General features: G+C 43.6%; 1 protein-coding gene across 1 annotated transcript; it reads left to right on the top strand.

Annotated features, from left to right (window-relative positions):
- Window positions 1-10,150: 10,150 nt before the first annotated feature.
- DRAM1 (DNA damage regulated autophagy modulator 1) lies at window positions 10,151-51,441 on the top strand. Its single transcript, XM_006058800.4, has 7 exons — window positions 10,151-10,763; window positions 33,337-33,404; window positions 35,898-36,040; window positions 41,061-41,238; window positions 45,142-45,200; window positions 48,820-48,912; window positions 49,510-51,441. The coding sequence occupies exons 1-7, from the start codon at window positions 10,633-10,635 to the stop codon at window positions 49,552-49,554; spliced, it is 717 nt and encodes a 238-aa protein (XP_006058862.1). The 5' UTR covers window positions 10,151-10,632; the 3' UTR covers window positions 49,555-51,441.
- The last annotated feature ends 5,293 nt before the right edge of the window (window positions 51,442-56,734 follow it).

Raw genomic sequence — 56,734 nt, 5'->3', positions numbered from 1 at the left:
AGTGCTGGAGATACAAATATAGGGAGGTTTCATTTCTGCCCACAGAATTTTGAGTCTAGTGGGTAGACTGAGATGTTACATTGTAAAATATATAATAGAAGTAGCCCAGATGCTTCCAGATGCAGAAGAGCAGCACAGAGGGAAGACTTCCTGAAGAAGATCATTGTGAGGTGAATGGATTCAGCAAGTATTTATTAAGCACCTATGTCAAAGCACTGCTCCCAACCTGGGAGCAGAGCAGTGAACAAAGCAGAAAGAGTACTCCTTCTAGCTATTCTAGGAGAATATATGGAAGAATGTTTTCCAGAAGAACAATTTAAATAAAACAAACAATATATCTTCAAAGGTTACTTATGTATTGATAAAAGTGAGTAAGCTCAGGCACCAGAAAAATCTGGCTCACTGTGTAACATTTCCTGCCTTTGTGTGCAGAAGTGACTTCTCTCCATACCTGGGAACAGGGCTCAGAATCTATTCACAATTCAGGGATCCCTGCCATAATAAACACAGACACACAAACACACACACACGCACACAGTGTGGCTCACCCAAATGGTGATCAACACTCCAGTGGTAACATCCTCATAATGAAAATGTCCCTTTGCTAGAGCAGGAATATAAGAAAGAGATTCTACTTAACCCCTACCTCTAAGAGCATATTTTAAGTTCTTCTGTATCATAAAAAGGACATTGGAAGTTATATACGGTGCTTCTTAAAGAGATGGTAGACATTAGTATGAATATGAGTTGAACCATAAAGAAGGCTGAGCACTGAAGAATTGATGCTTTTGAATTGTAATGCTGGAGAAGACTTTTGAGAGTTCCTTGAATAGCAAGAAGATCAAACCAGCCAATCTTAAAGGAAATCAACCCTGAATATTCACTGGAAGAACTGTTGCTGAAGCTGAAGCTCCAATAATTTGGCTACATGATGTCAAGAACTGACTCATTGGCAACAACCTTGATGCTGGGAAAGATTAAGGGCAGGACGAAAAGGGGGTGGCAGAGGATGAGATGGTTGGGTGACATCACCCACTCGATGGACATGACTTTGAGCAAACTCTGGGAGACAGTGAAGGACAGGGGAGCCTGGTGTGCTGCAGTCCATGGGGTCACAATGAATTGGATACCACTTAGCGACTGAACAACAACCACCTTTTGTTCAGATAAATTTCCTTGACTGTTTCAGAGACTCTTGGAAGGAGAAGTATGGTGACATTCTCTTGGGTGGGATGATCCCTGAGGCCCTCCCAGTCATTGAAAAATACACTATTTTGATTTGATTTTGAATGTATCGAATTATAATCATCTTTTACTCACTTTAGCTCTCCTATGTTTGTTGTCCATAGCAATGTTTGTTAACCTCTGCCTGACTTTCTCTGAGAATCTACAGATACCATGTGAATAGTTCAGACGAGTTAAAGAAGGTGGGAGAGTCAACTTAAGCATATGTATATGTTGAGAAGTGGGCTTCCCAGGTGGCACGAGTGGTAAAGATCCTGCTTGTCAATGCAAGAGATGTGGGCTTGATCCCTGGGTTGGGAACATCCGCTGCAGAAGGAAATGGCAACCCACTCCAGCATTCTTGCCAGGAAAATCCCATGGACAGAGGAGCCTGGTGGGCTACAGTCCATGGAGTCACAGAATCAAACACGACTGAGCATGCACACACACATATATTGAGAGATGTGAGCTGCTGTAGCAGATAAACCCAGAAATCTCAAAGGCTTTAGTTTCTCATTTATGTAGACCCAAACCAGTGTTTCTGAATGGTTGGGCAGTGGGGTTTGGATGGAGTTCTCTGCCTCACAGAGCTGTTCAGGGATCCAGGTTGGCAGTCTCTATTCATACAAGTGACTTCCACGGTCATCATGGGCACTGGTATCCAGCCAGCCAACGGGCAAAGAAAGTGAGAGAGGGATACCCACTCTTTCACTGGGAAGTGACTCACCACCTCCATCGGTAAGAACTAGGAAATAAAGTTCCTGCCTAAGGAACCTCTTCCCAACAAACACCAGACAAGGGAAAAGAAGTAGGAATCTTTCATTCCGTTTTTTTAAAAACTTTTAATTTTATATTGGAGTATAACTGATTAACAATGTTGTGATAGTTTCAGGAGACTCAGCCATACACATGCATGTATCCATTCTTCCCCAAACTCTCCTCCCATCCAGACTGCCACATGACATTGCACAGAATCCCCTGAGCTATGCAGTAGGACCTTGTTGGTTATCCATTTTAAATGTAGCGATGTGTACATGTCCATCCCAAACTCCCTAACTATCCCTCCCCACCACCCTTCCCCCCGCCCCCAGCAACAATAAATTCATTCTCTAAGTCTGTGAGTTTGTTTCTGTTTTGTCAATAAGTTCATTTGTATCAATTCTTTTTAGAGGAATCCTTCATTCTAGGTGAACATCTAGGCATACTGTATGTTCTCTACTTCTACAATACAATTGAGAAAAGTAACATGATTGTCAAAAGGTGACTAATGAAGTATATTTTAAATACGAAATCTTATTGAATTTTGGTAAATACTTGACTGAAACTTTGAAAAAAAATTATTTTCAGTTGTTCTGGGTCTTTGTTCTGGCACACACATTGTTGTGTGCAGGCCTTCTCTAGTTGCAGCAAGGGCGGACTACTCTAATCGCCAGGGCTACTCACTGTTGTGGCTTCTCTTGTTGCAGAGCACAGGCTCAAGGTGTATGGACTCAGTAGTTGTGGATCACAGGCTCTAGAATGTGGGTTCGGTAGTTGTGGCGCATGGACTTAGTTGCTCTGAGGCATGTGGAGTCTTCCAAGACCAGAGATAGAACCCATGTTCCCTGCCTTGGCAGATGGATTCTTATCCACTGTACCACCAGGGAAGTCTGCAACTTCAAAAAATATTTTGGACTAATTGCAGATCTATAGAAAAGTTGCAAAGATAGCACAGAGAATTCCCACATACCCTTGACCCAGTTTCCCCTAATATTAACACGCACCATGGTAAATTTATCAAAACTAAGAAATTAACACTGACACATTACCATTAACTAAGCTATAGGCTTGATTCTGATTTCACTAGTTTTTTCACTAAGGTCCTTTTTCTGTTCCAGGATCCTATGTGGGATACCGTATTATGTTTAGGTGTCATGTTTCCTTTGTTCCTCTAGTCTGTGACAGTTTCTCAGTCTTTCCTTGTTTTTCGTGACTTTGACATGTTTCAAAGTAGCAATCAGGTATTTTATAGAGTGGCCTTCAATTAGGGTTTGTCTTGGAAGGCAATGGCAACCCACTCCAGTGTTCTTGCCTGGAGAATCCCAGGGACAGGGGAGCCTGGTGGGCTGCCGTCTATGGGGTCGCCCAGGGTTGGACACGACTGACGTGACTTAGCAGCAGCAGCAGCAGATGAAGTTGGGAGTGGGTAATGGGCTTTGGGGAAAATACCACAGAGGTGAAATACTTTCTCATCACATCAGGATATCTTATTATATCAATATATAGAATATATTATTATTATATCAATCTGTGGGGCTTCCCCGATGGCTCAGCAGATAAAGAATCCACCTGCAATGCAGGAGAAGCAGGAGGCCTGGGTTCAGATCCCTGGGTCAGGAAGATCCATTGGAGGAGGAAATGGTAACACACTCCAGTATTCTTGCCAAAACAAATCCCATGGATAAAGGAGCCTGGCAGGAGTCCAAAGGGTTGCAAAGAGTCACACAAAACTAAGTGACTGAGCATGAACACACACACTTATTAATCTGTAGAATATAGAACATCAGTTTACTACTGGTGATGTTAACTTTGATCATCTAATTAATGTAATGTTAAGATTTCTCTCTGTAAAGATACCTTATTTCTCCTTCCATACCTTCATCTTCAGAAGTCAGTAAGTTCAGTCCATATTCATGGAGAGGGGACACTGCAGCTTTTAGAAGAGAGAAATAATTGAGGCTTTTCAGTTCAGTTCAGTTTAGTCACTCAGTCCTGTCCAACTCTTTGCAACCCCATGGACTGCAGCACGCGAGACCTCCCTGTCCATCACCAACTCCCAGCGTTTACTCAAACTCATGTCCATTGAGTCGGTGATGCCATCCAACCATCTCATCCTCTGTCATCACCTTCTCCTCCTGCCTTCAATCTTTCCCAGCATCAGGGTCTTTTCAAATGAGTCAGTTCTTTGCATCAGGTGGCCAAAGTATTGGAGTTTTAGCTTCAGCATCAGTCCTTCCAATGAACACCCAGGACTGATCTCCTTTAGGATGGACTGGTTGGATCTCCTTGCTGTCCAAGGGACTCTCAAGAGTCTTCTCCAACACCACAGTTCAAAAGCATCAATTCTTTGGCACTCAGCTTTCTTTACAGTCCAACTCTCACATTCATACATGACCACTGGAAAAACCATAGCTTTGACTAGATGGATCTTTGTTGGAAAAGTAATGTCTCTGCTTTTTAATATGCTGTCTAGGTTGGTCATAGCTTTTCTTCCAAGGAGCAAGCATCTTTGAATTTCAAGACTGCAGTCACCATCTGCAGTGATTTTGGAGCCCCCCAAAATAAAGTCTGCCACTGTTTCCACTGTCTCCCCATCTATTTGCCTTGAAGTGATGGGACCAGATGCCATGATCTTAGTTTTCTGAATGTTGAGTTTTAAGCCAACTTTTTTACTCTCTTCTTTCACTTTCATCAAGAGGCTCTTTAGTTCTTCTTTGCTTTCTGCCATAAGAGTGGTGTCATCTGCATATCTGAGGTTTTTGATATTTCTCCTAGCAGTCTTACTTCCAAGTTGCCCGTGAATAAAAACATAGAGATTACGTTAAGAATGGTGAGGGAAATGGAATTAGCATTGCTAATTTTCGTACTCTCTTTTCTGATAATTAAAGAGCTGCGTAATGACAAATGACCAAGATATTGAACTGTGAATTCTAAAAAGCTGCTTTTGCAAAAAAAAAAAAAAAAAAAGAAAGAAAGAAAGACAAGGACCTAATGCAATGCCTCAACTGCTGCTTATAAAAACGCTGGACTAGGAAATTCAGACGGAGAAGGCAATGGCAGCCCACTCCAGTACTCTTGCCTGGAAAATCCCATGGACAGAGGAGCCTGGTAGGCTGCAGTCCATGGAGTAGCTAGGAGTCGGACACGACTGAGCGACTTCGCTTTCACTTTTCACTTTCGTGCACTGGAGAAGGAAATGGCAACCCACTCCAGTATTCTTGCCTGGAGGATCCCAGGGACATGGTAGCCTGGTGGACTGCTATCTATGGGGTCACACAGAGTCAGACACGACTGAAGCAACTTAGCAGCAGCAGGAAATTCAGACAACTGAAAAATCTGAGGAAATATAAAACCACCTTAAAAGCATCAGATTTAACCAAAGAATAAGGAGTTACTGGGACAAGACCTCCAAAAAGAATAGAAATCCAGAGGTGTGGGCCCAGCTCTGGAACTGTATTTGGTCAGGGGCATCTACCCTGAGTAAGTGCCACTGAAATTGTAGGCTTTCAACTACCTTCTAAGTAAGGAATTTAAGCGTTAGAGACCAGGGTTGTGGGACCAAAGTAAGGGTGAGCAAGAAATAACCGGCCCCCAGGACTTCCCAGGTGGTCCAATGGCTAAGACTGTATGTTCCCAACGCAGGGGGCCTGGTTTTGATCCCTGGTCGGGGAACTGGATCCCTCATGCCACAACTATGACCTGCTGCAGCCAAATAAATAAATGTTAAAAAAAATACAGAAATGGAGGTGGTATATGATGAGACTGCAATAGGTTATTAAAGCAATGAAATTGGTACTACAGTTTCAAGTAATTTAGAATGTTAACATGGATTTTTAAAATATTTGTATTGTCTTTTGACAGAGCAATCCAATGCATGGAAATTTGCCTAAAGTGAAAAGAAAAGCAGAAACCTGAAATGTTTGTAGAATGTCATTTAAATGCTATCTGGATGAGCATAATTTATTTCACTGCCCCCAGTGTTTAACAATTTGGGGCATGAAATAAACTATAGCTCATTAATTCAGTGGATAAATACCAAGTAAAACTGGTAACTCGAAGAGTGTAACAACATGGAACAGATGTTTCATACATAAAAATAATCAAACCACACACTTGTAACTACAATTTGATTTTAACTATTCCTATGTAACAGAACAAAATAGAAGCTAGGAAATTGAGAAAGTTGACTTATTGCCAGGGAATTATGAATGCTTCTCAATTGTTTATGTTATTATACATTGTGTAAGTTTTTCAAAATGAATAAGTATATCCATACAAACGTTTAAAAATAAGATAACTGTATATATTTTAAGGGTTTCCTTCTGTAATTCTGGAGTTTGGGGAATTAAAATGGTGAGGCAGTTCCTCACAATTGTTAGGGTTACAGTTTTTTGAGTCAGATAAACCTGAATTCAAATTCTGCACTTCTATTCAATAACTTAATGGCCTTGAATTTCAGTTTCCTCATCCATAAAAAGAGGATGATACTTGAGCTTTGGTGTGAGGTTTGTTTAGATCAGAACGACACTGCCTGTCAGTAAATGATGGTCATCAAGGAAGAATAACTTCATCCTCAAAAGGACAACCCACTGAGATCCTTACTTTGAGACAGAATGACTTCCTTTGACAGAAAGTCAGAATCAAATCCAGGGGAGAAGCAAAACATTTATTATACATCTTAAAGGTAGATAATAAGAAGTTTATTAATATATACATCTCATAAATGCATGGGAGAAACTCAAGTATGAGTAACAAAGGGAGAGCTAGAACTTGGGTGTATACAGCATCTTAACAAAGAAACAATAAGTTTGTACAGAAATGACTGGACAAGGGAAAACGTTTGTGGGCTTCCAAGGGCGGGAAACTGTGGGAATGTAATATATTGGGGGAAGTGAGTCAGGTGAGGCTTGTTTGCAGATTCCTCTGGTGTCATCTCTGGGCTAAGAATCTAGAACTCTCTTCAACAAAGGAAATTTATATTCTGCCTTTAGACAGAAAGGGGCTTCCCAGGTGGCACAGTGATAAAGAATCTGCCTGCCAATGCAGGAGATGCAACAGATGCGGGTTTGATCCCTAGGTCAGAAAGATCTCATAGAGTAGGAAATGGCAGCCCACTCCAGTATTCTTGCTTGAAAAATCCCATGGACAGAGAAGCCTGGCAGGCTAGTCCATAGGGTCACAAAGAGTCGGACACAACTGAGAGCAGAAGAGAAGAGTTGTAGACAGAAAGGAAGAGGGTAGAGAGAACTTTTTCTGCTTTTGCTCCTTCTTAATTGGATTCAGCTCAAACCAATATGTTAGAGAGACATATTTGGGGGTGACATATTCTGGTTTCCTTCACCAGTAAGGATGTTTTTCAGTATTTTTGCATTTCTTACTGTATAAACTTTACCATTCTAAGGAGTGGGTGTCAAAGATTTATGGCATCAAAAGCTTTTGGAAGGGAAAGCAGCCCTGGGTTCCTTAGGACTGGTACACACCATATGTATGCGTGTACAGTTAGTTACACTTATGAATCCATTTAAATATATACATGTGTACATACTTATGTTAAACAACAAAATTCTTACTACCTTTATAGTCAGACAACTCTTGTATGTTTGGGTTAAAAGTGGTTAGCCGGGGGAAAGGGATGGTTAGGGAGTCTGGGATGGACATGTACACACAGTTTTATTTAAAATGGATAACCAACAAGGACCTACTGTATAGCACAGGGAACTCTGCTCAATGTTCTGTGGCAGCCTGCTCAATGTTCTGATGGAAGGGGAGTTTGTGGGAGAATGGATACATGCATATATATGGTTGAGTCCCTTTGCTGTCCACCTGAAACTATCAGAACACTGTTAATCAGCTATACTTCAAAGTAAAAAGTTTAATAAAAACAAACAAGCAAACAAAAAGTGATTAGCCAATTGGATTGTTTAAGGGACTTAAGGAACAGAGAGATAAAAAGATCAAGTGAATTCCATTTGATGTCATAATTCCCCTGCCTCAGGGAGGGTTTTTAAAATCAGATCAGTTGTAGAGTGGGCTTTCCTGGTGGCTCAGACAGTAAAGAATCCATTTGCAATGTGGGAGACCTGGGTTCGATCCCTGGGTTGGGAAGATCCCTTGGAGGAAGACATGACAACCCACTCCAGTTTTCTTGCCTGGAGAAGCCCCACGGACAGAGAAGCATGGTGGGCTACAGTCCATGGGGTTGAAAAGAGTCGGACATAACTGAGCAACTAAGCACAGCAAGGTACAGCATGTTTGCAGAGTAGAAGAGAAACAGGAGGTGACAGGGAAGGAAAGGAAGGCCAGGGAAGAGAGTGGGTTTTCAGAACAGAGAAACCTAAGTAGAGAGAGACCTACAACGGATCACTAAGGATGCCAGCTTTTGTAATATTTTCTTAAAAAGAAGCTAATTAAAAGCTTCTGCTTTATTGGATTTGTGGTCACTCCTCCCACAGCCTCAATGATCTCCTGAAATACAAGTCTGTCCATGTTCCTACCCCCCCCCCCACTACTGCTGCTGCTGCTGCTAAGTCGCTTCAGTCATGTCCGACTCTGTGCGACCCCATAGATGGCAGCCCACCAGGCTCCCCCATCCCTGGGATTCTTCAGGCAAGAATACTGGAGTGGGTTGCCATTTCCTTCTCCAATGCATGAAAGTGAAAAGTGAAAGTGAAGTCGCTCAGTTGTGTCCAACTCTTTGCTACCCCATGGACTGCAGCCTTCGAGGCTCCTCCATCCATGGGATTCTCCAGGCAAGAGTACTGGAGTGGGGTGCCATCACCTTCTCCAACTCCCCTCACTACCAAAACCAAAACCAAATAAGATTCTTAGTAGGGCTCAGGTGCTGCAGCCTCTTTGCTCACCTCTCCACTGTCCACCTTACAGTAGTGTGTTTTCTTGTCTGTCTTTATTTTAATGGTTCATGTATTTATTTGGTAGTTCTGCTTCCCAGGTGGCACAGTGGTAAAGAATCACCTGCCAATGCAAGAGAGGTAGGTTCGATCCCTGAGGAAGATCACAGGAAGAGGAAATGACGACCTCCTCCAGTATTTTTGCCTGGAAAATTCCATGGACAGAAGAGCCTGGCAGGCTACAGTCCAAAGGGCTGAAAAGAGAGATGACTGAACGACTAAGCACACACTGCGTGTGAAATCTCAATTCCCCCACCAGGGATTGAACCCAGTGACTTCTGCAGTGGAAGAGTGTAGTCCTAACGACTGGATTACCATGGAGTTCCTCTTGCATGCTTTTCCAGTTCCAGAAAACCAGGTAGTTTGCAATCTATGCATTTTCTCCTGCTGTCTCCTTGAATTACAAATGCTAGTCTCCTCTCTTTGCGTGAAGAGCAATGGTTTAAAAAACTGTAGTATCTGTCAGGAAAAGGTCCTTGGTTCTTCATCTGAGCAGCAGCACCTGCCTCTCAACTCTAAGCATATCTTATTTATTTTTTTAAAAGATTATAATTTTTGTTTAATATTCCATACAATGTATTTTATTTTGATATGTCAGTCGCCTAAACCCCATGAAACTATTTAAATCTTTGTATCCTGTCCCCTAGCAAGGTGTGACACCCAAGAAATGTTTACGTGGCTTAAAGGAACCCACGTTTGGTTACCAGCGACCCCGTGACGTCACATACCTTGGGCTCAGAATTCCTAAACTGTATTTCAAAATCACCGTGCTTGCAAGCGCCTCGGAGCACAAATCCCTTTCGCAGGGTTTGAAATATACGAAGTCACTATTACCAATCTTACGACATAGCTCCAAACCTGGGCTAACCCTGATCCGTGAGAGAAACAGAAACTTAATTTCTAGGAAAGAGAAGTCCGCCTAGGGGTGGGAGGGACGAGGGAAGTAGAACTGTGGGCAGCACAGGCTCGGCCAGAGCTCAGTCCGGCCCCCCACCCTCACTCCCGCAACCCCCAGCCTCCACATGCTCCGGGTTTCCAGGTGGACACCGCCCAGGTGGGTGCCACATCCATGTCCCATGGCCTGGAGAACGTCACCCAACAGTTTTGCCCGGAGCCGTGCAGCCGGGCGGGACGCGGTAGATGTCACCACGCGGTGGTCACGCTCTCCCTGGGGACGCGCGGGCGGCGGGACCACGCAGAGGAAGCCGTCGGGGTTCGAGGCCCGGTACCCCGGAAACCCCGAGGGGAGGAGGAGGGGCGGGGAGGAGTTGAACCGTTTCTCCGGAGTTGCGCAAGAGGCAGGACGGCGCGGGTAGACTGGGACCGTCTGGGCGGGCATCCCCGCCGCGTCCCGCGCCGGGAGGCCGAACCAAAACCGAAAGGAGCCGGGTCCCCGGCAGCCCCGGCGTCGCGTCCGCGGGGAAGTCGCCGCGCGCCGGGCAAGTCGGCGAGGGCCGCCGCTTTGTGACTTCACTGGTTTCGCAACAAGCCCGGGCCGCCCGCGCCCCACCCACCCCCGGCCGCTGCCTTGCCGCCAGCCTCCTCGCTCCGCTCTCCGCGCCTCCCCTCCCTCCGGAGCCGGGCCTGCCCCGCCGTCGCGGAGCCTCGGGTCAGCCCGGCAGCCCGCGGCAGTTCACCGCACGTGCGCCGCCCCGGCCTCCCGGCAGCGCGGAGCAGCCCAGCGACCAGCCGCGCGGCCCGGCTCCGCAGAGCGCAGCGCCCTCCCGGCTGTGGCGGCGCGATGCTGTGCTTTCTCCGGGGAATGGCCTTCGTCCCCTTCCTGCTGGTGACCTGGTCGTCCGCTGCCTTCATCATTTCCTACGTGGTCGCCGTGCTCTCCGGGCACGTCAACCCCTTTCTCCCCTACATCAGGTGAGGAGCCGGCAGAGCGAGGCTGGACGCGGGGCACCGCGCGGGGAGCGCTGCTGATGCCAAAGGAAGGTGTCCAGACCCCACTGAGCGTCCTGCTGAAAGATCGGGTACCCACGTATAGAAGAGGGTGCCCCCGGTGGTCCCGGGATGGACTGGGAGACAGGGCGTGGGAGCTGAGCAGTTCCGATTTTACCCCGACACTGAACAGAGTGGCATCCTGAGAGGCTCAGCATAGACAGGAGAACTTGCAGACTGGGTATTGGGCAGACGCCTCTTGGGCGGTATTGAGACCAGAGTGGGTCCTGATGGATGGCACTTGCTGACTGTGTAGTAAATCTAGTCGCCCAGTCGCGTCCGACTCTTTGCGACCCTACGGACTGTAGCCCGCCTGGCTCCTCTGTCCATGGGATTCTCCAGGCAAGAATACTGGAGTGGGTTGCCATTCCCTTCTCCAGAGAATATTCCTGACCCAGGAATGGAACCTGCACCTCCCACATTGCAGGCAGAATCTTTACCATCTGAGCTACCAGGGAAGCCCTATGCTAAAGCAGCTCCTGGATTTCACTTCCGCTTCCCAACATCCTAGAGAAGCAGCTGTCTGGCTCCTCTTTCTTGCGAGAAAACTTAAGTTTAAGCAGATGTTGAAATATCATCAGTGTGACACTGATGTCACAGCTGGGAAATTGGAAGCAGAACTCACACCCAGATTAATCCCTCTGCCAGAAGCACCACCGTGCTACCCTTGGGTCTTTGAGAGCGGCTCTAAGTTCTTTTGTATGGAGCTGCCCAAGATCCCTCTGGGTACTTGGTCTTCAGATTGTCAGTGATTGGTGACATCTCAGGTCTTGTTGCCACACAGTTTCATTTTTCATGAGTTTTTGCCTCTACCTATTTTTGGGGTTGGGGGCACACTGTTGGGATCTTAATTCCCTCACCAGGGATTGACTCATGCCCCATACATTAGAAGTCACAGTCTGAACCACTGGACCACAGGGGAAGTTTGGCCTCTACCTTTATTGAGAGTCACTTTATCAGTGCCCAGAACACATGTCTGGATTTCCTGTGGCTCCCAGCTCTGTGCCTTGCCCGTGTTAATGGCATTCCTTAAACATCAGAAAGATCCATCCTTATCCTAGTGGTGTATCTATCCTGTCTTACCCCTCTGGATCTGTATTGATTGGTGAGAGGATTAGAAAGTTGGTGAGACCTAAGGTTACTGCTTAATTATTGTAGGGATTGTAGAGATTACAGAAATTGCAGGGCCTCTTCCTCTTGCAGCTGTTCTGCCTGGAGGGCAATGCTCTATATAGTCTTTTTAGTAGACGACGAAGGGGAAATGAAGGTGGAGCAAGTGGAGACTAGAGTTTAAAGGTGCAAGGAAGCAAGCACAGAAGAATGCACAGAAGCCAGTCTGGAGTAACGGTGGTTTTGCCGACGCAAGATGACTTTCCCATCAGGCCTGCTGCCCCTGCAGAAACCTCGGCTTGGTTTCTCCTCAATAGTCTCTGTTCTCATTGTCTCGCTTCTCTTGATTCTGAAGTGGGATAGATCCTCTTAGACTGGTGTAAAAAGAAAGAGTTCTCCCCCTGTAATGCTTTTTATTGAGAAAGTAGTAGCTTTGTTTGTCACCAGTTTGAAGGTCGGGGCAGACAGTGAAACTGAAAGTGGCTCAGTCTGTCTGACTCTTTGTGATCCCATGGACTATACAGTCCATGGAATTCTCCAGGTCAGAATACTGGAGTGGGTAGCCTTTCTCTTCTCCAGGGCGTCTTCCCAATCCAGGGATCGAACCCAGGTCTCCTGCACTGCAGGCAGATTCTTTACCAGCTGAGCCGCAAGGGAAGCCCAAGAATACTGGAGTGGGTAGCCTATCCCTTCTCCAGTGGCTCTTCCTGACCCAGGAATCGAACCAGGGTCTCATGCATTGCAGGTGGATTCTTTACCAACTGAGCTCTCAGGGAAGCTGGGGCAGATAGTATTTGGTATGAATTGGGTAGGTGATCAGAGGCAGCATTTGAATCTTTGTAGCAGTTTCTGAGGGCTCCCCAGGTGGATCAGTGGTGAAAAATTCACCTGCCAATGCAGGAGACATGGGTTCAATCCCTGGGTTGGGCAGATCCCCTGGAGAAGGAAATGGCAGCCCACTCCAGTATTCTTGCCTGGGAAATCCCATGGACAGAGGAGCCTGGCGGGCTACAGTCCATGGCATTGCAAAGAGTCAGACATGACTGAGCAACTGAGCATGTGAGCACAGGAGTCTGATCTGGTGGTGATCACTACCACGTCCAGGTGAGATATTAGATGTGCAGAAAAGGGGAAACAGTTGACAGGACCAACCTGTTGTGAGATGCTCAAATCACAGACGTTCCAAGGAAGAAATTTTAAATTTAGCAAGGAAAGAAAACTTTCAGGAGAAAGCAGAATTATAGAAGAAAAAGGTACAAGATTGTTCTCTTGTTGCCTGCAGCCTTCAGCCTGCAAGCACATGATTGCTTGCCTAAGTGTGCCTCGGGCCTTTAGGTTGTTTGCTCTTTATGCCTACAGGAGTGGCTGGAGCACTGGATTACCTCTGCCCCTCTTAGAAAACTTAAGTCTCTGAGGCCAGGGCAAGGGCAAGATCAGAAGGGCAAGGACAGGACGGGATTAACTCCAAATTTATCTGGTTGGCCTAGACCTTACCTAGGTGGTAAAGAAGTCACCTACCAATACAGGAGACACAGGAGACAGGGTTCGATCCCTGGATTGGGAAGATCCCCTGAAGAAGGAAATGGCAGCCCACTCCAGTATTCTTGCCTGGAAAATCCCATGGACAGAGGAGCCTGGCAGGCTGCAGTCTATGGGGTCGCAAAGAGTCAATCACGACTGAGCCTGCACAACAACTTAATTGTCTAACTCATCTCTGCCCTCAAAGAAGCCTCCAATTCCTCCTTACCCTCATTCCCTCCACTTTCCTCCAGCCTCCTTGGCCTCCTGCCTGGATCTTGAGCATGTTAGGCACACATCTTCCTTCTGGCCTTTGCACTGGCTGTTGTCTACCAGAATGCTCTACCTCCAGATTATCACAGTCTTTCTTCCCTATTTCCTTCTTTGTTTGAATATTATCTCTGTGAGTCCTGCTCTGATGGCCCACAGGGCTCCTGATCCCCTGTCCTCAACCCAGTCTTGTTTACCACAGGACCTATTACCTTCTAACAAATGATATGATTTGCTTATTTATTATGTTGATCCTATAAGATCCATGAAGGCTCCAATATTTGTTGAGTTTACTATTTCTTGGGTGTTCATCTGTGAGTCTTGTTTCTCTTCCCTCCAGGGTGGGGCAGAGCCCTTTAGGGAAGGCTTGATGGGCCCTTGGTGGTGGGTCAGTGTTTTGGACATATTTAGGGTGAGCACCCAATACTTTGGCCACTTGAGGCAAAAAGCCAACTCACTGGAAAAGACTCTGATGCTGGGGAAGATTGAGGGCAGGAGAAAAAGGGGATGACAGAGGACGAGATGGTTGATGGCATCACAGACTCAATGAAGGTGAGTTTGAGCAAACTCCAGGAGATAGTGAAGGACAGGAAAGCCTGGCATGCTGCAGTCCATGGGGTCGTAAAGAGTTGGACACGATTTAGGGACTGAACGATGACCCTTTGACGTGAAGTCATTGTTTAGTCAATTTGATCTTCTGATGTTTTTAAACAACACTGAACACTTTAAATAAAAGCCATTCCATTTTACAATTTTGCTTATCTTCCAGTTTTATTGAGATACAGTTAACATACAGTGGTGAGTAAGCTTAAGGTGTAGAGTATCATGATTTAACTTATGTACATCATGAAATGATCATCACAATAATTTTAGTGACTACCTATCATCTCATATAGATACAAAATAAAAGAAAAAATATTTTTTCCATGTGATGAAAACCCTTAAGATTTACTCTCTTAACATACAGCAGTGTTCATTATATTACTCATGTTGTACTTTACTTCCGTATCTTACAGCTGTAAGTGTGTGCCTTTTGGCTTGTTGTTCAATCGCTCAGTCGTGTCGGACTGTTGGCAACCCCATGGGCTGCAGCACGCCAGGCTTCCCTTTTGGCTACCTTTGTGTTTTTCCTCCCCCAACCCCCACCTCTGGAAACTTCAGATCTAATGTTTGTTTTGAAGTGTAATTGACCTACCACAGTTTCTTAGCTCCTGGTGTGCAACATAGCAATCTCTGTACATTATGAAATGATCACCACTAGCCATTGCATTTTAATTTTGCTTATTTACTTTTGGCTGTGCTGGGTCTTTGTTGCTGCCCTGGCTTTTCTCTGAGTTGAGCAGGGGCTACTTTTCATTGCAGTGTGCGGGCTTCTCCTTGCAGTGGCTTCTTTTGTTGAGGAGCACAGGTTCTAGGGTGTGCTGATTTTAGTAGTTTGCAGCACATGGGCTCAATAGTTGGAGATCCCAGGCTCTACAGCACAGGCTCTGGAGAAGGCAGTGGCACCCCACTCCACTACTCTTGCCTGGAAAATCCCATGGACGGAGTAGCCTGGTAGGCTGCTGTCCATGGGGTCGCTAAGAGTCGGACATCACTGAAGCGACTTCACTTTCGCTTTTCACTTTCATGCATTGGAGAAGGAAATGGCAACCCACTCCAGTGTTCTTGCCTGGAGAATCCCAGGGACGGGGGAGACTGGCGGGCTGCCGTCTATGGGGTCGCACAGAGTCAGACATGACTGAATCAACTTAGCAGCAGCACAGCAGAGCACAGGCTCAGTAATTGTGGTGCACGGGCTTCGTTGCTCCACAGCAGGTGGTATCTTCCCAGATCAGGGATCAAACCCGAGTCTCCTTCGTTGGCATGCAGATTCTTTACCATTGAGCCACCAGGGATGCCCTAGCCAATGCATTTTAAATAAGATCCAGAACTGTGGAAGGACCTCTTTCCAGTAAATAATCAAATTAAGCTTTCTTATGAAAGCTGAATTTTCTGATAACATTGTTATTCTTCAGTATATTGGACAAATGGAAATATACTCAACCTCATGAATGGAACAAAAATTAAAATCTACTGGATTGGCAGAAACCCAAATGTTTGATAACACATTCTACTGTCGAGACTTTGGGACAACAGGCTCCCATACATCGCTGGTGGGAATGTAAAATGATTCAGTCTCTGTGAAGGGACTTAGGCACTAGTTATCAAAATGACACAAATACAATATCTATATAGTATTAATAACGGCTTTTAATAACAAAGGGTTGGAAACAATACAAATGTCCCTCAGTAGAGGACTGGCTAAATAAGTATGATTTACCTAAGAATACCTCAAACAAAAGTTCTCTACACATAAATACGCTCTTTAAAATTTCCATTACATTGTTACATGGAAAAAAGCAAGACTCAGAACCAAATAGCTACCATGGTAAAGATGGTGAGGGAGAAATAATATACATTTGTATTAGCTTGCATGAAGAAACTAATAAAAGTGGTTTATCTATGTATGATTGAAGGAGGTGGCCATGATCACATGGTCAATGAGACCTTAGCAGATGGAAATAAAAGGGTGGGAATAAGACTTGCCTTGCCATACTTAAAAAAAAAATTAATGTTTTAATTTTAAGATAACTGTCATTTTACATCCAGTTATAAAAAATATTAAAGATCCCATGTGTCTTTTTTTTTTTAATTGGAGGATAGTTGCTTACTATGTTGTGTTAGTTTCTGCATACGATAATGTGAGTCAGCCATAAGTATACATATATACCTTCCCTCATGAGCCTCCCTCCCATTCACGCCCCCTACCCACTGTAGGTCATCTTCATGTATCTTTTTTTCCCAGTTTCTCCCAAAGGTAACATCTTCTAAACTTGGCATACCTTTTTAGATGAATTTATTTTTCAGCCAAATGAATGTTTCCTGTCAGAAAATTAAATTAGAAGCATGGGGATTAAAACAGTCACCAAATTCAACAAATAGTTTCTGTACTGCGTGCGTGCTAAGTCGCTTCGGTTGTGTCCGACTCTGCGACCCTATGGACTGTAGCCTGCCAGGCTCCTCTGTCCATGGAATTCTCCTGGCACATGGAGAATTGGAGTGGGTTGCCGTTTCCTCCTCCAGGGAATCTTCTCAACACAGGCATACCTCTCCTGCATTGGCAGGCAGATTCTTTACCACTAGCGCCACCTGAGAAGCCCATTAATGCAGGGATGTGAAAACCAAAGACAAATAAAAGTCAACCTCAAAGAATTTGTTTAGATTTTGCAAGGCCACACCCATATTCTTAAGTACAATCATGCTTAACTTGTTATAGTTCTTATATTTCTTCTCCTACCAAATCCCTCAGGCTATTTTCAGTCACCTTTATCCCAGCTGATAAGCCTTTCTCTTTTTATACCTTCTGCTTTGGCCTGTGTCTCCTACTTCCAGAATATTCTGTGGCCCTTTAGTTTTAATTTTTTGCCAATTCTGTATCCTGATTGCTTTTCATTAGCCTAGTCTCACGTTTTGTGCAAGTACCGTTTGCTGGGTGGCTTGTGTGTATGTGTTAGTCACTCAGTCGTGTCCAACTCTTTGCAACCCCATGGACTGTAGCCCACCAGGCTCCTCTGTCCATGGGGTTCTCCAGGCAAGGCTACTGGAGTGGGTTGCCATTCCCTTCTCCAGGGGATCTTCCCAACCCAGGGATTGAACCTGGGTCTCATGCACTGCAGGCAGATTCTTCACCACTATGCCACCTGGGTGGCTTGTGGTGAAAGGTTGTTGCTGACCCACGAAAAGATGCCAGGATTCTTGGCCTCCGGAGGAGAAGAATTCAATCCAGGGCCAGAGATGAGGCTTGATTGCTCAGAGCTTTTGTGTAATCAAGTTTTATTAGAGTATAAAGGAGATAGAGAAAGCTTCTGACATAGGCATCAGAAAGGGGCAGAAAGAGTACCTCCCTGCTAGTCTTCAGCTGGATGTTATATAGTCACTAGCAGTCTGTTAATGAATGAAAGGAATGTCTTAAAACTCAGAATGGCACCAGGCCCCTCACCCATAAGATGCATTTTGGGATAATCTTGACACCAGAAGATTCATCCCAGGCCATGAAACCATTGACTTGAATCTTGTAGAAGGGCAGATTAGCATACAAATAGTTTCATTTACACAGATTAGGGGAACAAATTCTGAGTTTAACATAATGGTTTGTTGAGTAGGTTCTGAGCCATTTGGCGGCAACCACAACCACTTGAAGACAGAGTCTAGGGTAAATGCATAGTACATTAACATAGCTTAAGACAAACATTTCCATAAGAAAAATGCATTGGTTAACTCAAGGTTTGAGAATAATTAACTTCAGGTGAAACCAGGTGTCATTATGGCAGCACATTATTTTAAGAGAAACCTCCTTTTAAATTTGTATAGAGAAGGGGAAAAAATATCACTAGTTTGTTTCCTCCTACCGCTTAAGCGAGAGAAAAATGTCTGACACTTGCAGCCTATTTCCTCTGTTTGGAGATCCCTGACCTTCCTGCCTGTTACCTTCTCAGAGGTCTTTGGCTATTCCCATTGTTCCTCCTCATAACCATGCACCCTGCCTAGTGAGTGGTGGCAGAAAACTGGGATCACCGAGGATTAAGCCAAAAGGGAGGCCAAATCACATAGTGAACAACATAAAAGAGGTTGGGTCTTTAACTCCAAAACTGGCTAAAAATTATCCTTATTTAGTTAATAATCACAAAATTTAGGTTTTATATATATAATCATAACTATGTGCTAATGCTTATAAGGAACAAAATCCATTTCTAATGGATAAACCAGAATGAAAAGATAAAGCTCCTAGAGGAGCAAAAGATAAAGTTCCTGTAATGAATAGATGGAGAAACAATGGAAACCATGACAGACTTTATTTTTGGGGGCTCCAAAATCACTGCAGATGGTGACTGCAGCCATAGAATTAAAAGACGCTTGCTCCTTGGAAGAAAAGCTATGACAAACCTAGACAGCATATTAAAAAGCAGAGACGTTACTTTGCCAATAAAGTCAACTGAAACACGTAGTCGGTGATTAGTATATACTGTGTGATTGCTAAGATCATTCGCAGCGGAAGGGTCCGTATTATTAGTCTTCTCAGCCTCTCTTCAACTGTTAGCTCATTCTGCCAGTGTTCATTGTTCATTAACTTTGATTGTGGTTCCGGTTGTCCTCCAAGATCATTTCTGTTGACTTCATGAAAGTTTCCATATTTTACACCCTCCCTTTGTAGTGCTATTTGTGAGTATTTACAAGTATTTAACTTGAGAGTCCCTTGGACTGCAAAGAGATCCAACCAGTCCATTCTGAAGGAGATCAGCCCTGGGATTTCTTTGGAAGGAATGATGCTAAAGCTGAAACTCCAGTACTTTGGCCATCTCATGCGAAGAGTTGACTGATTGGAAAAGACTCTGATGCTGGGAGGGATTGGGGGCAGGAGAAGAAGGGGACGACAGAGGATGAGATGGCTGGATGGCATCACTGACTCGATGGGTGTGAGTCTGAGTGAACTCCAGGAGTTGGTGATGGACCGGGAGGCCTGGCGTGCTGTGATTCATGGGGTCGCAAAGAGTTGGACACGACTGAGCGACTGAACTGAACTGAACTGAACAACACTTGATAATCATACTCAGAGGGAACATAGTGTGCTAAGTAAGGGAACAACTTTGGAGTAGATACCTTTGATTTGAATACAACTCTGCCATGTACACCAGCTGTGGGAGTTTGGACAATTCATTTGACTTTTTGCTTCTCTGTGGGTTAATAATAGCACCTGCCTGATGCATGAACATGTGAACTCACTTAGAACTCATCAGTGCCCTGGTCAAGAACATAAGTTCTCTGTTAGTGTTTGCTATTAGTAATATCAAGGGACCAGTCCACATTGGTCTGGATAGATGCCAGTGTTAAGTGGCAAAAGACATTTGGTTGAGGTGAGGGCTAATTTTATAACCGCTCAGTTTGTGAATATAATAGTAGCTTTCTTAACCAACCTCAACTTAATCAACTTGCTCTCCTAACTGATAAACTCATTCTCTGAAAAATGCAGTGACGGAAGCTGGGGGTCCCTGGAAACCTCTCCCAGCAGTGGCCTCTCTCAGAGCTGCTCGCTCTCTTCTCTCATCTATTTCTTTGTCCACCTGTCAAATGCTAGCTGTGTTGGTTCCCAAATGAGTTTATGCCAGATGTATTCTCTCTACTGTGATTGTGTGATTTAAAATCAGTGTACAGGAACTGTTGGGCTGCGAATGCAAAAAGATAGTTGTCATTTCTAAGGGAACTCAGTTGAATGCTTCGGAAAGATTCCAAAGAGACAACTTGTCAAAAATTGCAGTCCATTTAGTAGTGTTTATGACAAGTGTAAGGATGTACAGAACCTGATGAAAAACTAGAAGGATTCGGTACTGCAACTGCTTCAGAAGTGTTTGTAAGATTTCCCTCCACTGTAAAGACACTGAAACTGGAAATGAGATCATCCACAGTACATGTGGTGTGTATGCCAGGAGGACACATAGTGGACTCATGTAACACACGTTACAGCCTTGGCCAGCGTCAGTACACAGGCAGATGAATGTATGGACAGTTGTATATTTGTGGTGTGTACATATTCATATAATTTTTATTTATTGTTTTTAGTTGAAATATAGTTGATTTACAATGTTTTGTTAGTTTCAGTTGCATAGCAAAGTGATTCAGTTATGTATATACATATTATTTTTCAAATTCTTTTCCATTATAGGTTATTATTATAAGATATTGAATATAGTTCCCTGGGCTATACAATAGATCCTTGTTATATATCTATTTTATATATATTAGTGTGTGTGTGTTCATCCCAAACTCCTGATTTACTCCCCACCCCACTCCCACCATATTCACCTAGTTTTTGATGGCTTCCTGCTTAAACCAGGTTTTTTGATTATTGTGGTTTAGTCACTAAGTCATGTCTGACTCTTGTGATCCCATGGACTGTGTGTAGCCTGCCAGGCTCCTCTATCCATGGGATTCTCCAGGCAAGAATACTGGAGTGGGTTGCCATTTCCTTCTCCAGGGGATCTTCCCAGCCCAGGAATCGAACTCAGGTCTCCTGCATTGCAGGTAGATTCTTTGCTGACTGAGCTACAAGGGAAGTCCCAAGGTTTTGATTCTTAACTACGGTGAATTTCAGGCAATGGTGACTTTTGCTTCCTTGTTCAGCTGCAACAATGGGACTTGAGATAATAAATAATAGGATAATGAGGTCTCTGTGTATACAGTCAGAGAAGGAAATGGCAACCCACTCCAGTATCCTTGCCTAGAGAATCCTGTGGACAGAGGAGCCTGGTGGGCTGCTGTCCATAGGGTCACATAGAGTCGGACACAACTGAAGTGACTTAGCATGCATGCATGCATTGGAGAAGTAAATGGCAACCCACTCCAGTATTTTTGCCTGGAGAATCCCAGGGATGGAGGAGCCTGGTGGGCTGCCGTCCATGGGGTCGCACAGAGTTGGACACAACTGAAGCGACTTAGCAGCAGCAGCTGTGTATACAGTCACATATTCTGACATTACTTAATGACATTTCAGTCTTTACAGTGCAATAAGGAAATCAAAGATCCTAAACTTCCACAGCTCGTAGTGTTGTTTGCCTTCTGAATCAACTATCAGTTCAGTTCAGTCGCTTAGTCATGTCCAACTCTTTGTGACCCCATGAATTGCAGCATGCCAGGCCTCCCTGTCCATCACCAACTCCCAGAGTTCACTCAAATTCACGTCCATTGAGTTGGTGATGCCATCTCATCCTTTGTTGTCCCCTTCTCCTCCTGCCCCCAATCCCTCCCAGCATCAGAGTCTTTTCCAATGAGTCAACTCTTTGCTTGAGGTGGCCAAAGTACTGGAGTTTCAGCCTTAGCATCATTCCTTGCAAAGAAATCCCAGGGCTGATCTCCTTCAGAACGGACTGGTTGGATCTCCTTGCAGTCCAGGGGACTCTGAAGAGGCTTCTCCAACACCACAGTTCAAAAGCATCAATTTTTCAGCACTCAGCTTTCTTCACAGTCCAACTCTCACATCCATACATGACCACAGGAAAAACCATAGCCTTGACTAGACGGACCTTTGTTGACAAAGTAATGTCTCTGCTTTTGAATATGCTATCTAGGTTGGTCATAACTTTCCTTCCAAGGAGTAAGCGTCTTTTAATTTCATGGCTGCAATCACCATCTGCAGTGATTTTGGAGCCCACAAAAATAAAGTCTGACACTGTTTCCACTGTTTCCCCATCTATTTGCCATGAAGTGATGGGACCAGATGCCATGATCTTAGTTTTCTGAATGTTGAGCTTTAAGCCAACTTTTTCACTCTCCACTTTCACTTTCATCAAGAGGCTTTTGAGTTCCTCTTCACTTTCTGCCATAAGGGTGGTGTCATCTGCATATCTGAGGTGATTGATATTTCTCCCAGCAATCTTGATTCCAGCTTGTGCTTCTTCCAGCCCAGTGTTTCTCATGATGTACTCTGCATAGAAGTTAAATAAGCAGGGTGACAATATACAGCCTTGACGTACTCCTTTTCCTATTTGGAACCAGTCTGTTGTTCCATGTCCAGTTCTAACTGTTGCTTCGTGACCTGCATATAGGTTTCTCATAATTTCTCCTCTGTTTAAGGTTTTCAAAATCTTTGATTACATAAAATTCTTTCTTTTCACCACTGACTTAAACCTGTGCATGTTTTTCTTCTGCTAGCTCTACTTTTTAAAAGGCAGTAGAGGGTTGCTCGGAAGTCTTTGACTGATGCAGGGTTGACAGCTTTTCAACATTAATGCTTAATTTCAACTTAAAAAAGAGTGCTCCACTGAACAGTCCTCTTTTCAACAGTAATTGCATTTCAGTCCATCAGGAATATGAAGTGTAGAGTCAAAGCATACTAAGGACAAATTACTAATGACTTCAGAAGGGAGCTGGTATGAACCCAATTGTACGATGCACAGTTCTGTAAATTCATGTGGAGATGACATGTTACAATAAAAAGAAATGTAACATAGGAGCAGAGGAGAGTTCTGAACTGTATCCATCGAAGTCAGACAGCTCCAGGTGCATGACTTGGCTTCCCCATTTACAGTTTCTGTGGCCTTGGGCAAAGTTTCTTTTCTATGTCTCAGTTTTTCTTCTTTAAGGTGACAGTAAGTACTTTCCTTATAACATTCTAAACACCAAATAAGATGAACCTGGCCAAGTATAAGTGTTGAGGAAATGTTAACTTTTTTCCTTTTGTAATCTTAGCAGCTATAGTCCAAGCAGAGATGGTCTTTTAGAGACTCCTCTCAGAAAAATTTTTAGAATCTGACCTCTTATGCCTCCCTCTTCATTACCATTCTGGTCCAAGCCACTGTCCTCTCTTGATAAACTACTGAAATTACTTCCTAAGTCTCCCTGGTCCATGCCTGCCTCTTCACAGTCTTTTTGCAATATTCTTTAACAACATCAGTCAACTTGATATCAGTTCCCTGCTCTCAGCCCTCAGTGGCTTCCCTTCATGTTTAGAGTAACAGAGTCCTTGCCTTGACTCACATGACCTGTGGGGCTCTCCATGATCCCCTTGCCCGTGTGCACTCAGGTCTTGGCTCACTCCCCTCCAGCCATGCCTCTTTCCTTCCAGTTCCTCTGATATATTGCCACTTTCTGGCCTTTGACTTGGCTTTGCCCTCTGCTTGTAATTTTCCTGGCCCAAACATTCCACTTCATTCAGATCTCTGTTTCAAGTACCCTTCCCACATTACCCTGTCTCTGGTGGATGGCTCATATATCTCTCCCTGTCCTCTTATCCAACTTGCCTCTTCTTCACAGCATGCATTACTCCTAGATGATTTTTATTGCCCCCCCAAAAGAATGTAATTCCACAAAGGAGGGACTTTTTCTGTTTTGCTTGCCACTGCATTCGTGACTAAGCTTAGTTGCTTAGTCATGTCCGACTCTTTGTGGTCCCATGGACTGTAGCCCACCAGGCTCCTCTGTCCATGGAATTTTCCAGGCAAGAATACTGGAGTGGGTTCCCATTTCCTTCTCCAGGGGATCTTCCTGACTCAGAGATGGAACCCGCAGCTCCTGCGTCTCCTGTATTGGCAGGCAGATTCTTTACCACTCACTGAGCCACCTGGGAAGCCCTTCTACAGAATTGCCTGCTGCATAAGAGGCTATCAGTAACTATAAGTTGAATCAATAAATCTGATTTTTTTTTATTAGATACTAAGCTTTTTCATGGGGTTGCAAAGAGTTGGACACAACTGAGCGAATGAACTGAACTGCCTGAAGCTTCTCAAAGTGAATCATCTGTTCATCTTTGTATCCTCATCACCAGGCACAATTCCCACCAAGTAGGAGATGCTTAGCACTATTTTGAAAATGTTGTATGAATGAACAAAGAGGGAATTTGGGTTGATAGAGGTAATTGCATGTGGATAAAGTGAGAAAACAGCAAGTCATTTGCGTTTATGACTAGGATATTCTTCTCAAGTTTAAAAGTAGTTGAATATAATATTGTATATCAACTACACCTTGAAAAAAAGTTTACATAGCTATAGGGTACCTCTTGCCCTAGAATAATCACTCAGTGAAGCTGCCAAAAAGTTAACCCTAATAATTTAAAGTAGTAAAAGGGTATCTTTTTTTTTTTGGTCCAAGAGTCTTGTGGGATCTTAGTTCCCCGACCAGGGATTGAACCTGGGTAATGGCTGTGAAAGCATTGAGTCCTAATTACTGGATTGCCAAGAAAATTCCCTGGAATGACTATTTATTATAATATTTACTTTGAATAATATATTTAAATGTGAAGAAAAAGGAAATGATAGTCTCCTTTTACTGGTGCATTAAGTGTTTTTCGGTTCTAAGTCCTGGCTAATCATCCGAACAATGGGCCTAGGATTTTAGGGGAATCTAATAAACCTCAGTCTGGGCACGCAGATAATTTTGCATACTGTCAGCATCTCAGTTCCCCCAATAAACCATGAGCGTAGACTTTAGGGTAATGGAATGGAATCACAGGTATCCAATGTTTTAAAGAGCAGCATTTGACCAAACATATTATCATGCATGTCTTATTTGTAATGTTTTTCTTCCTCTGAGCATCAGGTAGATTATGAACTGGCTTAATGTTTACATTATTTTGGAGAAAGATGTTAGATAAACCACTTGGAATTTTCCGTGATGAACTAAACTTGTAGAATGTAAATACAGTGAAGAAAGAAAGAAAGTGAAGTCACTCACTCGTGTCTGACTCTTTGCGACCCCATGGATTGTAGCCTACCAGGCATCTCCGTCCATGGGATTTTCTAGGCATAAGTACTGGAGTGGGTTGCCATTTCCTTCTCCAAATACAGTAAATATAGGCGTAAATTGGTTTCCTAGGCACAACTGTGTACACATAACAACCTCAATAGCTTCTAAGCCCCAAGCAAGAGAACGATGAGTTCCTATCCCCGTACAGTTTCCAGGAAGTGCCTCCTTTACTGGGAGGCAAGTGAGGATGTGGATGGGAGGCAGGCAGGGCTTAAGTCACGTGACAGAGAGTTCTGTGGTGGGAGCTGGGTCAGAGGACTCCTTCTGCCAAACTGGGAGGCAACTGGTTTGGCTTGGCATTCACTCTCCACTTTCCTAAATCAGGTGCCCAGGTACAGATATGCCAGCCAGATCCCACTACCTCTCCCTCTGCACAATATGATCATTCACTGTGGGCTTAAAAAGTGTAAAATAAGGGACTTCCCTGGTGGTCCTGTGCCTAAGACTCCATGCTCCCAATGCAGGGGGAGTAGGTTCGACCCCTGGTCAGGGAACTACATCCCACATGTGGCAACTAAGACCCAGCACAGCCAAATAAATGTTTTTTTTTTTTTTTTTAAAGTAAATAAGAAGAGTACCATAGATTCCCTTGGTACTCCCTTGATTGTTATGCTCTGGATTCTAGTGTAGGGCAGAAAATGTGATGTAATATTTACTTATAATGTATATTAGCTTGGAGACCAAAAGGCTTAAAAGAACATTTTAAGGTCAGAAAGTCTTTCATATATATATATATAATGTATATATAATATACATAAAATACATATGTATTTATGCACATAGCCTTACAGCTTCCACCTGACATGGATATGTATATGAAAAAATATATATACATATATTTTTAAAGAAAAGCACTTGTTAACATTTAATAGCCCTCCCTCCATGTGGCTTCAAGCTGCCAGGACACAGACACTCCCCCGCCACCTCTGACACAGACACACACACACACACAACACACACACACACACCCCCTTGGTATTCTCCTCAGCTCTTCTGCTGAAGAATTTAACCTTCCTGATGATGTTACCCTCAAAACTGAGTCTGTCTTTTGGTAGATATCAAGCCAGGAGACACAACCAAGCCAGAGAACAGAATAAAGAAGGATTTATTAGTTACAGCAAGTAAGTAAAACACTTTTTCCCAAAGCAGTATCTCCCCCCAAAGTAAAATTAGGTAAGTTTTAAGCTAAGGTACATGCGTACTCATGAAAGGGCTTGAGTGGAGGGGAATTCAGCATAGAATTGAGGCAGAGGTCAACAGTATCCAAGCTTGAGAACCATGAGGTCAAAAAAGGTCAACATTCTCATCCCTTAGGGTTCCGTTGATCTGGTGGGTGAGCCCTCAAGAGGGGTTTTGCTCGGTTGCTCAGTCATGTCTGACTCTTTGCAGCCGCAGCTCTGTACATGGGATTTCCCAGGCAAGAATACAGGAATGGTTGGCATTTCCTTCTCCAGGAGATTTTCCCCATCCAGGGATCGAACCCAGGTCTCCTGCATTGGAGGCTGATTCTTGACCATCTGAGCCCCAGTTCAGTTCAGTTCAGTTGTTCAGTCGTGTCCAACTCTTTGTGACCCCATGAATTGCAGCACGCCAGGCCTCCCTGTCCATCACCAACTCTCGGAGTTCACTCAAACTCAAGTCCATCGAGTTGGTGATGCCATCCAGCCATCTCATCTTCTGTAGTCCCCTTCTCCTCCTGCCCCCAATCCCTCCCAGCATCAGAGTCTTTTCCAATGAGTCAATTCTTCGCATGAGGTGGCCAAAGTACTGGAGTTTCAGCTTTAGCATCATTCCTTCCAAAGAACACCCAGGGCTGATCTCCTTTAGAATGGACTGGTTGGATCTCCTTGCAGTCCAAGGGACTCTCAAGAGTCTTCTCCAAGACCACAGTTCAAAAGCATCAATTCTTTGGCGCTCAGTCTTCTTCACAGTCCAACTCTCACATCCATACATGGCCACAGGAAAAACCATAGCCTTGACTAGACGGACCTTTGTTGGCAAAGTAATGTGTCTGCTTTTGAGTATGCTATCTAGGTTGGTCATAACTTTCCTTCCAAGGAGTAAGCGTCTTTTAATTTCATGGCTGCAATCACCATCTGCAGTGATTTTGGAGCCCACAAAAATAAAGTCTGACACTGTTTCCACTGTTTCCCCATCTATTTGCCAAGAAGTGATGGGACCGGATGCAATGATCTTCGTTTTCTGAATGTTGAGCTTTAAGCCAACTTTTTCACTCTCCTCTTTCACTTTCATCAAGAGGCTTTTGAGTTCCTCTTCACTTTCTGCCATAAGGGTGGTGTCATCTGCATATCTGAGGTGATTGATATTTCTCCCGGCAATCTTGATTCCAGCTTGTGCTTCTTCCAGCCCAGTGTTTCTCATGATGTACTCGGCATATAAGTTAAATAAGCAGGTTGACAATATACAGCCTTGACGTGCTGCTTTTCCTATTTGGAACCAGTCTGTTGTTCCATGTCCAGTTCTAACTGTTGCTTCGTGACCTGCATATGGGTTTCTCAAGAGGCTGATCAGGTGGTCTGGTATTCTCATCTCTTTCAGAATTTTCCACAGTTTATTGTGATCCACACAGCCAAAGGCTTTGGCATAGTCAATAAAGCAGAAATAGATGTTTTTCTGGAACTCTCTTGCTTTGTCGATTATCCAGCGGATGTTGGCAATTTGATCTCTGGTTCCTCTGCCTTTTCTAAAACCAGCTTGAACATCAGGAAGTTCACAGTTCACGTATTGCTGAAGCCTGGCTTGGAGAATTTTGAGCATTTCTTTACTAGCATGTGAGATGAGTGCAATTGTGCAGTAGTTTGAGCATTCTTTGGCATTGCCTTTCTTTGGGATTGGAATGAAAACTGACCTTTTCCAGTCCTGTGGCCACTGCTGCGTTTTCCAAATTTGCTGGCATATTGAGTGCAGCACTTTCACAGCATCATCTTTCAGGATTTGAAATAGCTCAACTGGAATTCCGTCACCTCCACTAGCTTTGTTTGTAGTGATGCTTTCTAAGGCCCACTTGACTTCACATTCCAGGATGTCTGGCTCTAGGTCAGTGATCACACCATCGTGATTATCTTGGTTGTGAAGATCTTTTTTGTACAGTTCTTCTGTGTATTCTTACCACCTCTTCTTAATATCTTTTGCTTCTGTTAGGTCCATACCATTTCTGTCCTTTATCGAGCCCATCTTTGCATGAAATGTTCCCTTGGTATCTCTAATTTTCTTGAAGAGATCCCTAGTCTTTCCCATTCTGTTGTTTACCTCTATTTCTCTGCATTGATTGCTGAGGAAGGCTTTCTTATCTCTTCTTGATATTCTTTGGAACTCTGCATTCAGATGCTTATATCTTTCCTTTTCTCCTTTGCTTTTCGCTTCTCTTCTTTTCACAGCTATTTGTAAGGCCTTCCCAGACAGCCATTTTGCTTTTTTGCATTTCTTTTCCATGGGGATGGTCTTGATCCATGTCTCCTGTACAATGTCACGAACCTCTGTCCATAGTTCATCAGGCACTCTATCTATCAGATCTTGTCCCTTAAATCTATTTCTCACTTCCACTGTATAATTATAAAGGATTTGATTTAGGTCATACCTGAATGGTCTAGTGGTTTTCCCTACTTTCTTCAATTTCAGTCTGAATTTGGCAATAAGGAGTTCATGATCTAAGCCACAGTCAGCTCCCAGTCTTGTTTTTGTTGACTGTATAGAACTTCTCCATCTTTGGCTGCAAAGAATATAATCAATCTGATTTCAGTATTGACCATCTGGTGATGTCCATGTGTAGAGTCTTCTCATGTGTTGTTGGAAGAGGGTGTTTGCTATGACCAGTGCGTTCTCTTGGCAAAACTCTATTAGCCTTTGCCCTGCTTCATTCTGTACTCCAAGGCCAAATTTGCCTGTTACTCCAGGTGTTTCTTGACTTCCTACTTTTGCATTCCAGTCCCCTATAATGAAAAGGACATCTTTTTTGGGTGTTAGTTCTAAAAGGTCTTGTAGGTCTTCATAGAACCGTTCAACTTCAGCTTCTTCAGCATTACTGGTTGGGGCATAGACTTGGATTACTGTGATATTGAATGGTTTGCCTTGGCAACAAATAGAAATCATTCTGTCGTTTTTGAGATTGTATCCAAGTACTGCATTTCGGACTCTTTTGTTGATCATGATGGCTACTCCATTTCTTCTAAGGGATTCCTACCTGCAGTAGTAGATATAATGGTCATCTGAGTTAAATTCACCCATTCCAGTCCATTTTAGTTCGCTGATTCCTAGAATGTCGACGTTCACTCTTGCCATCTCTTGTTTGACCACTTCCAATTTGCCTTGATTCATGGACCTGACATTCCAGGTTCCTATGCAATATTGCTCTTTTCAGCATTGGACCTTGCTTCTATCACCAGTCACATCCACAACTGGGTATTGTTTTTGCTTTGGCTCCAACCCTTCATTCTTTCTGGAGTTATTTCTCCACTGATCTCCAGTAGCATATTGGGCACCTACCGACCTGGGGAGTTCCTCTTTCAGTATCCTATCATTTTGCCTTTTCATACTGTTCATGGGGTTCTCAAGGCACGAATACTGAAGTGGTTTGCCATTCCCTGCCCCAGGGAAACCAAATTCTACAAAACAGTTCCAGAAAGTGCTTCAGGCTAACTTTACCATTGAAACAGAACTTTGAGTCTTTACAACTATTTATTACCTTTGCTATTTTTATTCCTCTTCCCTGATAACAGTTGTTTGTTCTTTTGTTCCCTTAAGATCCTTATTGCTGAGACATGTTCAAGGGCAAGCATTGTGGCCAGGCTTAGATCACAAAGCGGCTTAGGCCTAAGGTGGTTTCTTTTGTGTCAAATAGCTATATCTGGTTCACTTCCTCCAGGGTCCCCACCCTATCTGCTTTCAAGGACAGGATGCTTTGGGAGCTGTCTTCCTCAGAGCTTGATAGTAGCCGGATCACACCACATCAATTTTCAGAGCAGCTCCAGTCTTGTTTTTGACTCATATTTACCCCAAGTTGGTCCACACTTTATCAAGGTTGACATCTGGGCAGAAGCTCTGATTCCTTTCTTAGGTGGTGATGTCTCATTCCAACTTTCCCAAAGTAAGATGGGTGATATTTGTCAAGGCTGATTGTGTGGTAATGAATGCCATCCTATTACCCAGGCCTCCCAGTCCTTCTGATGTTTGATGATGTACCGTGGCCATGACTCACATGGACCCTAAGTTTCTGGGTCTTCCTCGTCAGGATGGCATGTCAGTGTCTGAGATGAAAGAGGGAGCTTCTGTTTGTACTAACAAGAGTAGGCAACCACTACTATCCTTAAAGGGTTTCCCAGGTGATACAGTCGGAGAAGGCAATGGCAACCAACTCCAGTATTCTTGCCTGGAAAATCCCATGGACGGAGGAGCCTGGTAAGCTGCAGTCCATGGGGTTGCAAAGAGTCAGACACGACTGAGTGACTTCACTTTCACTTTTCATCTTCATGCATCGGAGAAGGAAATGGCAACCCACTCCAGTGTTCTTGCCTGGAGACTCTCAGGGACAGCAGAGCCTGGTGGGCTGCCGTCTATGGGGTCTTGCAGAGTCGGACATGACTGAAGCGATTTAGCAGCAGCAGCAGCAGGTGATACAGTGATAAAGAATCTGCCTACCAGTGCAGGAGACACCGGAGACTAGGCTCAATCTCTGGGTCAGGAAGATCTCCTGGAGGAGGAAGTGGCAACCCACCCACTGCAGTATTCTTGCCTGGAAAATTCCATGGACAGAGGAGCCTGGCAGGCTATACAGTCCATGGGGTCGCAGAGTTGGACATGACTGAGCACATATACACACTATCCTTAAAAGTTCTTAGAAGTGGCCACTTTTTTTTTTTTTTTTTGGTCCCCCACCCCCCGGGTGGCTTGCAGGATCTTAGTTCCCCGACTATGGATTAAACATAGGCCCAAAGCAATGAAAGCTTGGAATCCTAACCACTGGACCACCAGGGAATTCCCAGATTCTGCCTGTATGGTTTAAAATGTACAGATAAGCAAGAATAAAATACCATTCTGAAATCCTGAGCTTTCGAATGGCATGTTTGATGTCATGTGGACTGCACACCTGGGCCCTTGAAATATGTCCTGGTTTGCTGTCCCTGGATGGATGGTCCCCAAGTCTGGTCATCTTCTCATCTCCTGTTGGAGCACCTTTGTCCCCCCTTCTGCCTACCCCCTTACGTGGCAGATTCCTTTCAGACCTGTGACAACAAGTACTCTTGCATGAGTCACTGGGTAGCTGCTTTTCTGTACTCTGAGGGCAAGAAAAGAAGGCTTCTTTCCCCGGTGTGAATTACTCTTCTGGCAAAGTGCTGCCCAAGGGCACGCGTGTGCTGTGTCCACTTCTCCCCATCACTGGTTCCTGTCCCCTCCTCACCCACTCAGAGCCTTGTCGTGCTCAGAAGGGCGTCCTGCACATCGGGCAGCCTTCTCCATGTCAACATCCCTTTAGTGAGAAAACGAATTATTAGTAGGAAAATAGTGATGTTAACTCTTACAGTTACATGGGACACTGAGGTTTGTTTGTTTGTTTTTTAATATTTGCTGTGCCGGGTTTTAGTTATGGCACACAGGGTCTTCTATCCATTGTGGCAGGCTGGGTCTAGTTCCCTGACCGGAGCCGGAACCTAGACCCCCTGTGTCGGGAGCACAGAGTCTTAGCCACTGGACCACCAGGGAAGTCTAAGTGTGACTGAAATTGAAGGAATTGGGACCAGAGGCATTTGTGGGAAGGGGGAACATTAACCTCTTCATACTCTTCAACTATTAAATGTTCACAAAGCTCAAATGCTCCTGCTTCCTGCACATATAGGGCACTTCACTTTGAAGTGCATCTTTTCAACTCGATCCATTTTTCAGTACTTAAATTTCAGAGCTGTTTTAAAATGTGGAAACATTCAAGACGGGTCTGAGCTGTTTTATGTTGGGAACGCTTTTGCTGTCACTTTGAAATGCTGCTTTATGTGAGCAGCTTGAGAGCATAAAAATGTAAACCTTGGCGTGAATGAATAGAAACCAGCACATGCCAAATGCTGCTTTCCAGCTTTAATTCCTTGATAGACTACATTTGAAAATGTCTCTTAGAAGCTATTTTTTGTTAAAATAATTTGTCATCATGAGTATGCCCTTGATATCTTATTATTTCCATAAAGCACTGATAAGCCTCAATAATATTTATTGTTCAGCCTTCCATCGTCTTTTCAGCAATGTAAATTTTTATGCATAAATTGTCATGTTAAAGATTAAAATGATGTGTTTATATATATTTAATATTCAAATAGTAGATTTTTCAAACGTGATTTTTGGCCTTTTTTTCCTCCTCCCTGGAAGAGTCAGTACCTCACCAGGTATGAACACACACACATACATATACACACAAAAAAAATGAACACATGTGTCTGAGTTTTTAGGTGGAATCATCTGCGAACCAGCATCACCATTCACTTTAAGTATTTCCTCACATAGCATTGTCACTTATACTTCAAAACAAACAAATGTACAAACAAACTCATAGAAAAAGGGACCAGAAAAAGGAAACAGACTCAGAAAAAGTGGTTCTCAGATAAATGAGTACCAGAGATGTAATGTACAACATGGGTAATATAATTAACACTGTTTTATGTTATGTGGGCTTCCCTTGTGGCTCAGCTGGTAAAGAATCTGCCTGCAATGTGGGAGACCTGGTTCAATCCCTGGGTTGGGAAGATCCCTTGGAGAAGGGAAAGGCTACCCACTCCAGTATTCTGGCCTGGAGAATTCCATGGACTGTAATAGTCCATGGGGACACAAAGAGTCGGACATGACTGAGCGACTTTCACTTTCACTGTGTTACATATGAAAGTTAAGAAAGTAGATCCTAAAAGTTCTCATCATAAGGAAAAAATTTTCTTTTTAAAAAAAGTTGTATCTCTATGAGATGATAGATGTTCACAAAACTTCCTGTGGTGATCATTTCATGGTGTCTAAGTCAGATCATTATGCTGTACACCTTAAATGTATACAGTGCTGTTTTAAAATTGTATCTCAATAAAACTGTGGAAGAAAAGTGGATTTTTTAGTTTTTCAGAGCCCACATGAAAATACTTTGGAACAAAATCAGATCAAATCTTTGGAATTCAAAGTGGCTCAACACATGGAAGGAACACAATATAATGCTTGCCAATTATGTGCCTGCCCAGGGGGCTGAACTGAATTCCTTTTTACTAATTTGGACATGCCTTCTCTTTCTCAGTGACACAGGAACAACACCTCCAGAGAGTGGCATTTTTGGATTTATGATAAACTTCTCTGCATTTCTTGGTAAGTACACAATGAAGTGAAGTGAAGTGAAGTCGCTCAGTCGTGTCCGACTCTTTGCGACCCCACGGACTGTAGCCCACCAGGCTCCTCCGTCCATGGGATTTTCCAGGCAAGAATACTGGAGTGGGTTGCCATTTCCTTCTCCAGGAGATCTTCCAGATCCAGGGTTTGAACCCAGGTCTCCTGCAGTGTAGGCAGACACTTTAAGGCAGAGTCATTAAGTACACAATGATTATTATAAGTAAATTAAAAACTCCCAATCTCAGGTGACGTAAAATGTTATAATTTAAGTATCATTTTTTATTGTTACTTTTTAACAGGCATTATTTTTTAAAAAACGTTTTATTTTGTATTAGGGTATTGCCGATTAACAAACAGTGTTGTGATAGTTCCACAGCAAAGGGGCTCAGCCATACATATACATGTATCCATTCTCCCCCAAACTCCCCTCCCATCCAGGCTGTCACATAACACTGAGTGGAGTTCCCTGTGCTACACAGTAGATCCTTGTTGGTTACCCATTTTAAATGTAGCCGTGTGTACATGCCCATTCCAAATTCCCTAATTATTCCTTCCCCATTCCTTCTCCCTGGCAACTATAACCTCTTTTGGAAGTCTGTGAGTGTGTTTCTAACAGACATTACTTCTTAGAACACTTGTAGATTTATGGAAAAATTGAGCAAAATGTAGAGATTTCCCATGTATGCCTTACTCCCTTGCACTCCTCTTGGTTGCTTTCTCCATTAACAACATCTCCCCATCAGTGTGGCTTTTTGCTTCGAGGCAAGGCAGAATCTGACATGAATATCTTTGTTTAAAATGCTCTCTGATAAATGATTAGCTTTTAGTCTGCTTTTAAAGATTCAGTAAAAAATGTGGCCGTCATACACTATTGAATACATAGAAATCTACTTTATCCTGACACATGCATAATATCCATCTCATGGACATATGATAATTTATAATTCAATCCCCTTTTGTTATATTTTAGGCTATTTCTTATTTTGTAATTTACATTGCCAAAGTGAATGTATTTTAAATATATCTGTGCATATCATGTGGAGTTTTTCTGTAAGCAAAATTTGCTGAGTTAAAAGGAATAGTACCCTCTCACACCATTCACAAAAGCCAGTGGCAAGTAAAGAACTAAACATGAAGAACAAAACCATAAGAGGATTTGGATGTAATTGTAGGAAAATATTTTCCAAACCTTAAGATGGAAAAGCTTATCTAAGCTTACACAAAACCCAGAAGCTAAATAGGAAAGAACTGACAGATTTGGGTAGATAAAAAATTAAAACTTCTAATTGATGAAAGATACACAAAGTTAAAGACAAACAACAGACCAGAAGAAAATTTGTAATGTTTATAGAAGACAAGAGACTAATGTACTTAATGTACATAAAATCAACTACAAATTAAAAATGAACAAACTCAAGAGAAAAATAAAAACAAGATAAGCATGCAATTTTCAGAAGAAATGCAAAGGACGAGTGAACATAATAAAGGTTTCTCAGTCTCGTGGACAATCAAAGAAACGCCAATTAAACCAACAGGTTGCCATTTTTCATTTGTTAGACTGGCAGTAATTAAGAGGACAAGGGCATGCAATAGTTGCTTTCAGACGCTTCTTTGGGAGTATAAATTGCCTCAGTCTTGGAGCAATTTGGAGGTACTTCTTGGCATTTTAATTGAGCATAGTTTTTTTTGACCCAGGAATACTACTTCGAGGAATTCGTCTTTCAGAAACACTGAAAGTGTGCCAAAGACATCTATACAAGGATGTTCATTGAGCATTGCTTGTAATGGGAAAAGTACATAATGTAGAAATCTATCATTAGGAGAAAGATGAGATAAGTATGGCATTCACTGTACATCATGATGAGGTATATAGACCTATTTGTACTGACATTGGCAGGATCCCTATGGTACATTTTTTATTTTAATTTGTTTATTTTTGACTACATGGGGACTTCGTTACTTCATGCGGGATTTCTCTAGTTCCCGAGATCGGGGAGCTACACTCCAGTTGCAGTGCTCGGGTTCTCAATGTGGTGGCTTCTCTTACTCTGAAGCACGGGCTCCAGGGCTCATGGGCTTCAGCAGTTGCAGCATGTGGGCTCAGAAGTTGTGGCTCACGGGCTTAGTTGCCCTGTGGCATATGGGATCTTCCCAGAACAAGGATCAAACCCTCGTCTCCTGCATCAGCAGGTGGATTCTTAATCACTGGGCCACGAGGGAAGTCAGGGGTGTGTGTGTGTGTGTGTGTGTGTGTGAAAGAGAGAGAGAGAGTCCAGGTCTGAGTCTGATGGCAGAAAGAAATAAGGTGAGCAAGGGCAGGGGTGAGGGCGTGGGAAGACTGTTGCAATCAGGAGACTGATTACAATCTTGATAACAACCAATACAATCTTGGTAAAAACCATGCAAAACTGTTCATGTATTTTTCCTTCTAAAAGATCACTAAAAATTCATCATAGTCTGTTTCTTTTTCAGGGGCAGCCACAATGTACACAAGGTATAAAATAGTAGAGAAGCAAAATCAAACCAGCTATTTCAGCACTCCTGTTTTTAACTTGGTGTCCTTGGTTCTCGGATTGGTGGGATGCATCGGAATGGGTATTGTAGCCAATTTCCAGGTACGACCTGAAGTCTTTTAAGTTATTGGGGGTGATGGAGTTTATGTATCTGGAAAGAAAAGTGAAAGTGTTAGTCGCCCAGTCGTGTCCAACTCTTTGTAACCCCATGGACTGTAGCCCCCCAGGTTCCTCTGTCCGTGGTATTCTCCAGGCAAAAATACTGGAGTGGGTCGGCATTCCCTTCTCCAGGGATATGTATCTGGAGGGAAGAAGCAAGAACAGCAGAGGCACATTTGTGCCAAGAGATCTCTCAAACAGTTGATGAGTATATGAAAATTGGGATAGTTTGCTTTTTAGAAACAAACTATTTTTTTTTTTTTAGATTTATTTATTTATTTATTTAGTTGTGCTGTCTTCGTTGCTTCCCGGGCCTTTCTCTAGTTGACGCAAGCGGGGGCTGCTCTTCATTGCAGTGGCTTCTCTCCTCTGTAGTTGTGGCTCCGTAGCTGTGGCATTCAGGCTTAGTTGCTCTGTGGCATGTGGGATCTTCCTGAATCAGGGATCGAACCTGTGTCTCCTGTATCGGCAGGTGGATTCTTTACCACTGAGCCCACGGGAGATCCCAGAAAAAAATCTTTGTCATTTGAAAGTCAAGTCTTGGGAGAAATGGGATGCATGTATGTATGACTGTGAAAAGGAGCATGCTTCAGCCCCTGCTGTGGGCTCTGGATGGCTGAGCTCTTCCTGAGGTGGTTTAATGTGCTGGGAGAGCTTCTTCAGTCATTGTAATGGTTTCACTAACAGTGTGAACATATTTCTGCATGTGAGCATGCGTATATTTACTGATGCTACTGTTTGAACGTCTGGTGTTCAAAGAGAAACGTGTGATCTCTTCCTTTCACAGATGAGGACCTAGGTACATGGAGGTGAAAGAATCTGCTCAGGGTTACTCAGCTAATCAGTTGCAGGGCTGACATATGTCCTTATTGGAGCATATTAACTTATATGACAACTACTGAAGAGTCTGCTTGATCTGTTCTTCAAGGGTTGGAAAAACACTGTTTATTTGGCCACACTGTGTGGCTTGAGGGATCTGAGTCCCCTCACCAGGGATTGAACCCGTGCCCCCTGTAGTGGAAGCGCAGAGTTCTCACCACTAAACTGCCAGGAAAGTCTGCCTACTGATTTTATTCTAACTTGTGAATTCCTATGATTCCAAGGTCTCTTTCAGGGAAAGCATGGGACCTCTTTGTCGACGGAGACAATATTTTATATTTTAAAAAAGTATTGTATTTCAAAGGAGTACTAACTATGAGTACTCACCTCACAGGGTTATTGCTGGGATGCAGTGAGATAATGCATAGTACCTGGCAATCTGAACTTGGTGGTCATCACTTGGTGATGGTCACTGGTCCATCACTAGAGGCCAGCACCCCAGAGGGCCTGCTCTGCCATCACCATTGTCCCTTTGTGGTCATGGAAGTTATTCCTAGAGGACTTTTAGTTCTGCCCCGGAGAACTCCTTCAACCATTTCCCCAACAGAAGTGAGTTGATCTTGTGTGATGCTTACTTTCAAAAGAAGGTGTCAGCCTTCAGTGCTAGCTGGCTGATCAAGTCCACTAAAGCCAGAGCAGGAAGGCGCTTCCCCCTGGCGTGGACCTGGGAGGCTGATAACCTCAGGCCTCCACCTGCACCGTTTGCTGTCCCCCTGTTCTCTAGTGTCTGCAGGCATTAGACCATTGTCGGAGATCCCGCCGCCTCACCTGCACCACGTGGGCCTCAGGGAATCAGCTTTTCTGCCCTGCACCTGGAGGAAGCCATCTGTCGTCATCATTGTTTAGTTGCCAAGTTGTGTCCGAGTCTTTGTGACCCCGTGGACTGTAATCCTCCAGGCTCGTCTTTCCTCCACTGTCTCCCAGAGTTTGCTCACATTCATGTTGTCTGTGAGGGGAGAGTATAATAAAGTGTTCTGGGAAACCCAGCGCTGGGTTGTGAGGGGTGAGGCACCCTCCCTTGTATGACACAGAATCTTCAGGACAGCCCAAGGCAGGGATGTTCCTCCCAGGTCGACAGCCAACGTGTTTTTGTTTGGGGGTGTTACAAGTCCACAACTCCCAGGGTTTCACTGTTAACACTGGCAAAAGGTGAGCTCCAAAACTGCAGCTCTCTGGAGCAAAACCTATAAGGCTTCCGGGGGGCATCTGCAAACTTGGTTTGCTTTTGGCTCTGTTGAATTTTCCTACTCTTGTTGTCTCGTATGAGGAAATAGGGCTTCCCAGGTGGCTCAATGGTAAAGAACTTGCCTGCCAGTGCAGGAGACATAAGTGACATGGGTTTGATCCCTGAGTCAGGAAGATCCCCTGGAGGAAGGCATGGCAACCCACGCCAGTATTCTTGCTTGGAGTATCCCATGGACAGGATCACAAGAACTTCAGGCTTCCTTAGTGGCTCAGAGGGTAAAAATCTGCCTGCAATGTAGAAGACCTGGGTTCAATCCTTGGGTTGGGAAGATCCCCTGGAGAAGGGAGGTGGCAACCCACTGCAAAATTCTTGCCTGGAGAATCCCATGAACAGAGGAGCCTGGTAGACTACAGTCCTTAGGGTTGCAAAGAGTTGGACACGATTGAGCAACTTAGCACTCACGCACACATGTATGAGGAAATAAACACCACTTGTTGCCACATTGTCATGTGGTAGAGCCCCTCAATGACATTTCCTTTTCTTTTATGATTGTGTGCATTTTACATTCCATAACAAACAGCATTTAGTGAAGTTTTCTAGGTGATGGACATTTATGAAAACATTTCATGCTTTACTTGTATAATTCTAATAATGACCTCAGAAGACAGTTAGTAGTTTATCAATGGAGACATGGAGACACAGAGAGGTTAACAGTCTTCCGAAATCTCATGAATCATGAGAGGCAGAAGTTACCTTTGAATCGAAGCAATCTACCAGATCTACCTGATCTATCAGATCAGATCAGATCAGATCAGTCGCTCTGTCGTGTCCGACTCTTTGTGACCCCATGAATCTCAGCACGCCAGGCCTCCCTGTCCATCACCAACTCCAGGAGTTCACTGAGACTCACGTCCATCGAGTCAGTGATGCCATCAAGCCATCTCATCCTCTGTCGTCCCCTTCTCCTCCTGCCCCCAATCCCTCCCAGCATCAGAGTCTTTTCCAATGAGTCAACTCTTCGCATGAGGTGGCCAAAGTACTGGAGTTTCAGCTTTAGCATCATTCCTTCCAAAGAAATCCCAGGGCTGATCTCCTTCAGTATGGACTGGTTGGATCTCCTTGCAGTCCAAGGGACTCTCAAGAGTCTTCTCCAACACCACAGTTCAAAAGCATCAATTCTTCGGCGCTCAGCCTTCTTCACAGTCCAACTCTCACATCCATACATGACCACAGGAAAAACCATAGCCTTGACTATAGGGAAGAGTTAAGGTCAAGGCCAGAATGAGGCAAAGTCTGTGAGAAAAAAAGCATGTATACAATTCACAGCTCTAGTGTCAGAAAGCACAATGGAAAATAAATTTTTTTAATGGAAAGGTGATGAACTGGAAAGTTACAATTTCTCTGGTGGAGTGAATTGTTCAGTGGGGGACAGTGTCCTGTGTGATATCCTGCCAGGTCATTCTCACAGTAACACAACATCACAAGTGATGCAGGTGTCTGTGTTTAAACCATAAAGGGCAGACTTTAGGAAGAAGACTTAGGTGGTTAGATAATTACACGTTTGGTTCCCTTTAAGGCTTCTGTGAAGTGATTATATCTTCATAAAGACCAGAAATAGACTCTCTAACTTTTCCTGAGAGCAAAGTGTTTACTTTGTCATTGGGCCCATAAATATATCTTTACAACTTCCTTGTTTGATATCCTGTAATTCATTTTCAGCCTGCTGTGAGCAAACCAACATGCACAGTTATCTCAAAAAGATTTAGAGATGTGAGGGCAAGTGAGAGAGTTGAGTGGTGGTTCTTCCTGAGTGGGAGGAAACCTCATTTATCAGGATCTCACAGCCAGCTTTCTCTCCTGCAGGTGATGGATTTTGGTGTGTTCTCACCAAGCAACCTCTGTCAATGCTTTTGTGTCCCTCACAAAGTCTCCTTTTTGGAAAAGTCATTTCCCGAGGTTGAATCCTGTCAATAGTCTAGTTTTCTCTAGTGTTACTATTAGGTTGTCCAAAACGTTCATTTGGGTTTTTCCATACAGTCTTACAGAAGAAACTATGAACTTTTTGGTCAACTCAATATCAAGAGAGTTTCAAAAAAAAAAAAAGGTTTTCACCTTAACCTCTATGCAAAATTCATGTCTGATATGCGTCATTTGCCTTTGCCTTCTGAAGGACATCTTGGATGAGAGAATATGTTTCCACCATGAAAAAAAGGCACACTGGAGATACAGCTCCTGCTAAATTGAGGGCCTTTGGACCTGACTTCATCAGGGTTAATGTGGGTCTCTTGGAGTTTACAGAATAAGATCCAAAAGGATATGTTAAATTGGCCAGGGTTGAGGAAGCAAATTTCCTGACAGTGCTAGTTAGAGGGGTGGGGTGGCAGTGGAAAACAAAGTATGTAAATTCTGGATCTGATTTGCTTACCAGCCTGAAAAGAAAATGGAGAGTGGAAAGTACCGTTATCATCGGAAGATGCTCCTAAAATAACCTCGGTGCCTTCGCAGCAGATGCTTTGTCTTTTGTTTATCTTTCCTTGCTCAGTTGTGCCTAAGATTCAAGGGCTGAAAAGAATTTGTTTTTCTTATTTCTTTTATGTATTTTTTTCGTTTAATATGGGCTTTCACACCCCCCTGCCCAGTTTTATTGAGATACTGTTATTGAACCAGGCCCATTTTGCCCAACTCGCAGCAAGCCAAACGTATGCTGTGGAATAACCAAGTTTCTGGCATTTACTTCAATGCTGGAAAGGCCTTGATCATTTTCTGTAAGCCGCTGCCTTTTCCCAAGACGGGGCGGGTGCATTTGTGATGCCTGATGGGCTTGAGAAGCCCAGAGCCAGTGAGTGTTGCACTCTGGATGTGCGCGGAGTAACAGCAGGTGTGTGACGTTCTCTCTAGGAGCTGGCCGTTCCCGTGGTCCACGACGGCGGTGCCCTTCTGGCGTTTGTCTGCGGCGTCGTGTACACGCTCCTGCAATCCGTCATCTCTTACAAATCCTGTCCCCAGTGGAACAGCCTTTCCACGTGCCACGTGCGAATGGCCATCTCTGCTGTGTCCTGCGCAGCTGTCATACCCAGTATCCTTTGAGCGTTTGTCAGGCTCCTTGCAAGCCCCACACCCCTTTCACCTCACTCCTACTCCCCCAAAATGGAGAAAGCTAAGGCTGACAGCCAGGTGTCAACAGGCTTCAGAAGAACGACTGGGCAAATCACAAGGAAAATAGCTCAACCTTGTCTGGTTAAATCAAAAGAATCTTTGGGGGAAAGAATGGTGTGAAAGGAAAATGGAAAAAAAAAAATGTCAGAACACTTCAGTCTCTGTTTACTTTCCTTCAACAGGGTCCGTTTCATGAGCCGTGTGAAAATATGTATTTTTCTTTGTAGTGGTTGGCTAAAGACATCAAATATTGATATTGTACTTAAAGTACTAGCCCAGTGGAGTCCCAAGAAGCCAGACTGTCCCTTTTTCCCACAACTAGGTGATTAGAGGGTTTGATTTACTTGTCCACATTAAGAGGTCTTAAAAAGCTCTATACTATTTATTTCTAAGTCATTTAAAACACATTTAGCTTTTTCTTTTTACCACTGATTTCATTTTCAAAATGAAATTTTATTTTTTCTATGTCAGCAGTGTGGAAGGAAAATATAAATTTATCATACTAATATATTCTGATTTAGAAGAAAAGAAAACCAACTCTTCCATTTTTTTTCTTTCTCATTCTTTCTTTTCCTTTTTTCTTTCCCCCAAGAGGCATTTAACAAAATAAAACTGGTCTTTCAGGGGTGGAAAATTTCCCATCTTTCAAAATATCATCTGTAGTCATATCAAATACTGAAGAGTCAATAAAAATTGAAGATTGCTGTCAGATTATTGGAAAGCAGCAACTATTTTATTAGCACTGGTTTTGTTCATCTGGGTTGGATTGTGGTATGTGGTGGACAAGCTTGAGTAAAAAAAGCATGGTGTCCTCATGTGCTTCTAAGTATTAAGCCTTGCATTTCTCTTTCAAAATTGAAGCTATACAAAACGCGAAGTCTAAGGATGGTTTGGGATTTTGTTTTTTGTCATTTAGAGAAGGAAATATTTAATTATAAAAATTTCAAAGCACAGAGGAACGAAATCCTAGTATTGAGAAATTTAACAAATTATAACTTTGGTTCCTAAGATAGTTCCTTCTCTGTTTCCTTATCCTATTTATGGATCGAAGACATTCATGCTTTCTCTGGACACCTATCTCCTCAAAACTTGTAGGTTGTATTAGCTGTCGGATTTATAAAGCCATTTGTAAAGTTAAAAACAAAATTTCTCTATGCAGGAAAGCTTTCCTTCCAACTTTGGAGACAGATCTCTAGGTATTAAAATGAGAGAGTTTTAATAGAATTAGCATTTCAGGTCAGAGTTTCACATACTAATAGTTCCCATTTCTAGAAGTTCCTAGGATCCCTGCTGAGGGGTAGAATCCCTGAACAGAAGCAGATTGAGCCAAGGAACTTGAACAAATGCACCCATATGAAAAAGTCTGTCATCTTAAACATTAGCATCATGGATTTACATTTCCTTACAAAGCTTTTCAAGCATCTTTAAAATGCTCTGTATGAGTTCCATGAAACAGCCTCATTTGACTCCTGAAGAAACCGAGACTTGGGGTCATGCTTCTAAGCCCTTCCTGCTAAATTGTCCATCTTGCATCCAGCTCCTGCAGCTTTCAGAAGCCTTCACAAAATCACTAATGATGCAAAGGCCAGGTTCCTTTTCTTGAGACGTGTAATCTGAGGCTGCCTATTTCTCCAACCTCAGTGTTACACTGTCTCCCGTGTGTGTGGCTCTTCGTTATTCTCGGCTCTTTGTTATTCTCTGCGTTTGCTGGTGCTCTTCTCTTACCTAGATAATCTTCTCCACCTTGTCTTTCTAGAACTGAGCTGTCTGGGGAGCACTTGAAGCGGGGATAGTCTCTGCAGAGATGGGCTGTAAGTGTAAAACACCAGATGTCAAAGACTTAATGAGAAAAAAATGCAAACCATCTCATTAATAATTCTTTGCAGTGTTACATGTTGAAATGAGAACACGTTTGGTATACTGGGTTAAATAAGATATGTTAAGATTAATTTCATTAAGTCCTTTTTAGTTTTTGTTTTTACTGTGGCTACTATAGTAGAAAATTTGAAGTTATATGCCTGAATTTCTGTGGGATAATGCTGTTCTAGCTCACATGCTTGTGTGCTCAGTCCTGTTGGACTCTTGGCGATCCCATGGACTTGTAGCCTGCCAGGCTCCTCTGTCCATAGGATTTCCCAGGCACAAATACTGGAGTGAGTAGCCATTTCCTCCTCCAGGGTAGCTTCCCAACCCAGGGATCAAACCTGCTTCTCCTGTGTCGGCAGGGGGGTTCTTTACCACTTGAGCCACCTGGGAAGCTGTCCTAGAAGCTTCTCAAACCTCAAACAACTATTATTGTTTTTTTGGCTGTGCTGCCTTCACCAACCAAATATCTAATCTTCCCTCTGAGTCATCACTGCACCCTATTCTTTTCTCTCTAACGAGGCACATTCCCTGGGTCCATCAAGGCTGTGATATTTCTGGGAACTGAGACCAGGTCTGTTTTGCCAGAGTTTTCTCTACCTCTCCACCTTCTCCCCAGCATGGTACTTGATGGGACTAAAGGTGAGGTAAAGAATTAAGTGAAAGAATTAAGAGAATTAAGCTATTAGAAACAAAAGTATGGTCATGACATGATCAGGGGACCTTCGATGCTCTCTACTTTTACTTTGAGAAACTGAGAAGTGTTAAAAATGGCAAAACATGAGAGGTGGGGAAAGGCAGGGAGAGAGTATGCTGCCTCCAAATTCAGAGATGCTCAACTTGGTATTAACTGAGGCAACACTTGGAATTCTTAACTCTTTGCAAAAGCTTTTCATTAAAGAGCATCCCCATTACTCTCCAGCTGTCTTTTGTCTTTTAAGTTCAATCAAAACGGTTGCAACCATCTTTGTGCAGACAGTTTTGTCTACCTTGTGCTGTAGCCTCAGTTCCTGGCTTTATTAGACTGACTTCTCAGGGTTTGTCTTTCATCCCCTAGGTCAGATGTAGGATGTCAGGTGTAGGACGTATCTCTTTGATTTGTAAACCCTTTGGGCCAAGGACTGGGGGCTTCCCAGGTGGTGCTTGTGGTTAAAAATCCACCTGCAATGAAGGAGACCAAGGTTCGATTCCTGGGTCAGGAAGAGCCCCTGGAGGGGGCGTTAGGGCAACCCACTCCAGTATTCTTGCCTGGAGAATTCCATGAACTGAGGAGCCTGGCAGGCTACAGTCTATAGGGTCACACAGAGTCAGACACGACTGAAGCAATTTAGCACACATGCACGCATGGGCTAAGGATTAAGGTCTACTTATACACAGTTATTCAATGGAAAAAGTCTGTTTTTTTTTTTTTTTTTAAACAATAATACCTTAACTTGCTGTAGCTTGTGTTTGTATATGAGCCTTTGTATATGAGTACTTTGTACTCATATGAGTACTTTGTAATGCTTTGGTACTTTGAAATGTTAATTTTTCCTTGAAGCTATTGCCTTGAACATAATATTTTAAGGAAGAAGAATTTTAATTGACATTTTAATTTAGGGAAAATAGTATTTTAGGGAAAAAGCACTCCAAAATCACCCATATTAGACTGCTGTGTCAGTGATTTTGACCAAATTTAAACAACAGGGTCAAGCAAAATGTAGCCACAGATTAAAAATCTTCTATACATAACTGCCAAAGTATTGCTAAGGGAGGACTATTTCCATGTTGTATTTAAACTTCTGTCATAATCAGACTTAAGGTTTGAGATGATAAGAAGCTGATATAACTGGTTTGATTGTAAATATCTTGGTACTAACATTTGAACACTGTGCAATGGTTATATTATTAGAAGAATAATCTAGTCTTTAACACTAAAGGACCTAGTCTTCAGTTTCCTTAACCAATTCCCCTTTTTTAGTGATTGCCTGTGCTTCACTAATTTCTATAACCAAGCTGGAGTGGAATCCAAAAGAAAAGGTAAAATTTAAGTTGTTTTAAATGTGACTGTCAAACCTGGTTCCTGCGTTTTCAAAATTATTTTTAAAAATTTGAATTTCTAATTCTCTCTTAATCCCTTCAACCATTGAGGCTTAGTAAAAGAAGTGAGATTGAAGAGCAGGGAAATGATGTGAATGAAGGTGTGTGGCAGTCAGAGGAAACAGGCAAGCTAAGCATACGGGGGATCTGCTTAGCATGGGATGGGAACAGAGAAGAACAGTTTCTCAGCATAGTGTGAGAAATAAATGTGGTCAGGGTAAGTTTGTGGGGGAGTAATTTGTGCAAGTCTTTAAGAGGTGGGCAGAGAGGCTCATGCTTGATGTAGGTGATCAGAATAAGCCTCTGAAGGCTTTTGAACAGGAAAGTAAATTAAAATTATATTATTGGATGAGTATCATTAGTCAGAAGCAGCCCCTGGGATGGATTGAAGAGGAGAGAGCCCAGAGGCAGGATGGCAGGAAGAAGGTAGTTCCACTAGATTAGATTTCAAATCGAGATTCACCTACATTGGAATTAATAGCTTGAGTATGAAAGGAAATGAAGTGAAATGACTTCCAAGCTTTTGTCTTGGGTAAGCTGAAGAACATGTTCTCATGAACAGATTCGGTTCCTAACAGGAATTAATGATTCCATGGGGGGAAATGGATGGGTTTGGTTTCAGAATAGTTGAATCTGAAGCTACAGTGAAACACTGAGGAGAAATGTCCAGTTAGACACCAGGGACAGGATCAAGAGCCATCAGAGCATAGGGTGGAGTGACAGGTAATTTCCAGACCCAGCATAGGAACATGAGGAATCAGATGTTTTGAATTGAGATCAGCTCATGCCCTTAGTTGGGAGAAGGCAATGGCAACCCACTCCAGTACTCTTGCCTGGAAAATCCCATGGACGGAGGAGCCTGGTAGGCTGCAGTCCAGGGGGTCTAAGAGTCAGACACGACTGAGCAACTTCACTTTCACTTTTCACTTTCATGCACTGGAGAAGGAAATGGCAACCCACTCCAGTGTTCTTGTCTGGAGAATCCCAGGGGCGGCAGAGCCTGGTGGGCTGTTGTCTATGGTGTCGCACAGAGTCGGACACGACTGAAGCGACTTAGCAGCAGCAGCACCATGCCCTTTGTTAACCTACAGAGAGATGGGAGTTACTGATGAGCAGGAGTTTTTTCCCAAGGCAAAGGTGGAGTTACTGATGCTTTTCGAAAAGCAGTTTCAAGGACTTCTCTGGTGGTCTTTTGGTTAAGACTCTGTGCTTCCACTGCTGGGCACGGATTTGATCCCTGGTTGGGGTAACAGCAGGGTCTAAGGAAGGACTTTCCACCATTACAAAGGATTCTGGCAGGTGATGGAATCCGGCAGGAGGCAAGAGAGAGACTGAAGGACCAGTCAGGCAGAAATTAGGAGGAAAAAGTTCTTCCTGAAAAGGAGAGCTCACAGCAGAGCAGCCTCGGGTGTATTTTACTTTTTAACCACTGGGGGGAGTCCTTCCACCACAAATCAAATGAAACAAGTCTGCTGCTGGGAAAGATTAATCAATCCCCCGACAGTTACCCCCAACCCCTTTTTTTCCCATTCATTTTCTATCTTAAAAATGTGGAAAGTACCTGATTTTCTATTCACTCCGAAAATTGCTATCCCACTCATTGCCTTCTGTTCCCAATATCCACAAATGCAAAGAAAACCCTTTACATCAATTCACGGAATAGAATGTAGTGCAAGAGTCCGGACCCCTGCTTCAGTGTACTGTCATTGACGTCATGCTACAGATATCTTCCCCTCCCCCAAAATTCTGCTTCTATTTGGATAAGCCATCTTCATTGTCCAGGGATGACATGAGATGGGGTTAATGTTATAGTCCTTTGAAAAGGACGTGGCCCTGGTTCTGGACTCCCTAATACAGCTGGTCATATACTCCCCAGGGTGGCCTGGGTGAGAACAGCGGGTGGATGCAACCCTCCGTGGGGAGGGGGAGCAGTGGTATCAAGTTTGATGCACCTCGATGAGATCTTTGTGGTGGAGCAAAGAAAAGAACCCACCTGTAGTCTAGCACATTTGTTTGTTCACCTTTGTAACTGACAGCAGAGCAGACAGTGAAGCAGGAAGAAAATACAGGTTATGATCTGAAATCAGAGGGCTGGAACTGGTGACAGGCCACAGGCTAATTTGGCATGTGGGCTAAAATCAGAATGTAGACAAGCATTTTTGACTTGGACTCTGCTGCTGCTGCTGCTGCTAAATCGCTTCAGTCGTGCCTGACTCTGTGTGACCCCATAGTCGGCAGCCCACCAGGCTCCCCTGTCCCTGGGATTCTCCAGGCAAGAACACTGGAGTGGGTTGCCATTTCCTTCTCCAGTGCATGAAAGTGAAAAGTGAAAGTGAAGTTGCTCAGTTGTGTCTGACTCTTAGAGACCCCATGGATTGCAGCCCACCAGGCTCCTCCGTCCATGGGATTTTCCAGGCAAGAGTACTGGAGTGGGGTGCCATTGCCTTCTCCAGACTTGGACTCTAGACAGTATTTAAAACTGTTTTTGTTTATCATTTTTTAAAAGATTTTTTGATGTGAACCATTTTTTATAGAGTCTTATTGAATTTGTTACACTATCACTTCTGTGTTTTGTTTTTTTTTTATGTTTTGAGTTTTTTGGCCCTGAGACATGTGGGATCTTAACATCCCCTGCATTGGGGTCTTAACCACAGAACCACCAGGGAGGTCCCTAAAAATGCTTTTAAAGTGGTTTCCAGCATTTAAAAAATCAGGGAAGATGTCTTTGTCTCTGACACACGCACACACACTCCATGGGTTGGTTTTTTTTTTTTTTTTTTTTTTTTAATCTCAAAGTTACACTGGGGTCGTATTTTCCCATTTGACAAGAATGGAACTGAACAGATGAGGCATGGGCTCCCCATTGTCCCTGTCTTTTTGCAACCATCAGTTTCATTTCTTTTTCCTGGCCTCCAGAGGTAGCCAACTTTGGAACCCCAATTGAAGCCCTTCTGTTTCATGCCTTGCACCCTCTCATTCCTATTAGCAAGAAGAGAAGTCTCAGTATTAGCTTTTGCTTTGTAGCTGTGCTAACCTTATAACAAGCAGACCTGTTGTCTGAACTGACGTTTTCTAAAGCAACAGAGAAACACAGAAGCCAGTCTCCTTTAGATGCACACTTCAGATCTTAGGAATAACCACACAGACACTAGATAGGTGTTTTTCAAGCCTGCCTTTCAATTTTGGGGTTCCCAGCGGTGGGAGAACCAGTCATGCTTTGTATGGAAAGTTCTTTCTTCTAATGAGTCCACATTTGCTTTCCACTCTCAGCCATTTTGTGGTCCTTCTTCTGCCTGATGAAATTCCACAGACAAGTTGTAAAGCCAGAGTGTGTGAGAACCGGAGAGAACTTTGGGGTTATTGTATTTGCATTCTCGTTGGGCAGCTGCCCCGACGCACATCCACATGGCCTTGCTCACCACGTTTCCTCCGGGGGTTGATTTATGCTCACTGGACAGCTTTTTCCTCTGTCCCGCCCTGCTCATTGTTATTTCAATATGTCCACTAAAGTGAATGCATGTAGGCTCACTTCTGTTTCTCTTATTGTTTTTGCTCTTAGGATTATGTATATCACGTAGTGAGTGCGATCTGTGAATGGACAGTGGCCTTTGGTTTTATTTTCTACTTTTTAACATTCATCCACGATTTCCAGGTTGGTATTTATCCATTCATATGTTATAAGTTACTGATGATGAGGGTTAGTAGGAAGCCATAGAACATTTCTCTCATTAAAGAAACATAAGAGCATTAGCTTTCTTTTTTACCCTTATGTGTTTGAAAAACAAAAAAAAAATTTGCAAGTATTGTGCAACTTAGTGTATTCCCAAAGGAAAGCATCTTGAATAGTTCTCCCAAACAAGGAAACATTCATCTGTCCCCTGCCATTTGATGCTTATGGTCATAGATCCTGGTTATTTACTTTGTGAGGAGGTCTCACTTACAAGTTCCAAATAACAGGAAATATGTCTTTTCTTAAAAATAAAAGTGTGTTGTTGAAAAATGTTCTGAAGGCGGAGAGAAGGTGGGACCTTGTCAGATTTGGCAACAGGGAAAGTCTTGCATCTTGAAACAAGTGAATTATTAACTAAAAGGTTACAGAAAGCCAAGAAAATTCTTGAGGACCCAACTCAAGCTCCCTACAAACCATAGTGAGATCATCTCTGAGGGGGTGCAAAGCTCTTAGGAGTTTCAGAGCTGGCACCGGTGTTGTTTACCTTCTTTTAAACTTTTTTTTTTTTTTTTTAAATAGAGTGTCACCTTAAGAATATCCACAGAAATCAATGGTGATGTTTGAAGAAAGAAGAACTCTATCTCACTCAGTGGAAGTGGCAGACAATTCCTGAAAGTGGTACAGAGGACAGACAGGGTTTTAATGCTGCCCTGTGTGGAATTCATCTGCAGCACATCCAGGACTTGAATTTCTTTAAGAATTCCCAATAGTTGTATTATTTCCAAAGGTATGTTTTCCTAGAGAATGTAGAGCATTTATGACATTGTAGCAATGTTTTTATAACTTTCCAAGTAGACACTGTTTTTGTATTAACAAATTCCTGACAGACAAAATAAGGTATTCCAGCAAATGGAGACCTCTTATTTTTATACAAATTCTGTTTTTGTTAATTTCTCTCTGTGTGAGTGATTTGTGGAGATACACTAACTGAGGAATTCATTCAAAAGTAAAATCAGGGGATGTTCTTTTTAAGATTTTATTTTTAGAGAATGCACTGTATAATTTTATACCATAAGAGCATTTCTAAAATTCAGTTTAAAATGATCATTAAGATTTAGTTAATAAACTAACACTAACTAAGAGACTGATTTTTAGATGAACCAAGCAAAAAGCTTCTATCAAAAGGCCTTAAGACCACTATGCACATTAACTCAGTGACCATGGAAGACCTCATTTTGAAATTCCGTCCCCCGCCCTGTGGGCCTCCCTGCTCACAGAGACCCAGCTTTTACCCTTGCTGCTAACTGACGGCAGTCTGTAGTGATGTGTTCCAGGTGGGATGGTTTCAGCCAGGCAAGTTAGAAATCAAATCCTTCTAACAACAGAGTGAAATGGAGGTGAGCAACTAACAAGAAGAACTCACTGGATTCCAGAATGATGAGGGGAGGAGGGGAGTGTGTCTCAGGGAACATCCGAGGAATGCGGGATTATGGGAAGGAGACTTGCTCAATCCTAAACCTCTGCAGAAACCAACCTGCGAAAAGCATTACACATTCCACTTACAAAGCTGCCCTTTATTGTTACTGGCACAACTCGACACACTGTCTGACTCAGAAGCCGCACCACACATCTCGCATTCCTTTCACGCCAGCCCATGGGCGCTGACGGGGAGTGCAGGGGAGTGCAGGTCTGAGAGGGGAGGGAGAGGAGCACGGTGCAGGAGGGAGTTACTTTGCTCCTCTTCTTCATCCCCACGGCTGGATGTTTGCACACTCTATGAGATGTGAAGCAGATCCTTTGCTCGGTAATAGCACATCACGAATGACGAGTGAAAAGCAAGTCATTCCAGAGGAAGAAGTGGCTCTTGAGATGCAAAGCTTTAAAAGTGGAAGAGAAGGAACTCACCTTCAGGGACCCTCCAGACCAGAAACCCATGTCTAGCCAAGAGGTTCCAGACCTTGAGGGCTCATGCCAAGGGCAGAGCAGCTCACTTGGCCAGCCATGGAAGGAGGCTCAGTAGTGGTCAGCCGCCTCCGCAAGGACAGACCCTATCTCCCCTGCGGGTTCAGTGGTGAAAGACTGAGACCCAGCTCTGGGTTGGTGGTAACTTGGAACTGAAATGCTGGTTACATCTGTGTTCTGCAGAGGAGGAACACCACTTACCTTTGCTGTGGAACCTGCAGTAGAATGAATCCACAGTTGGGTCTCCCTTGGAACAGACTGTTGTTATCAGCCCTTCTTGACACATTCATTGTCATCCTTCATTTCTGTATCTCTCTGCGTGATTTAGATTGGGAGCTCCTTGAGGGCAGAAGTCTGTGCCTTAATCTTTGTTACTCGAGCATTTACCAGGCTGCCTCCTGGTACACAGTAGGTGCTTAATAAAAACTCACTGAATGCATGAATGAGGGAGTGAGCAAGTGGAGACATGGCTGGGGGATGTCTGTAGTACTGCATAATGAGATTTACTCTGGTTTACTAATGAGGTAATAAATAGCCTATGTCACCTTTTAATATTGACTGTTTTGTTTTGTGTGCTGTAAATGTTTCAGTTGTTTGGGCGTCTCCATTCTATGATGACTCTCTTCATCCTGGACAGTTATCACAGAAATTGTTCCATGGGCTAGACCAAATGGTACACCTGGCTTGGCAAACTGAGAAGGCCAAAACTCACTCCAGACAATCACATTCTGCTGATTTCATGAAATCTCAAAAGCTGGTCTCCTCCATATTTTGGTATTATTTCTGATTTCCATGAACTCGCATTTCCTTGGACCTCATGGCTGAAAGAGTAAAATAAAATGAAATATTTCTTTATTTTAAATCTATGTCTCTGTTAAATTATAATATGTCGACTTGGTACTACTATGAAGTATATTTATTCAGGAAAGTATTCTAGCTCCACTTGGATTCTATAGAGGTAGAGTTTAAATCTCATTATTATTATTTTAAAAAATTTTGGCCATACCATGCGGCATGTGGGATCTTAGTTCCCTGATCTGGGATTGAATGCTTACCCACTGCATTGGAAAGTGGAATCTTAAACACTGGACCTCTGAGGAAGTCCCAAACCTTATGTTTTCTTAATTCATGTAGTTTTGCCTGTGGGCAGGATGGCTCATCTTTGTAGAGATTTTTGAGTAGTAGTATCAGAAGTTTGCATAGAAATCCAACTCAACGTTGTTGAAAGAAAGAGAGGCATCTATTGATTCAAGTTATGCGAGGTCCTGCAGTGGAGCTGTCTATAGGGACGGCTGGATCAGAAAGTCACCAGGACTCCATCTATTCTCTCCTTCTCTCTGCTGGCATCATTCTCAGGCAGGCTTTCCCCTTGGTGGGCGTGAGATGGCTTCTAGAAGCCCCAAGCTACAAACTGTCCAGTGGAATGAGAGGGCTTCCTAAAAGTTCTAACCAAAGCCCTCCAGTTGAAACTCACTTTCTCCGATTGGCTGCCTTGGGTCACATGCCCACCCTGTCACCCGGGGAAGTGCAATGCTCTGATTGGTCAGACCAGTGTCACATGTTCACCTCTGGAGCACTGAGAGGGGTCTGCGCCACCCAAACTACTGGGCTGATGGTGCTGGAAAGTTGTTTCTCAGAAGAAAGGGATGGGAAATGGGTCTTGCACTAATGTAAAGCTGCAGATTCCACTACAGAATTCAGTTCTCCCTGACCCCAAGAGGCCAGAAGAGCCAACCCAACTTGATTCAGAGTAAACCAAATTTTACCGGCTACCAATCTTTTCAGGTAAAAAAAAAAAGTTAGTCATATAGGTGATCAGTTTGCCTTCAGTTAACTTCAAAGTCATATTTATATGTTTTCAAATTTCTTGTGTTCTTATTTAATCTCTGAGGTTAGTCAGACAGTGAACTGTCACATGTTTCAAATGAAGAAGCTAAGGCAAAAAAAAAAAGAGAAGTTCAGTGACCTGTAAGTGGTTCTACTGCAACAGATTCCAGTCTGGGGCTCTTGTTTTCTTGATTAATAATCAAGTGCATCTCCCCTGCCCCCTAAACACTAACAGAGGATTCCACAGAAATTGCATTTCATAAACCAAATTAAGTGCATGAGTGTTGTGCTGTGTCTGGATTTCCTAACATCCCTTACATGTGGCATGGTCCCATGCTCCCATTTTTCACTCATTTGGAGACGCCCTGGTCTGGTATTTGGGCCTGGAATGAGGAAGGGGCAGTGGGAGGAAGATAAGTGGTCTTCACTCTCTCCCACTCCCTGATTCTGGCAAGCCTGTAAGCCCAGCCGTCTCCCCACACACATACTCTTGGTCTGGCTCTGAATGCCCTGCATTCTCCAGGCCAGAATGTCATACATCTGCATCCTGTCTGTTGCACAAGAGAGCAAGCAACCACAGCCTCAAGCCCTGGAGGAGAAGTTTCTGATGCTCCTGGGTCACCCCCAGCAGATCCATCTTCTAAAATGAAGGGCAGCAGGATGCCAAAGTCGCGTTGGGGGTGGTGGCGCCCTCCAGAATCGATGCTTGGAAAATGCTGACAGGGCTACCAGCCATCTGCCCTGTGGTTTGGGCCAGGGTGCTGTGAGATGATGCCTAGGAAGCCTGCAGCCTAGGCAGTCCCTCAGTGATGCGCAAAGCCCTCCATCCCCGGAGCCAGCTCCACCTCTGGACTCTTCAGTTACGTGAGTCTCTCTTTAACTTTGGTAGACTCGGGCTGGATTTCTTATGCTTATTCCTAGAAGAGCCCCGATTTATACAAACACTCAAGAGTTCTAATATGCAGATATAGCAAACTACTGTTTCCTGGACTTACTGTGCTGTGGTGGAAAGATAATTTTTAGATAAGTGGCCATTCAGCCGTTCCTCACTTGCAGTCCTTCAACTCTGAATCATGTTTTCTTATTTTTTAAATTTTGAATCAGTCATATATTGATGCGATTCAAACATCAAAACTATAAAAAGGTCCTCTGTGAAGAACCTTTGTACTTGCCTGTTCCCTCACTTAATTCACCCCTCTTCTGGCAGATAGCCCTTTTCAATGAAAATACAAGCAGAAACATACCTATAAGATGATTTCCCTTTTAATTTCTTTCCCAAATGTAGCATACCTTGCACACAGTTTTGAGCCTGCCTTTTTTGACTAGGCAGTGTGTCTCAGAGATATGTACTTACTGGCACCCCACTCCAGTACTCTTGCCTGGAAAATCCCATGGACGGAAGAGCCTGGTAGGCTACAGTCCATGGGGTCACTAAGAGTCGGACACGACTGAGCAACTTCACTTTCACTTTTCACTTTCATGCATTGGAGAAGGAAATGGCAACCCACTCCAGTGTTCTTGCCTGGAGAATCCCAGGGACGGGGGAGCCTGGTAGGCTACCGTCTATGGGGTCACACAGAGTCGGACACGACTGAAGTGACTTAGCATAGCAATACATAGAGAGTTTCTTCGTGTTTCTTTGTTGTTCTGTTTTTAACCCCTGTACAGTATTCCATGTGCCATCCTTTATTTAACAAGACCCCTGTTTGATGATCAGTCATGTGGTTTCCAAACTTTGCAATTACAAGTGAATGACCTAGTACATACAGCATTTCACATGGTTGCAAGGACATCTGCAGGAGAAATCCTGTAAGTGGGAATGGTGGCACCCACGGGAACTGCATCTGTGATTTGACAAATTACTGTCATCTTGCCTTTGGAGCCTCTTGAGCATTTTTTGTTGGAAAATCTTCCCAGCTATTTTACCCTTTCATCCAAACTGGGGATACTGATGGTAAATTCACCTTTTCTGGGCAACACATTCATTCATCATGTGGATTTTGTAGTACAGGTTATGGGGCAGAGACCAGCTGACTGTGTCACTGCTCTTCTACAAACCCCTCTTCCTTCCCCCTTTTATTTAAGCTCCCAGGGTAGGGAGGGCAAGGCTGTTTGCTCCCCTCTCTGCAAACAGAACACCATCCCTGTCTTCTGCCTCCTCTCAGGTGCCCGGTCTCCTTCTGTCCATGGTCAAGAGCATCTCCATCTCAGCTCAGTTCAGTTCAGTCATTCAGTCATTCAGTCATGCCCGACTCTGTGACCCCATGGACTGCAGCATGCCAGGCCTCCCTGCCCATCACCAACTCCCGCAGCTTTCTCAAACTCATGTCCATCAAGTCAGTGATGCCATCCAATCATCTCATCCTCTTTCGTCCGCTTTTCCTCCCGCCTTCAATCTTTCCCAGCATCAGGGTCTTTTCAAATGAGTCACTTCTTCGCATCAGGTGGCTGAAGTATTGAAATTTCAGCTTCAGCATCAGTCCTTTCAATGAATATGCAGGACTGATTTCCTTTAGGATTGACTGGTTTGATCTCCTTGCAGTCCAAGGAACTCTCAAGAGTTTTCTCCAACACTACAGTTGAAAAGCATCAATTCTTCAGCACTCAGCTTTCTTTATGGTCCAACTCTCACATCCATACATGACTACTGGAAAAACCATAGCTTTGACTAGATGGACATTTGTTGGTAATGTCTGTGCTTTCTAACATGCTATCTAGGTTGGCCATAGCTTTTCTCATTCTCGGGTTTTTCATTGTGATCTTGCACTTCTGTCTCTGCCTCTTCTAATCTTGTCCCTTTTCTATCCACTTTCTCTTTTGGGATCTCTTTGAAGGCCTGCCATTTCACTTACACTTCCTTAAGGTCTGAGAACATTTTGCTTTTATAGATATCAATCATCAATCACCATATTCCCTTTCCTCTTTCTGGCAAGCTGACTCATTACAGAACCCTGGGGGAATTCGCAGGCTTTTGGTCCTCCCTGACCTTATAGGAGAAGGCGATGGCACCCACTCCAGTATTCTTGCCTGGCAAATCCCATAGACGGAGGAGCCTGGTGGGCTGCAGTCCATGGCGTCACTGAGTCGGACACAACTGAGCGACTTCACTTTCATGCTCTGGAGAAGGAATAGCAACCCACTCCAGTATTCTTGCCTGGAGAATCCCAGGGATGGTGGACCCTGGTGGGCTGCCGTCTATGGGGTCACACAGAGTTGGACACGACTGAAGTGACGCAGCAGCAGCAGTAGCAGACCTTATAGCTTGGTGGTCAGTGTGGAATGACCAGTGAGTGGGGAACAGGGGGCACACAGAGAGAGATTCCAGCTTTGGGAAATGTAACTTAGAAATAATAGGCTTTACCTATTATACAGAGTGAAGTAAGCCAGAAAGAAAAACACCAATACAGTATACTAACACATATATATAGAATTTAGAAAGGTGGTAACGATAACCCCTCATGTGAGACAGCAAAAGAGACACAGACGTATAGAAGTCTTTTGGACTCTGTGGGAGAGGGCGAGGGTGGGATGATTTGGGAGAATGGCATTGAAACATGTATATTATCATATGTGAAAAGGATTGCCAGTCCAGGTTCGATGCATGAGACAGGGTGCTCAGGGCTGGTGCACTGGGATGACCCAGAGGGATGGGATGGGGAGGGAGGTGGGAGGTGGGTTCAGGATGGGGAACACATGTACACCTGTGGCAGATTCATGTCAATGTATGGCAAAACCACTACAATATTGTAAAGCAATGAGCCTCCAATTAAATAAATTTATATTAAAAAAAAAAAGAAATAACAGGCTTTAAAGATGGCCTACCTTGATACAGGCCCTTGATCCATCATTACACCATAATCCATAGCATCCATGAGGGTTCACTCTGGGCGTGGTGCACATTCCAAGAGTTTTGACAAATGTATACTGAAACGTATCCACTATTGTAGCATCATACCAAATACTTTCACTGTCCACAAAATCCTTTTGTCATTTTGAAAATAACAAAATTGGGTTT

The sequence above is a fragment of the Bubalus bubalis genome, chromosome 4, assembly GCF_019923935.1.
Source record: "Bubalus bubalis isolate 160015118507 breed Murrah chromosome 4, NDDB_SH_1, whole genome shotgun sequence".
Taxonomy (NCBI): domain Eukaryota; kingdom Metazoa; phylum Chordata; class Mammalia; order Artiodactyla; family Bovidae; genus Bubalus; species Bubalus bubalis.
This window is presented reverse-complemented; position numbering and strand designations above follow the sequence as displayed.

Coding starts and splice junctions, on each gene's coding strand:
- DRAM1 (XM_006058800.4), top strand. CDS start 10,633: ATGCTGTGCTTTCTCCGGGGAATGGCCTTCGTCCCCTTCCTGCTGGTG. Junction 36,041..41,060: donor GTATTGTAGCCAATTTCCAG/GTACGACCTGAA, acceptor CGTTCTCTCTAG/GAGCTGGCCGTTCCCGTGGT. Junction 41,239..45,141: donor CTGCGCAGCTGTCATACCCA/GTATCCTTTGAG, acceptor CCCCTTTTTTAG/TGATTGCCTGTGCTTCACTA.